The sequence below is a fragment of the Oncorhynchus tshawytscha genome, linkage group LG10 (assembly GCF_018296145.1).
Source record: "Oncorhynchus tshawytscha isolate Ot180627B linkage group LG10, Otsh_v2.0, whole genome shotgun sequence".
In the NCBI taxonomy this organism is placed as follows: domain Eukaryota; kingdom Metazoa; phylum Chordata; class Actinopteri; order Salmoniformes; family Salmonidae; genus Oncorhynchus; species Oncorhynchus tshawytscha.
This window is the reverse complement of record NC_056438.1, coordinates 60,452,317-60,524,405: the sequence shown is the minus strand read 5'-3', so window position 1 is coordinate 60,524,405 and position 72,089 is coordinate 60,452,317. Positions and strand designations below refer to the sequence as shown.

The 72,089-nt window shown below is 42.0% G+C and overlaps 2 protein-coding genes across 13 annotated transcripts; one reads left to right on the top strand and one right to left on the bottom strand.

The window, feature by feature from the left end:
- Positions 1 to 32,409: 32,409 nt before the first annotated feature.
- On the bottom strand, positions 32,410 to 40,558 carry LOC112260562 (proteasome subunit alpha type-7). Its single transcript, XM_024435780.2, has 7 exons — positions 40,365 to 40,558; positions 34,455 to 34,581; positions 34,251 to 34,375; positions 33,666 to 33,788; positions 33,287 to 33,406; positions 32,929 to 32,991; positions 32,410 to 32,837 (listed from the first exon to the last, which is right to left on the bottom strand). Exons 1-7 carry the CDS (start codon positions 40,464 to 40,466, stop codon positions 32,742 to 32,744), a joined length of 756 nt encoding a protein of 251 aa, XP_024291548.1. The 5' UTR covers positions 40,467 to 40,558; the 3' UTR covers positions 32,410 to 32,741.
- Positions 40,559 to 45,004: 4,446 nt separating this feature from the next.
- LOC112260561 (protein SSXT) lies at positions 45,005 to 58,105 on the top strand. 12 transcript variants are annotated; one of them, XM_024435770.2, is made up of 14 exons: positions 45,006 to 45,198; positions 46,087 to 46,163; positions 46,314 to 46,398; positions 47,214 to 47,252; positions 47,758 to 47,917; positions 49,973 to 50,203; positions 50,367 to 50,528; positions 50,908 to 50,985; positions 52,636 to 52,683; positions 52,844 to 52,891; positions 53,167 to 53,289; positions 56,050 to 56,186; positions 56,587 to 56,649; positions 57,415 to 58,105. In XM_024435770.2, the coding sequence occupies exons 1-13, from the start codon at positions 45,130 to 45,132 to the stop codon at positions 56,602 to 56,604; spliced, it is 1,275 nt and encodes a 424-aa protein (XP_024291538.1). In that variant the 5' UTR covers positions 45,006 to 45,129; the 3' UTR covers positions 56,605 to 56,649; positions 57,415 to 58,105. The 12 variants fall into 12 exon arrangements, with proteins under 12 accessions (XP_024291547.1, XP_024291538.1, XP_024291537.1 ...); XM_024435769.2 differs by lacking the exon at positions 56,587 to 56,649 and having other exon boundaries at positions 47,217 to 47,252; XM_024435768.2 differs by lacking the exon at positions 56,587 to 56,649.
- Positions 58,106 to 72,089: the final 13,984 nt, after the last annotated feature.

The following is a 72,089-nucleotide window of genomic DNA, read 5'->3' as shown; positions in this document are numbered from 1 at the left end:
CAGGAAAAGCTGTGTGCTTAGTGTGCAAAGAGAGCATCGTTGTCCCGACACTTCCAGACGAAGCATGCAGAGAAATATAGGAATATGTCTTCTGAGCAGAGGGCAAGTGCATCAAAAGAGTTGCTTTCTCATTCGCAAAAGCACCAAGGACTTTTCACAAAACTGCATTCAGCAAACGATGGAATTGCAAGAGCTAGCTATGTACTGTCCCAAAAAACTTCTAAACATAGCAAGCCATTCGCTGTGGGCGAATTCATTAAATAATGTTTAATTGACTCTGCAGCAATACTTTGCCCCGACAAGAAGAGCTGTTTAAAAATGTTTCCCTGTCAAGACGAACAGTGACACGGCATGTTGAGGACATCGCAGAGAATACGGAACAACAGTTGAAAGACAAGGAAAAGGATTTCACCTATTTCTCCTTGGCCCTGGATGAGAGCAGTGATGCACGTGACACGGCGCAGATGTTGATATTCTTACGAGGCATAACCCCAAACGTTGAAATTACAGAGGAGCTTGCTTCAGTGCAGTCAAGGAAGAGCACAACCACGGGGAAATATTTATTGGAGGAGGTTAATAAGTGTGTGGCAAAGCTGGGACTGAGTTTTGAAAAGTTATCCAGTGTGACCACTGATGTGTGTCCAAACTAGACTGGAAAAGACGTTGGCCTTTTGAAAAGGATATAAGATCAAGTAGCTGAGCTGAACCCAGATCAGACAATTATTTTCCTGCATTGTATTATTCATCAGGAGGTGTTCTGAAAATGATCCATGTAGTGGGTACAGTCAGTAAAGTGGTAAACTTCATAAGAGCTTTAAACCACTGAGTTTGGGAAATGTTCTTAAAAGGGTCTGGGACCTGAAGTCAGAGATTGCTGAGTTTGTGCAAATGAAAGGGAAATATGTGGATTTCCCTCAACTGCAAGATAAAGGATGGTTGGCTGATCTTGCCTTCACCGTGGACATCATGGCCCCCATGAATGAACTGAATTCCAAACTACAAGGGAAGGGCCTTTTTGCTCATCAGATGTACAGCCTTGTCAAAGCCTTCAAGGGAAAATGACTCCTCCTGACCCGCCATGTAGAAGCCAACAATCTCAACCACCTTCCGACACTACTAGTCTGTTCCCTATCAGATGATCAGCGGGAGAAGTATACATCACTGCTGCGTGCTTTGAACAGTGAGTTTTCTCGTCATTTTGAGGATTTCAAAGTGTTGGAAAATGACATAGTGTTGGTTTCCTCTCCTTTCACCTTCAATGTGGATAATGCTCCCACTGACCTGCAACTTGAGCTTATTGATCTTCAGTCTGATGCAATGATTGGAGACCTATTCAAAACAATGTCACTGACAAGGTTCTATGCATCTCTCGATGAACAAAACTTTCCAAAGATTAGGAGTCAGAAGATGCTTGTACTGTTTGGGTCAACCTATGTATGTGAACAGACATTTTTAGTGATGAAATATAACAAGTCAAGGCACAGATCATCTCTTACAGACTCTCACCTCTCAGCAATCCTGCGCATAGCGACGTCAGAAACTATACCTGGCTTCACTGCTCTAGTCAATGCCCATCAGAGACTTCACTCCTCACACTGATTGAGTAGTTTAAATGCAGAAATATATTATAATGTGGCCCTCCATGGAAAATAATTGCCCAGGCCTGGTGTAATGTTTCCTGTAAAAAAAACATATTGTTTATTTCACTTTTATTTATTATCTATTTCACTTGCTTTGGCAATGTAAACATGTGTTTCCCATGCCAATAAGCCCCTTGAATTTAATTGACAGAGAGGCGGTGGAGGGAGGCTGTAAACCGGGCCCAGGGGTGAAAAGGAGGTCAGTGCCACAGGAAGCGGTGGAACAGAGAACTCCACAGGAAGCAGTGGGACAGACAAGTGCCCAGGGCCGTGTCCTTAATGAGACCAGATCCCCTGAGGCTGTCCCCTCCCTGCAGCCCAACATCCATGTAGGGCAGGCTAACTCTTCACTGTCCATAGAGGGTAGAAACTGCTGGAAGAGATTGGAGCGGCCATTTTCACATGTGGCCCATTCCCAAGCCAAGCCCTGATACCATGCATACACTATATACAGTGCCTTGCGAAAGTATTCGGCCCCCTTGAACTTTGCGACCTTTTGCCACATTTCAGGCTTCAAACATAAAGATATAAAACTGTATTTTTTTGTGAAGAATCAACAACAAGTGGGACACAATCATGAAGTGGAACGACATTTATTGGATATTTCAAACTTTTTTAACAAATCAAAAACAAAAAAATTGGGCGTGCAAAATTATTCAGCCCCTTTACTTTCAGTGCAGCAAACTCTCTCCAGAAGTTCAGTGAGGATCTCTGAATGATCTAATGTTGACCTAAATGACTAATGATGATAAATACAATCCACCTGTGTGTAATCAAGTCTCCGTATAAATGCACCTGCACTGTGATAGTCTCAGAGGTCCGTTAAAAGCGCAGAGAGCATCATGAAGAACAAGGAACACACCAGGCAGGTCCGAGATACTGTTGTGAAGAAGTTTAAAGCCGGATTTGGATACAAAAAGATTTCCCAAGCTTTAAACATCCCAAGGAGCACTGTGCAAGCGATAATATTGAAATGGAAGGAGTATCAGACCACTGCAAATCTACCAAGACCTGGCCGTCCCTCTAAACTTTCAGCTCATACAAGGAGAAGACTGATCAGAGATGCAGCCAAGAGGCCCATGATCACTCTGGATGAACTGCAGAGATCTACAGCTGAGGTGGGAGACTCTGTCCATAGGACAACAATCAGTCGTATATTGCACAAATCTGGCCTTTATGGAAGAGTGGCAAGAAGAAAGCCATTTCTTAAAGATATCCGTAAAATGTGTCATTTAAAGTTTGCCACAAGCCACCTGGGAGACACACCAAACATGTGGAAGAAGGTGCTCTGGTCAGATGAAACCAAAATTGAACTTTTTGGCAACAATGCAAAACGTTATGTTTGGCGTAAAAGCAACACAGCTCATCACCCTGAACACACCATCCCCACTGTCAAACATGGTGGTGGCAGCATCATGGTTTGGGCCTGCTTTTCTTCAGCAGGGACAGGGAAGATGGTTAAAATTGATGGGAAGATGGATGGAGCCAAATACAGGACCATTCTGGAAGAAAACCTGATGGAGTCTGCAAAAGACCTGAGACTGGGATGGAGATTTGTCTTCCAACAAGACAATGATCCAAAACATAAAGCAAAATCTACAATGGAATGGTTCAAAAATAAATATATCCAGGTGTTACAATGGCCAAGTCAAAGTCCAGACCTGAATCCAATCGAGAATCTGTGGAAAGAACTGAAAAGTGCTGTTCACAAATGCTCTCCATCCAACCTCACTGAGCTCGAGCTGTTTTGCAAGGAGGAATGGGAGAAAATGTCAGTCTCTCGATGTGCAAAACTGATAGAGACATACCCCAAGCGACTTACAGCTGTAATCGCAGCAAAAGGTGGCGCTACAAAGTATTAACTAAGGGGGCTGAATAATTTTGCACGCCCAATTTTTCAGTTTTTGATTTGTTACAAAAGTTTGAAATATCCAATAAATGTCGTTCCACTTCATGATTGTGTCCCACTTGTTGTTGATTCTTCACTAAAAAATACAGTTTTATATCTTTATGTTTGAAGCCTGAAATGTGGCAAAAGTTCGCAAAGTTCAAGGGGGCCGAATACTTTCGCAAGGCACTGTATACAAAAGTATGTGGACACCCCTTCAAATTAGTGTATTCAGCTATTTCATTCACACCCATTGCTGACAGGTGTATAAAATGGAGCACACAACCATGCAATCACAGACAACATTGGCAATGAAATGTCCTTACTGAAGAGCTCAGTAACTTTCAACGTAGCACCGTCATTGGATGCCACCTTTTCAACAAGTCAGTTTCTCAAATTTCTGCCCTGCTAGACCTGCCCCGCTCAACTATAAGTGCTGTATTGTGAAGTGGAAATGTCTAGGAGCAGCAACGGCTCAGCAGCGAAGTGGTAGGCCACACAAGCTCACAGAATGGACCGTTGAGTGTTGAAGCGCGTAGAACATAACACTCGTCTGCCCTCGGTTGTAATACTCACTACCGAGTTCCAAACTGCCTCTGGAAGCAACGTCAGCACAGTAACTGTTTGTTGGGAGCTTCATGACATGGGTTTCCATGGCTGAACAGCCACACAAGCCTAAGATTACAATGCGCAATTCCAAGCACTGGCTGGAGTGGTGTAAAGCTTGCCACCATTGGACTCTGGAGCAGTGGAAACACATTCTCTGGAGTGATGAATCACACTTCACCATCTGGCAGTCTGACCTGCCCCAATGCATAGTGCATAGTGCCTACTGTAAAGTTTGGTGGAGGAGGAATAATGCTTGGGCTGTTTTATGGTTCAGGCTAGGCCTCTTATTTCAAATGAAGGGAAATCTTAACACTACTGCATACAATTACATTCTAGACGATTCTCTGCTCCCAACTTTGTGGCAACAGATTGGGGAAGGCCCTTTCCTGTTTCAGCATGACAATGCCCCTGTGCACAAAGCGAGATCCATACAGAAATGGTTTGTCGAGATCGGTGTGGAAGAACTTGATTGGCCTGCACAGAGCACTGACCTCAAACCCATCGAATACCTTTTGGATGAATTGGAACGCCTAATCGCCCAACATCAGTGTCCGACCACAGTAATGCTCTTGAGGCTGAATGGAAGCAAGTCCCCGCAGCAATGTTCCAACATCTAGTGGAAAGCCTTCCCAGAAGAGTGGAGGCTGTTATAGAAGCAAAGGGGGGACCAACTCCATGTTAATGCCCATGATTTTGGAATGAGATGTTCGACTAGCAGTTGTACACATACTTTTGGTCATGTAGTGTACCTTTCAAAATAGGTTATATTTCAAAAATACAAATTCAATAGCCTTTAGGGAATCCTATCTCAAAAAGACAGACTGCACACACTGGGCATTATTAAAATACAATATTGAATTCTATAATTTATTGTCTACATTTTTCAGATGAATTAGTGAGTGGATCTTGATGCACAAGTCTAAAAATCTCAAACATGTAACCCACTAATGCATCCTCAATCTGTTTATTAATAAAGTTTGTAAGCAGTTGAAAAATAGAATCTAATCAATTTGGAAAAAAACAGGTGCGAGGCGAGTGCGAGAAACACGTTTGAAAATAAACTTTGAGTAACTCATTAGATTAAGAAAATTATAAGAATAATAACCCGGAGCGCTGCCCGGGGAGAGAAATCTCATTAACAGGTTTTTCGATTCCTCTCTTTCAATACATTTGTTAGAAGTGCCAGAGAGCGTTCAATTATCACCCACCCTCTCACCTCTGAGACATGGGGGTGAAGAGAGGCCCCAGAGGACCCCGGCTGCAGGTTGCAACCAGGCAGGCCCCACTCACAGCTCACAGGGCAGCTCCAGACTGCAGTGGGGGACACACTGACTGTTCACTCCCCTCTGAGGTATGGACATACTGACCATGTGTCTAATACTGTCAACACTCTAAAGAGCTAGAGCTGCAGGTACTGCTCAGTCAATAACATTAGCATACTCAACATACCGGTATACATACAGGATGCTATTTGGGTATGTAAGTCACGGTTTGGATAAATTTATCCAATCAAATATATAAATTAAATCAACTCAACATCATTATCTGAGTTGTATAAGAGAAACCAAGTGCACATTTTCTTCTCTTTCACTCTGTCTTTTTTCCTTTTCCTTCTGTCTTTCATGTGTTTCCAATCCTCCAAACGGGCTTGGGCCTTCGAGCTACATCCTTAGGGCTGGAGCTTTGGAAGGCTGTGTTTGTTCTGGATCCGTCCTCCATTCTCTGATCGAATTACATGACAGAACGCCTCAGTGGGGGGCCTGGGGGGGAATAGTGGGGGCCCACCTGGAGTGTCTCGTCTTCATCCAGACCCCATCCCCCCTGGTGGCCACCCGCGACACTGCACTGCAATGGGCTGGGCCCTGCAGGGCTGCCGCTAAGGCAACTCCTTGGAAAGGAACCACCCAACAACAATCTGGAGGCTCTGTCTTACTGATCCCAGCTCCTCTCACCACTCCTCTAATGTATATAGAACTACAGAGCTGAGAGGTGGAACTGGAACTGATCTGGCCCCATTGTGATGTAGAATGACCACCACAAAGATGGAGGACGACCACAAAGATGGAGGACGACAACAAAGATGGAGGACGACCACAAAGATGGCGGATGACCACAAAGATGGCAGAAGACCACAAAGACGGGCGGACGACCACAAAGATGGAGGACGACCACAAAGATGGCGGACGACCACAAAGATGGCGGACGACCACAAAGATGGCGGACGACCACAAAGATGGAGGATGACCACAAAGATGGAGGACGACCACAAAGATGGCGGACGACCACAAAGATGGCGGATGACCACAAAGATGGAGGACGACCACAAAGATGGCGGACGACCACAAAGATGGAGGATGACCACAAAGATGGCGGACGACCACAAAGATGGCGGACGACCACAAAGATGGAGGACGACCACAAAGATGGCGGACGACCACAAAGATGGAGGACGACCACAATGATGGGAAAGGTGGGAAACTTAGTCAGCTGTCCAACTGAATGTATTAGACTGAAATGTGTCTTCCCCCTCTGATTCGACATCCACGTCTTCAGCGCCAGGGGAATAGTGGGTTAATTGCCTTACTCAGGGGTACAAAGATACATTTTTACCCTGTCAGCTCGAGGATTCGATCCCCTTCTGTTTACTGGCCCAACGCTCTAACCACTAGGTTACCGATGAAGATAGACAACAATGGTTGTGGTGTCATCAATCGCCAAGTGAGGATGCTCAAGCAGCTCTAAATATGCTAGGCCATATGTGAACATTTCCCCCTTCTTTGGTAGGCCTATACAATGTGGCCAAAATACCTGATTTCCCCCCTTTATCACCCTGACTTCAAAAATATGTCCGTATGGAGGCCTGTCAGGGCATAGAGTGTTGTGCCCAGAAGATCGTTAGTTCAACAACAGAAAGAATACTGCCATCCATCATGTCCTTGGGAAAGACCCCAATCCAAAAACATGGCTACACATGGAATAATCACCAGAGATCAGAGTGGAATAAGAAATAAATGAACAAACAGGTAGAAAATGGATCAAATAAAGTAACACGGTTGGTCACTGATGTGTGGCCATTGAGTGTATTTAAGCATGCAGCAAAACACATCTTAATTTCTGACCTGAAAGAGACAATTCCTTTTTAAAATAGGTAATGACAGATAAACACAGCCTTGTTTACCAGATCGTAGCTGGAGGAGTAGTCATTTCTTCTCCGGGCCCTCCAGCACAATGAAAACAGCGCTCCATTTCCATCTCTCTGTTGCATCCGTGGCCGTCCAAACTGCAGCATCTGCTCTTTTTGTTTCATTTTATATCCATCGGGTTGGCCTTTTGTGTGTGAGAGGGGAAAAGGAGTGAACATTGTTTTTTAATAGGAAGGGCATGTATTTTATGAAAAGTTACGAGAGGACAATGTAGATGTTGGATTATGTAGACATGTAACTCTGAAGATAACTTTTTTGGTTGTTGCTGTCATTCTTCTGAAATGAATGTGTTCAAACAGTTGAATAGGATTCAAGCCCAGACACTCTATATTTAAAACATGGATTAGAGACTGCGACAATAAGCTCACAAGCCATGAGTAAACAGTACTGTTTCTTTGAGATGTTTTGTTACAGTAGGAAGAATGCACACACAGGCACAGGCACACACACACACACAAACTACACAAAGTCAAAGTTTTAGTGCTTAGTTTTGATTGTCTCTCTCTTCATTAGCCGTGGGGCCCAGCTCCGGTTAGCTCCAGTATTAGGCTCAATTAGGACACGATCCAATTAGAGGTCTCCGCTCCCCTTGGGCAAGGAGAGGCAGGAAGAGAGAGACTGGGAGAAATGTATAAGTCGACAACATGCGGACACAGCCAATGTAAACAAACGTACTTTGTTGATCTCTGCTGTTGCTATGCAGTGGTTCCTCTGGGAGTCGAAGCCCTGTTAGTCTAAGCTATGAGATGAAAAAAATAAAGCCCCGCGGCTAAATATGAACTCTGTGAACACAAGGGCTCCAACACCATGAAGGGAACGTCTGGGCCCAGAAAATGAAAAGCCCACAGGCCTTTTCCATTTACAGCTAAAATCCAGCACTAGCTCCTAGCCAGGGTTAGTATTAGACTCACAAAATGAACACTTACACTACAGGGAACAAATGAGAAGCTCCTTTATTGTAACGTGTCTGTTAATAGAAATATACCCTACTAGTGACAGGAAATCACTGCTGGAAATATATAATCTGATGGAGGAATGAAGAGAAAGAAAATACAACTATAGATACTCCTAGCTGTTCACCTCTCTCTCATCGGCATTACCATCCTGCAAGTATGGTTGGAGGTGGTTGATGGCGGCCATGTTGTGTGAACTGTTTGGGCTTGCCCTTGCCTCAAGCCTTCAGTGTTCCTCCCTCAGGCAGTGCATGGGGAAAATGGTGTGCGATGGTAGGGTAAACCTTGACCTGCCTGCCAGGAGGCTGCTACATACAGAATGAAATGAGCCCAAACAAAGCAGGAGGGGAGGGAGGGAGAGAGGGGGGGGCAGAGAGAAAGAGAGAGAGGGGAGGGGCAGAGAGAAAGAGAGAGAGAGAGGGGAGGGGCGGAGAGAGAGAGAGGGGAGGGGCGGGAGAGAGAGAGAGAGAGGCAGAGAGGGGAGGGGCAGAGAGAGAGAGAGAGACAAGGGGCAGAGAGACAGAGAGAGGGAGAGAGAGAGAGAGACAGATAGAAAGAGAGAGACAGATAGAGAGAGAGAGGGGGGCTGGTTGGTTTCACCTGTATTACCTCTCTAGCTCTTTAGTTTTAGACTATATCCTACCCACTGGTAGGTTCCTCTCTGTGCTACAGGTTACATATCTTCTGGGATCATTCAGGTGGTGGTACCTATGGGTGACAATTTGACACACGCTCTTTTGAAGATGAAATGTTGTAGCCATTTCCCTTATATTCTGCCAAGCCCTATTTGTAATAAATATGGAAATCCCATTATGTTACAGGTTACAATTGGTTGACTTATACTGGCTCAGGGCCTGTATTCATACATTACTAAAAGTAACTGCCAAAATAAAGGAAATACCAACATAATGTGTTTCAATAGGGCGTTGGGTCGCCACGAGCCACCAGAATAGCTTCAATGGGCCTTCGCATAGCTTCTACAGGTGTCTGGAACTCTATTGGAGAGATGCAACACCATTCTTCCATGAGAAATGTAATCTTTTGGTATTTTGTTGATGGTGGTGGAAAACGCTGTCTCAGGTGCCACTCAAGAATCTCCCATAAGTGTTCAATTGGGTTGAGATCTGGTGACTGAGAGGGCCATGGCATAGGGTTTAAATCGTTTTCATGCTCATCAAACCATTCAGTGACCACTCGTGCCTAGTGGATGGCGGCATTGTCATCCTGGAAGAGACCACTCCCATCAGGATAAGAATGATTCACCATAGGTGGAAGGTGATCACTCAGAATGGCTGTGTATTTATTGGCGTTTACCTTGCCCTCTAAACCTTCCCCTCTAAACCTTCCCCTCTAAACCTTGCCAGGAAAAGGCACCCTGCGCCATAATAGAGTTGGCAGAACCCTAATTTACTCCGTGCTTAATTTCTTTTGGCAGTTACCTGTATATGCTCTACTCAAACTTAGCATAGGATTTTGAACCTTAATGAGCATAAAAGTGGTTTGATCCTAAGTGTTTATAAGAAATATTTGCAAGACCATCAGTCACTGTGAGTTGTTTTGCATCATTCACTAACACAAACCTCACACTGCGATTCTAGTTTCTGCATAAACCTAGAACGGATGGAGTCGACGCTAATACAAAACTAATTATGCAAAGATAAACTCACTAAAAACATGATCCCATATTCAAACATTGAAAAATGGTTTGTTTTGAGCTCATTTTATGCCTCATTAAATAAAGGTTACATTTTATAATAATGTATTGCTTGTTTATTGGAACCGGAACAGCAAACATATGGATCAAAAACAAGAATTCATTAAGGCTTTTTGATTAGTGATAAAGTGGTCAGTTAGTACTTCCTGTTCCCTCAACACGATGTGAATGGAACTTAATTGGATGGAGCAAGACCCCATCTCCATCTCCTCATGTGAAGCTACATTCTAGGATTTGAAAGCTGAGACTAGGGAAATGTAACCCGACCCCGAGGATGTGCCGCAACTATTTCGATGTAATTTCCTGTCCTAAAGAGGAAATGCATATTTAGGTTCCGAAACCCACGAAGAACGGCGAAGATTAATAATACATATTTACAAATTAGTTGTGGGAATTTCCACATTGAGTTGATAAACATCAACAAATAGGGTACTGAAAGCATGCTAACCTTATCTATCTAGCTAGCTAGCTAGTTAATGTTGTCTGTTGTTGCTGTTTTTTTAAATTACACAATATTCAAAAGATTAGCCAGTTGTCTCTATGGCTGTTTGATTTAACCACAGGCCAATTTACTTCACCATCTATTGTTCTCTCCAAAGTTCTGGCATCTTCCATAAATTGCGGCCGCGAATCCGCCATAGAAATAGTTAGAAAGAATTAATTGAAGCTCCGGTAATATGGATAACTATTGAAAGATAGCTAATATGCATGTTTCTATATTGCAATGGACAGAGTGCAACCCTTGGTCGGTAGGCTGCTGGCAGGCTTCAAGTAAAATTTGTTTGGATGAACACAGAGAGGGCGCCCCAGCATTGACCCGCCACAAAAACGCCTCACCAAAACTCTCCCTCAGCGTGCCCCAGCATCCTCACATACAGCAACTCATTTGCATAGAGACTTTTGAATGTGTAAAACATGACATTAACCTCTGAACACCCCCTGTGTTTAATAACCTGGATAAACAAACACAAAATAACATCTGAGAAGTGTACAGTAAGCAAACACATTCAGAATGCATTGACTGTATTCAACACAAAGCCCTCTTGCCAAACAGGTAACCTAATAGTTATTTGTGGTCTATCCCCCTGACCCATGTGATCTTCTGCTGCTATTGACTCAGCTGCTTGACTCGTCTCAAAGGAGACACTTTCTCTTGCAGGTGCACAGGGCAACTCAGTGTTCACGACAGTTTGCGTGGTACGAATCTCTGTGTCTTCGACTGAGCTTTCAGTCCTGACAATGTCCAGTTCCCGTTCCGGCTGACACATTAACATCTCCTGGAGCCCACAGTCTCCCAATGTCCCCCACCCTTCTACTGAAGGGTAACCTAGGCAACATTGGTTGCTTTATCCTTGGAGAACCCTGTTCCCTTGAGGGGTAGTGTGTCAGTCTAGGCACAAATTAGTCTTTGCTCAACTCAGTCTCTTGTCTCGTGCGAGTGACCTCATGCTCTGAAACAACCCCAAAGTAAGATTTGAGGCTGTTGTAGTGTACCTGGCATGATACAGTCCACTACTTCATACAGCACTTCTGTTAGTTTCTTTGCAATTTTGAAAGGACCCTTGAATTTCTTTCTCAGTTTCAGTGACAACCCCTTTTTGCTCTAGTAGTCTCTAAGCCACACGTAAATTTTCCTCATACCTCTGGGGTGTCACCTTTTAGATAAAATTATTGCTTTTGTTTACCTGTGGATTTTAGGTGATTTCTCTTTACAGCTCCCCTTACAGTGCTTAAATACCCTTGCACCTTTTGCACATACTGAGAAACAAACTGTTTCCCTTCATTTTGTTGTGTTCCCATAACCACATCAACCTGTAATTTCAGTACCGAACAACACCCTGTATGGTGTGAACCCTGTGGAACCATGTATGACATCATCACATAAGGGAGTATCTCATCCAAATTTAATTGACTGTCATCAACAAAAAGTGACAGCATATTGATTAGACTTCTGTTCATTCTTTCCACTAAACCATCTGATTGTGTGTTGTAAGGAGTGGCCCTTGTTTTGTTCGTTTGTAAAAGATTGCACATCTCTATAAAAATAGTGGATAAAATGTTTTGCCCCTGGTTGCTATGGACAGAGCTAGGAAAACCTAGCTTTAACACAAATTCCTATACTAGTTATTTGGCCACTGTTACTGCTTCCTGATTGGGTATGGCATATGCCTCTGCAAAGCCACTTTCACGCTGTTGTAATCGTTCTTGGTATCCTGAGGTAAAGTACAACAAAATCTCTGCGCATTTCCCCTCAGCAACAGTATGAGAAAGTTCAAACAATCTGCCGCGCGCCATCCATTCACTTGCACTGCTAAATCAAATTGTTCAATCCAAACAGTCCATTCGTCTTCTTTTCCCTTGAAAGATTATGGCATGAACACCTGTCGGTCAACCCGCCTGCCCGTGGCACCCGACTGATCCACCACCGGCTGTTGGTCGATCGGGGGTTGTTGATTGCAGTTCCCGGGTTGTTCAACTTTTCCCTCCATTTTCCCATGCAGCTAACCAGCTAAAGTTAGTCAAGCTTGCGAGTTGCTGTTAGCTAGTTACATGCTGATCCCACCACTGTCACCAATTTGTAACGAGCCTGTAAGGCCAATGAAACTCGCACATAGTTTGTTGACTAGCATAAACAGTCTGGGAGACTGATTTCCCCCAAAATAATCTGTCTGAACACAGACAGGACGCCCCAGCACTGACCCGCCGCACAAACACCTCACCAAAACTCTCCATCAGCATGCCCCAGCATCCTCACATACAGCAACTCATTTGCATAACAGTGTGTGATAGGCTGAGAGACATTCAAATGTATAAAACATTACAATATTTTAAACACAGACTAACAAATAAATAAGTAAAAATTGACAAATTATCCAATGGATTATGATCATTTTCAGGTAAAAAAGTGAAAAAACGTATGTTTGCATCCCCTATTTTAATTTGCTCCATGGCTCAGGCGGCCAAGTGGACACAAGGCTGCTCATCTCAGTCACAAAGAGGTATAACTTTGCAGTTGTTTCTGATTAACAAACAAGCCCATGCTGGTGGGTTGTAACATTCAAATAAAACCTAGTCCTGAAACAAAACGTAGGCTGAAAATAATGTGTACATTTTATTATAGCGAAAGACACCGCATTCACACACATTTGCACAGAGTGGGCAGTTAGGATGTCACTTCAAGCCCAACTATATCATACTTCGACTAAAACGATGACTTGTTGACTCAAATCGTTTCGCAACATAATGAGTAAGTTCTTGCCATCGTCTTTCAGCTCGAAATAGTGGAATTCTACTGGTGTGGACATTTAAAAGCAGATTCCTATTGGTCAGTCAGTGTCAGGGCCCAGGCAGACAGATAATCTCCCAAAGAGATGACTCTCTCTATGCACTCCCACACCACCTGTGAAATGCCCAGTGAAATCCATTACACACTTTAGAGACGACTCATAAATGGAATAATTAGCACAGCGTGTTCTCTGCTCGGTTGGAAGTCAGTCCAGATAATGAACAAAGGGAAGGAAATTAGCTTTTGTCTCATAAAGTCACAACTTCAAAGATCCCCGGCATTGCATTAATACAGCCATAGCCCCCAGCAGCACGAGAGAGAAAAAAGTAAGCACTCTACTCTCGCTGAGACCTCATTCCACACAAGGTCTTTCTCAGGACAAATACTAGTGCTGAAATTACACATACTACCAGAAACACACGCCTGATAGGTGGGTGAGTAAAAACAATCTGCAGAAAGCACAGGTAGCAGTAATAAATACACACGTCAATCCAACAATAAATTACTATATTATGTGGCCTGGCCTGACATATTTCTGTCCGTAAACTTTTTCCCCCACCCTGTCTGAAAGACACTCTGGGATTAGCAGAGCCCCTCTCCAGGTATAACAATTCCATACATTATCCATGCAGCTGGATGTGTAGTTAATCAAGTCAGGTCGACAGACTGGCCTAGATCTTGGGTCGCTGGGGTTCCCCAGCTGTGGCCTACCCTACCCTGGCCTGGTTGACCCACCAGGGCTGAAGGTGGTCCATCTCTCCCCTAACCGCTGTTCCACTCCGCTGCCCTCACGAGCATGGAGCAGAGACTGGGTGGCTCAGCCTAGCATTCCTCTTCACTTATACATGACAACACATACGGTACAAACCTAAACAAACTGAAATATAACACAAGTTTGTGGTCCATTTGATTTGATTGCTGGAAAACTATACATGAACTCAGCAAAAAAAGAAACGTCCCTTCACTGTCAACTGCGTTTATTTCCACCAAACGTATCATGTGTAAATATTTGTATGAACAAAACAAGATTCAACAACTGAGACATAAACTGAACAAGTTCCACAGACATGTGACAAACAGAAATGGAATAATGTGTCACTGAACAAAGGGGTAGTCAAAATCAAAAGTAACAGTCAGTATCTGGTGTGGCCACCAGCTGCATTAAGTACTGCAGTGCATCTCCTCCTCATGGAGAGCACCAGACTTGCCAATTCTTGCTGTGAGATGTTACCCCACTCTTCCACCAAGGCACCTGCAAGTTCCAGGACATTTCTGGTGGGAATGGCCCTAGCCCTCACCCTCCGATCCAACAGGTCCCAGACATGCTCAATGGGATTGAGATCAGGGCTCTTCGCTGGCCATGGCAGAACACTGACATTCCTGTCTTGCAGGAAATCACTCACAGAATGAGCAGTATGGCTGGTGGCATTGTCATGCTGGAGGGTCATGTCAGGATGAGCATGCAGGAAGGGTACCACATGAGGGAGGAGGATGTCTTCCCTGTAACGCACAGCGTTGAGATTGTCTGCAATGACAACAAGCTTAGTCCGATGATGCTGTGACACAGCACCCCAGACCATGACGGACCCTCCACCTCCAAATCGATCCTGCTCCAGAGTACAGGCCTCTGTGTAACGCTCATTCCTTCGACGATAAACGCGAATCCGACCATCACACCTGGTGAGACAAACAACTGAAACATGGTTCATTGAACAAGCATGGGAAAGAGTGTTTAAACCCTTTACAATAAAGATCTGTGAAGTTATTTGGATTTTTAAGAATTATCTTTGACATACAGTGTTCTGAAAAGGGGAGTTTATATATTGTACACACTATAGAGATATAGGGCTCTTTGGCTGTGGACACAATTCAGGTTGGCAGAATAGGGAGATTTGTGATGACCTATTTTGAATGTGTTAGATTAAGATAGTTCAGAGCATACAGTACATTTGGAAAGTACTCAGACCCATTCACTTTTTTGTTACATTACAGCCTTATTCAAAAAATAATTAAATAAAAAAATGTTCCTCATCAAATCTACATGCAATACACCATAATGGCAAAGCGAAAACAGGTTTGTAGAAATTTTTGCAAATGTCTTGCAAAACCAAGCCATGAGGTTTTGTAAGAGACAGGATTGTGTCGAGACACAGATAAGGGGAAGGGTACCAAAAAAGTCACTCTGACAGAGCTCCAGAGTTCCAGAAGTACAAGCATCTCTGCAGCACTCCACCAATCAGGCCTTCATGGTAGAGTAGCCAGACAGAAGCTACTCCTCAGTTAAATGCACATGACAGTCCACTTGGTGTTTGCCAAAAGGCACTCAAAGGACTCTCAGACCATGAGAAACAAGATTATCTAGTCTGATGAAACTAAGAATGAACTCTTTGGCCTGAATGCTAAGCATCACGTTTGGAGGAAACCTGGCACCATCCCTACTGTGAAGCATGGTGGTGTCAGCATCATGCTGTGGGGATGTTTTTCAGTGGCAGGGACTGGGAGACTAGTCAGGATCAAGGCAAAGATGAACAGAGCAAAGTACAGAGAGATCCTTGATGAAAACCTGCTCCAGAGCACTCAGACTGGGGCGAATGTTCACCTTCCAACAGGACAACGTCCCTAAGCACACAGCCAAGACAACGCAGGAGTGGTTTTGGGACAAGTCTCTGAATGTCCTTGAGTGGTCCAGCCAGAGCCCAGACTTGAACCCGATCAAACATCTCTGGAGCGACCTGAAAATAGCTGTGCAGCGATGGTCCCCATCCAACATGACAGAGCATGAAAGGAACTGCAGAGAAGAATGGGATAAACTCTCCAAATACAGGTGTGCCAAGCTTGTAGAGTCATACCCAAGAAGACTCAAGGCTGTAATCACTGCCTATGGTTCTTCAACAAAGTTCTGACTAAAGGGTCTGAATACTTATGTAAATGTGATATTAAAGGTTTTTATTTTTAATAAATTAGCAAACATTTCTGAAAACCAGTTTTTTCTTTGTCATTATGGGGTATTCTGTGTAGATTGATGAGGGGAAAAAAACAATTTCATCTATTTTGGATCAAGACTAACGTAACAAAATGCCGAAATATTCGATGGGTCTGAAAACTTTCCGAACGCACTGTATTTCAAAGAGAAAGTTGCAATTCCTCCTCCTCCTTATATGTGTATCATTGACCATTATCATTACTAGTATTAGTATTAATATTACCAGTAGCAGTGTCTGTTGTAGCACCATTAAGTCATGTAAGACACACAGGGCAGCAGAGGTAGCCTATTGACTGAGTTATCGTTTCCTTCCCTTTCCTCTCCTCTTATCTCCTTCTTTATCTGCCAGGATCAGTTCTTATCCCTGCCAGTTTCTCCTCCTGCCTGCCTGTCTCTCCTTGGCTGCCTGTGTCCTCTGGAGAGAGGTGGCTCTCAGCTGGGGAGAGGCGCCAGGGGCTAAGCACTCTCTTCCATTGTGTGGAGAGACACACGGAAGACATGAGAGACTAGATCTTTGCAGGTGCAGAGAGAAAGAGAGAGAGAGAGAGAGAGAGAGAGAGAGAGAGAGAGAGAGAGGGCTAAGAGCTATTCTTTCTCTCAAAAGTCAAGCTTGTTTTTTTGAGGGGGCTTTTTTGTCGGTCGGACATTTGCTTCACATGATTACAGATCTGATGTCATTTGATAGGTGAAAGCATTATAGTGAAAATCTTATTTTAACCCTATCCATATCTGTCAGATCACTAAAATCAAGTGGACCTACAGTGCATTTGGAAAGTATTCAGACCCCTTGACTTTTTCCACATTTTGTTACGTTACAGCCTTATTCTAAAATTGATTTTTTTTATTTAAATGTCATCAATCTACACGCAATACCCCATATTGACAAAGTGAAAACATGTTTTTATAAATGTTTGCAAATGTATAAAAAAAAAAAAACTGAAATGCCTTATTTAAATAAGCATTCAGAAAAAATATCCCAATGCCCCAGGGCAGTGACTGGGGACACTGCCCTGTGTAGGGTGCCGTCTTTCGGATGGGACGTTAAACGGGTGTCCTGACTCTCTGAGGTCATTAAAGATCCCATGGCACTTATCGTAAGAGTAGGGGTGTTAACCCCGGTGTCTTGGCTAAATTCCCAATCTGGCCCTCAAACCATCACGGTCACCTAATAATCCCCAATTTACAATTGGCTCATTCCTCCCCCTCCTCTCTCCTGTAACTCTTCCCCAGGTCGTTGCTGCAAATGAGAACGTGTTCTCAGTCAATTTACCTAGTAAAATAACGGATAAATAAAAATAAATAAATAATCATCTAGAACCTTTGCTATGAGACTCGAAATTGAGCTCAGGTGCATCCTGTTCCCATTGATCATCCAAGAGATATTTCTACAACTTGGAGTCCACCTGTGGTAAATTCAATTGATTGGACATGATTTGGAAAGGCACACACCTGTCTATATAATATCCCTTAGTTGACAGTGCATGTAAGAGCAAAACCAAGCCATGAGGTCAAAAGAATTGTCCGTAGAGCTCAGAGATAGGATTGTGTCAAGGCACAGATCTAGGGAAGGGTACCTAAAACATTTTTGCAGCATTGAAGGTCCCTAAGAAGACAGTGGCCACCATCATTCTTAAATTCTGGAAGGTTCTCCCATCTCCACACAGGAACTCTATAGCTCTGTCAGAGTGACCATCAGTTTCTTGGTCACCTCCCTGACCAAGGCCCTTCTCCCCGATTGCCCAGTTTGGTCGGGCGGCAAGCTGTAGGAAGAGTCTTGATGGTTCCAAACTTCTTCCAATTAAGAATGATGGAGGCCACTGTCTTCTTGGGGGACCTTCAATGCTGCAGATATTTTTTGGTACATTTCCCCAGATCCGTGCCTTGACACAATTCTGTCTCTATGGACAATTCCTTCAACCTCATGGCTTCGTTTTTGCTCTGACATGCACTGTCAAATAAGGGACCTTATATAGACAGATGTGTACCTTTCCAAATCATGTCCAATCAATTGAATTGACCACAGGTGGACTCCAATCAAGTTGTAGAAACATCAAGGATAATCAATGGAAACAGGATGCACCTGAGCTCAATTTCGACTCTCATAGCAAAGGGTCTGAATACTTTTTTCTTTTTTTTACAAACCTGTTTTTGCTTTGTCATAATGGGGTATTGTGTTTTTAAAATTATTTTTTCTATTAATGCTGTAACGTAGCAAAATGTGGAAAAGTGAAGGGGTTTGAATACTTTCGAAAGGCAAGTATGTGAGTGGACATAAATAAGCCAGGCTTTTGGGGGCCTAAAGCGAGATTTGTTCAGGGGTCCCACCCACCTTGCGGGAAAAACATTTTACAGTTTACTTTTGTATACAAACTTTAGTATATACTGTCATGAGTGTCCTGTGAGTATCGAATGGGTCAGATCGGCTATGCAATGGATAACTTCAACCAGACCCTCTCTCACCTGCAGAGAGGGTGAGAAGAGAACTGGTGGGGGTTGACAGCTCACATCCTTTTGTAAAGCAAGGACAAGCACATTCAGCTATCTCCCTCTCCAAATTCAGGAATGTACCTTTGTTTCAACAGACATTTTCCCACCAAAACTCTAACTCGTTCTTTTTTATTTCACCTTCATTTAACCAGGTAGGCTAGTTGAGAACAAGTTCTCATTTACAACTGCGATCTGGCCAAGATAAAGCAAAGCAGTGCATCACATACAACAACACCGAGTTAAACATGGAATAAACAAACATACAGTCAATAATACAATAGAAAAAGTCTATATACAGTGTGTGCAAATGAGGTAGGATAAGGGAGGTAAGGCAATAAATAGGCCATAGTGGCAAAGTAATTGCAATATAGCAATTAAACACTGGAGTGAGATATGTGCAGAAGATGAATGTGCAAGTAGAGATACTGGGGTGCAAAGGAGCAAAAATAAATACATAAAATAAATAACAGTATGGGGATGAGGTAGTTGGATGGGCTATTTACAGATGGGCTATTTACAGATGGGCTATGTACAGGTGCAGTGATCTGTGAGCTGTCTGACAGCTGGTGCTTAAAGTTAGTGAGGGAGATATGAGTCCCCAGCTTCAGTGAATTTTGTAGTTATTTCCAGTCATTGGCAGCAGAGAACTGGAAAGGAAAGGCGGCCAAAGGAGGAATTGGCTTTGGGGGTGACTAGTGAAATATACCCGCTGGAGCGCGTGCTACAGGTGGGTGCTGCTATGGTGACCAGTGAGCTGAGATAAGGCGGGGCTTTATATAGCAAAGACTTATTGATGATCTGGAGCCAGTGGGTTTGGCGACGAATTTGAAGCGAGGGCTAGCCAACGAGAGCATACAGGTCGCAGTGGTGGGTAGTATATGGGTCTTTGGTGACAAAACGGATGGCATTGTGATAGACTGCATCCAATTTGCTGAGTAGAGTGTTGGAGGCTATTTTCTAAATGACATCGCCGAAGTCAAGGATCAGTAGGATGGTCAGTTTTACGAGGGTATGTTTGGCAGCATGAGTGAAGGATGCTTGGAGATGCTTAATGTGAGTCTGGAAGGAGAGTTTACAGTCTAACCAGACACCTAGGTATTTGTAATTGTCCACACATTCTAAGTCAGAACCGTCCAGAGTAGTGATGCTGGACCGGCGGGCAGGTGTGGGCAGCGATCAGTTGAATAGCATGCATTTAGTTTTACTTGCATTTAAGAGCAGTTGGGGACACGGAAGAAGAGTTGTATGGTATTGAAGCTCGTCTGGAGGTTAGTTAACACAGTGTCCAAGGAAGGGCCAAAAGTGTACAGAATGGTGTCGTCTATGTAGAGGTGGATCAGCGAATCACCAACAGCAAGAACGACATCATTGATGTATACAGAGAAGAGTGTCGGCCGGAGAATTGAACCCTGTGGCACCCTCACAGAGACTGCCAGAGGTCTACTGTAGTGTTTTTGCGGACATTACTGTAGTATTTACTGTAGTGTTTGTGTCTGTAGTATACTGTAGTATTTACTATAGTATTCTACAACATTTTATAGTAAGTACTACATATGATCGAGGGATACTACAGTGTGTAGTACAGTATTCTACAGTATATGACAGAATTCTATAGTAAGTACTGTAGTATTCTATAGTAAACTGTAGTGTTTTTTAAATGTGGATGGCTAGACTACATTACATAGTAATAAAAAATTGTTTTGCTGACATGGGCTAATTGAGTGACTGCCAATGACTGACATAACAAGTGGAAAACTGCTGATGCACTACCAAATTACGAAATTGCACCTTGTGAAAGCTACCTTTCCAACACTCAACAGTAAGTTGAGACCCCAACTGAGTTCCTAACCCTACAGACAGCACATAGTCTGTGAATAGGCAGAGGCCTAAGTAAGTAGACATTGTAAATAAGTAGACAGTGTAGTTCAAAAGGTCTTATGGACTCTGAATGAACACGATCATTCAATCAGCTATTTTTGTTCGTGATAATTACTGCTAGTGAAAGGCACTCTCACTAGACTCCTGCGATAACATTGCTGAGGACAAGAGTGAGATATGCTCATTCTGCTTGTGAGCTAACATTTGCACCATAAGGCTTCAGTAGTAGAATACATCTTCCCACATAGACAGGTAGTGACTGAGAGGCTGGCTAATGATCTCACCACAGACTCACAGGCCTCTCCTGTGAAAGTGATCCTTTCAGTGATTGTTTGTTTAAAAGCTGACAGGCTACAAGAGTCTCAGTGACAGCGCCTATTCATCTCACTGAGTGTCAGAGAGAAAAAGAGAAAGAGAGAGAGAGAGAGAGAGAGAGAGAGGTAGGAAGGGAGGGAGGAATGAGTATGGAGTTAGCAAGCAATTGCATAAAAAAAGGCACCATAGGTTAGATTGTTCATCGAAATGCATTCCAGTGGTACTGCCACAATCTATTCAATAGTTCAAAGTTTATACCTTTGGCTTTGAAACGTCTATATATGGTTTATATATGGTTCCAGTTGTAATTGGAGAATTCACCCAATCAGACAGTGAATGAATGAATGCTGATGTTTTCATCACATCCCAGCCATATAACCCTGATATTAATTATACATCTCATTTCCCTCTATTCTGATAATTTAGATAGGGTAAAGCCTGGAAGGATCTCAATCTTTAATTTACCTCCCTCCTTCCATCTCCTCTCTGCCTCCCATCAGCCCGCTCTCTTTGTGAGAAAAAATAACGGGGAAAAAAACGACATGTCTGTGACTTTCTTGCCCTCCAGCACATGAAGCCCTCTTTTATTTTGATCATCGCAGCACAATGGATTCATGCCATTCTGGCAACTTTTTTCAGTATCAGACCAAATTTACATACTGCTTAACAAGTTAGTGTGCGACTGTTGATGCCTCTGATCAAAGTGCTTTTGGAAATCTTTCTCTCGTCACATGTTTTTTTATTCTTGCAATCTTTTCTTTTTTGCGATAGCATGCTGAAGACAGGCATCTTTAACTTCGGGGCAAATAAAGGTAACCTCAGTGCTGGACAAGTCCAAATGTCATCCAGCTTAGAGGGTCCATGTCCAGAGGACAAAGATAATGTAACCTAAGCAGTATACAGTGTGTGTGTGTGTGTGTGTGTGTGTGTGTGTGTGTGTGTGTGTGTGTGTGTGTGTGTGTGTGTGTGTGTGTGTGTGTGTGTGTGTGTGTGTGTGTGTGTGTTTGCCTCAGTGTTTGTTTGAGGCTTTCTGTAGGTTGTAGTAGGGCCGGGGGCAGGGAGGAGATGACAAAAGTCAAAGCAGTCATGTGTCATTTTTGGTGCTGAAGGGCTGAGACCTGCCTTCAGGCCTGTCCTCCCTGTCAGAGGCACTCAGATATCTGCACGTACACACGTACACACACACACACACACAAACATAATATTAAGCATTTTCATATGGTACCTTAATGACAGAGCTCCAAAAACAACGTGACAGTCAAAACGACAGAATGATGCTACGTATTTCAACTGTCCTATACCCTTTATTAATTAAGTATGACAAACCCTCATGACTGGGAGGGAAAGAATACCTCCCACAAGTAATAGAAGAACACCGAATCTGTGGTGGTGATAATATGAGAGTGAGACAAAGGGAGAGCATTCAGAGAAGGCAGCAGGTCCTGAATCAAGCCATCTAACAGTCAGGTCAGAGTACCCTTTAAACCAATAGCCATGAACATTTCCATTGGGAATGCCCATATAAAAAATACTACAGTTTACTATAGAATACTACAGTACCTACTATAGAATTCTGTAGTATACTGTAGAATACTGTATAACACACTGTAGTTTCCCTTGATCATGTGTAGTACTTAGTATAGAATTTTGTAGTATACTGTGGAATACTATAGTAAATACTACAGTATTAAGAAAAAAACAATAGTAAATACTACAGAAATGTCTGCAAAAACACTAGTTTGCAAAAAAATGTACTATAGTAAATACTACAGCATTTAATTTGCATATACCATGCCCATTTCCTTCCACCATATCCCAATTTGTGCCACCCGTAAATGAGAAACCTACATGCCAAGCATAGACCAAATATTGTGTTCCCTATGTGTATAGAAAAGAGCAGAAGCTCTGAGCTCTCCGTTCAGAACCTAGTCCTACCTACCTACAGGTTATAGAACATTTGTTCTTTTATGTAATGTCCCCAAAAACCCTACAGTAAATAGTACAGTATATTACAGTCCACAAAAACACAACAGTAATTACTATAGTACATACTATTATATTTTTACTGCAGTATGTAAACTATAGTAAACTGTCAATACTACATTAAAGTCTGCAAAAACACTACAGTGAATACTATAGTATTCCTACCATAGTATACACTATAGTATTTTTTCATGTGGGTTAGGACAGGTGGTAGAGGATACTACATTCATTCGTCATTGAAATACACTAACCATTTACAATCATGAGTATGCTTGGCTACTAGAGTGCATGGTACAATTGAAACATTAAATCATGAAAAACAGAGAAAAAGATTGATTCAAAAATACAATAAAAAAGGGGGTGGGTGGAAAGAGCGGAACTGTGGGAATGCGAGATTGCACCCCCCTTAAGGCCATCAAATTATCATATGGGCCGTTGGTTCCTTCTTATGCGTCGGCTGACATTTTGCTGTAACCCCATCCAGTGTAATGCTATGTGATGTGTGTGACTGGCTTCTGCCATGGCCCTGAGAGGCCAAGACCCTCCGGGCTACTGCTTCCTGCCCTGTGGCATCATGAGAATTGTTTACTTAGCCCTGTCTGCTCCTTCTTGCCTCTATCTCCTTCCTCTCCCTTTATTTCTTACCACCTCCCTCTAGTTTTCCTTGTCGCTCTCTCTGTCCCTCCCTCTCTCTTCCTGTGTATGTGATAGTATCCTCTTTCAATTAGAAGAGGATGTACTCTGATTTTATCCAGTGAGACAAAAAACTTGTCAGGTGACACGAGGTAAGAGTAAAACAGCCCTTTAGTCTGTAAACACTGAACTGTTAGTGTTCCAACACACATTCAACACTCACAAATGCCAAGGCTATCAATGAAGTTTGTTATATCCATTACCACCAATGTGTATGTTAGCAACTGTTGTGACAACGATGGAGGGTGTGTTCACAAAGCAAAGATAGATACTCTGTAGGCCTATGAATTAGTGATGTGAGATAAATATGTGAATATGATTCTTTAGTCAATGCATCCCCAGAGATATAATAGGGGATCACACATGTGATTACACATATGTCTAAGGCCTACATATATACGGCCAATTTGTCCATCCTTTACTTCGTGGTATGACCATAACCCTGCAGGGAATGAGTAAAGGCCAGTGGATCAGACAGGCTATGCATGGATAATGGTGTATATATCTGTCGAAAAGTGACAAACAGAAAAGGGACAGTGTTGAGAGTGTAGCCTTTCATGACCCAACACACTTTGACAGCTTGGCCATGCCTGCAGGACATAACCCTTGTTTTTTTTTCATCTGACAGTTTTAAGAAAATACAACTCTCTCTCTCAGTCCCTTTCTCTCGATGAATTCAGTTGTTCTTTGAGCCTTTGAGGCTGTATGTTAAAGCGCAGAGAGACAAAAACATGTCAGAAGCCAGTAGATTCAGCTAGGTGACTAGACTCATACTGTCAGTCTTTAGAACAAAAGTGAGATGAAAGTGTAACTGATATTATGAATGTACTGCTTCTATGCAACACTGCACCCTTCTGGTGACAAGTGGTACTAGCTCCAATGAACAGAAGCACTCGTACAAGAGGACTGATATAACCTTAGCTCCCAAGGGTTGTGTGTCTCTGGGTGTGTGTTTTGCCCTTGAAGCAGTTATCTTATCTAGACCCGGGGACATTCCACACTGATAAATTTAAACATCCCAAGAGGGGATGAAATACAGCCAAAGGGTAACACATTAGAATGACAAAATGCAGATCCCCAGCCCGCCCTGCTTGCAATGTGCACTGTATGTGAATTGAAATCAACACGACAGGAAGCTACATGGATTTTGTTATTATACAAAGTACAGCAGACTCATACTAGAGGTTGTTTCTATCATGTTTTCTGTATTCAGGTAACATTAGTCTCTTGACTAATGCATAAATACTCTGGGTTGAGAGTGTGTTCAGTTTAAAATGTTTACTATGCGTAATAAATGTGTGTATGCAATTGGTTTGTGATGCTTGTGTGTACACATACATCTTATATTGTTTACTGTGTGTATGCAATTGGTTTGTGAGGTACATTATTAGTGTGTGTGAACACACTCTGTAATGCACTCCGTCTACAGCCTTGGGCACTGTGCATTCCTGCTTGGAGAGCACATGCCCACGGGCCTCGTTCCTCCGTATATGACCTCTAGTGGAGCCATTACTTTCTGCATTAATGACGAACATCCAGCGATGGGAGAGATGGGCTTTGTCCCAAGGCAAAGTAGCTCACTCTGATTATGGGCAACGACAAAGAGCGAAAAACAAAGGGTGTGTTCCTCTGCCCAGGCATTGCTGAAGCATGCCACATCTTACAACGCCTAGATAGGTATTTTAAGTATCAGCTGACCACATCATATGGTGAATCTGGTGCCCGAGGGCAAAGTCAATGACATGTCACACAACCATTGGTTGATGCATGGAATGTCTGAGCTGGGGAACATGACCAAAGTCTTCCCATAAGCAGTTCAAATGGAACTATCAGCAGTAGTACATCCCTTATTAAACAGCATGATCATTTCACAGGTGCACCTTGTGCTGGGGACAATAAAAGTCCACAACACAATGCTACAGATGTCTCAAGTTGAGGGAGATTGCAATTGGCATGCTGAATAGAGGAATGTCCACCAGAGAATTGAATGTTAATTTCTCTACCACAAGCCACCTCTTGTAATTTTAGCGAATTTGGCAGTAGGTCCAACCGGCCACACAAACACAGACCACCTGTAACCACATCAGCCCAGGACCTCCACATCCGGTTTCTTCACCTGTAGGATCGTCTGAGCTGTAGGTTTGTACAACCAAAGAATTTCTGCACAAACTGTCAGAAAGCACCTCAGGGAAGCTCATCTACGTGCTCGTCGTCCTCACCAGTGTCTTGATCTGAATGCAGTTAGGCATTGTAACCGACTTCAGTGGGAAAATGCTCACCTTCGATGGCCACTGGCACGCTGGAGAAGTGTGCTCTTTACAGATGAATCCCGGTTTCAATTGTAACGGGCACATGGCAAACAGTGTGTATGGCGTTATGTGGGCAACCAGTTTGCTGATGTCAATGTTTTCAACAGTGTCCCATGGTGGTGGTGGGGTTAAGGGCAAGCAAAAGCTACAGACAATGAACACAATTGCATTTTATCGATGGCAATTTGAATGCACAGAGATACCTTGACGAGATCCTGTCGTTACATTCATCCACCGCCATTACCTCATGTTTCAGTGTGATAATGCACGTCCCATGTCGCAAGGATCTGTACATAATTCCTGGAAACTGAAACATTTCCCAGTTATTTCATGGCCTGCATACTCACCAAACATGTCACCCATTGAGCAAGTTTGGGATGCTCTGTATCGATGAGTTGGACAGCGTGTTCAAGTTCCCACCAATATCCAGCAACTTCACAAACCCATTAAAGAGGAGTGAGACAACATTCCACAGGTCACAATCAACAGCTATGGGAAGGAGATGTCACACTGCATGAGGCAAATTGTGGTCACACCAGATACTGACTGGTTTCATGATCCAAGCCCCTACCTATTTTTTTGTGTTACCAACAGATACAATGCCTTGCGAAAGTATTCGGCCCCCTTGAACTTTGCGACCTTTTGCCACATTTCAGGCTTCAAACATAAAGATATAAAACTGTATTTTTTTGTGAAGAATCAACAACAAGTGGGACACAATCATGAAGTGGAACGACATTTATTGGATATTTCAATTTTTTTTAACAAATCAAAAACTGAAACATTGGGCGTGCAAAATTATTCAGCCCCCTTAAGTTAATACTTTGTAGCGCCACCTTTTGCTGCGATTACAGCTGTAAGTCGCTTGGGGTATGTCTCTATCAGTTTTGCACATCGAGAGACTGAAATTTCTTCCCATTCCTCCTTGCAAAACAGCTCTAGCTCAGTGAGGTTGGATGGAGAGCATTTGTGAACAGCAGTTTTCAGTTCTTTCCACAGATTCTCGATTGGATTCAGGTCTGGACTTTGACTTGGCCATTCTAACACCTGGATATGTTTATTTTTGAACCATTCCATTGTAGATTTTGCTTTATGTTTTGGATCATTGTCTTGTTGGAAGACAAATCTCTGTCCCAGTCTCAGGTCTTTTGCAGACTCCATCAGGTTTTCTTCCAGAATGGTCCTGTATTTGGCTCCATCCATCTTCCCATCAATTTTAACCATCTTCCCTGTCCCTGCTGAAGAAAAGCAGGCCCAAACCATGATGCTGCCACCACCATGTTTGACAGTGGGGATGGTGTGTTCAGGGTGATGAGCTGTGTTGCTTTTACGCCAAACATAACATTTTGCATTGTTGCCAAAAAGTTCAGTTTTGGTTTCATCTGACCAGAGCACCTTCTTCCACATGTTTGGTGTGTCTCCCAGGTGGCTTGTGGCAAACTTTAAACAACACTTTTTATGGATATCTTTAAGAAATGGCTTTCTTCTTGCCACTCTTCCATAAAGGCCAGATTTGTGCAATATACGACTGATTGTTGTCCTATGGACAGAGACTCCCACCTCAGCTGTAGATCTCTGCAGTTCATCCAGAGTGATCATGGGCCTCTTGGCTGCATCTCTGATCAGTCTTCTCCTTGTATGAGCTGAAAGTTTAGAGGGACGGCCAGGTCTTGGTAGATTTGCAGTGGTCTGATACTCCTTCCATTTCGATATTATCGCTTGCACAGTGCTCCTTGGGATGTTTAAAGCTTGGGAAATCTTTTTGTATCCAAATTCGGCTTTAAACTTCTTCACAACAGTATCTTGGACCTGCCTGGTGTGTTCCTTGTTCTTCATGATGCTCTCTGTGCTTTTAACGGACCTCTGAGACTATCACAGTGCAGCTGCATTTATACGGAGACTTGATTACACACAGGTGGATTGTATTTATCATCATTAGTCATTTAGGTCAACATTGGATCATTCAGAGATCCTCACTGAACTTCTGGAGAGAGTTTGCTGCTCTGAAAGTAAAGGGGCTGAATAATTTTGCACGCCCAATTTTTCAGTTTTTGATTTGTTAAAAAAGATTGAAATATCCAATAAATGTCGTTCCACTTCATGATTGTGTCCCACTTGTTGTTGATTCTTCACAAAAAAATACAGTTTTATATCTTTATGTTTGAAGCCTGAAATGTGGCAAAAGGTCGCAAAGTTCAAGGGGGCCGAATACTTTCGCAAGGCACTGTACATATCTGTATTCCCAGTTATGTGAAATCCATAGATGACGCATTAGGGCCTAATGTATGTATTTCAATTTACTGATTTCCTTAAATGATCTGTAACTCAGTAACATATTGGTGTACAGTTGAAGTCAGAAGTTTACAAACACCTTAGCAAAACACATTTGAAATCAGTTTCTCACAATTCCTGACGTTTAATCCAAGTAAATATTCCCTGTTTTAGGTCAGTTAGGATCACCACTTTATTTTAAGAATGTGAAATGTCAGAAATGTAATAGTAGAGAAAATTATTTATTTCAGCTTTTATTTCTTTTACCACATTCCCAGTGGGTCAGGCGTTTACATACACTCAATTAGTATTTGGTAGCATTACCTTTAAATTGTTTAACTTCGGTCAAACGTTTCGGGTAGCCTTCCACAAGCTTCCCACAATAAGTTGGGTGAATTTTGGCCAATTCCTCCTGACAGAGCTGGTGTGACTGAGTCAGGTTTGTAGGCCTCCTTGCTCGCAAATGCTTTTTCAGTTCTGCCCAGAAATTTTCTATAGGATTGTGGTCAGGGCTTTGTGATGGCCACTCCAATACCTTGACTTTGTTGTCCTTAAGCCATTTTGCCACAACTTTGGAAGTATGCTTGGGGTCATTGTCCATTTGAAAGACCCATTTGCGACCAAGCTTTAACTTCCTGACTGATGTCTTGAGATGTTGCTTCAATATATCCACATAATTTTCCTGCCTCATGATGCCATCTATTTTGTGAAGTGCAAAAGTCCCTCCTGCAGGAAAGCACCCCCACAACATGATGTTGCCACCCCTGTGCTTCACGGTTGTGATGGTGTTCTTCAGCTTGCAAGCATCCCCATTTTTCCTCCAAACATAACAATGGTCATTATGGCCAAACAGTTATATTTTTGATTCATCAGACCAGAGGACATTTCTCCAAAAAGTATGATCTTTGTCCCAACGTGCAGTTGCAAACCGTAGTCTGGCTTTTTTATGGCGGTTTTGGAGCAGTGGCTTCATCCTTGCTGAGCAGACTTTCAGGTTATGTCGATATAGGACTTGTTTTACTGTGGATATAGATACTGTCTCCTCCAGCATCTTCATAAGGTCCTTCGCTGTTGTTCTGGGATTGATTTGCACTTTTCGCACCAAAGTACGTTCATCTCTAGGAGACAGAACGCGTATCCTTCCTGAGCGGTATGACGGCTGCATGGTCCCATGGTGTTTACACTTGTGTACTATTGTTTGTACAGATGAACGTGGTACCATCAGGCGTTTGGAAATTGCTCCCAAGGATGAATCAGACTTGTGGAGGTCTACAATCTTTTTTCTGAGGTCTTGGCTGATTTCTTTTGATTTTCCCATGATGTCAAGCAAAGACGCACTTAATTTGAAGGTAGGACTTGAAATACATCCACAGGTACATCTCTAATTGACTCAAATTATGTCAATTAGCCTATCAGAAGCTTCTAAAGCCATGACATTTGGAATTGGAATTTTCCAAGCTGTTTAAAGGCACAGTCAACTTAGTTTATGTAAACTTCTGACCCACTGGAATTGTGATACAGTGAATTATAAGTGAAATAATCTGTCTGTAAACAATTGTTGGAAAAATTACTTGTGTCATGTATATGTATAACTTTAGACCCTACCCTCGCCCAGACCCGGGTGCGGACTAGGGACCCTCTACACACATCAACAACAGTCACCCACGAAGCATCGTTACCCATCGCTCCACAAAAGCCACGGCCCTTGCAGAGCAAGGGGAACTACTACTTCAAGGTCTCAGAGCATGTGACGTCACCGATTCAAACGCTATTTAGCGCGCACCGCTAACTAAGCTAGCCGTTTCACATCCGTTACACATGCACAAAGTAGATGTCGTAACAGACTTGCCAAAACTAGTTTGTTAACCAGACATTTGTGGAGTGGTTGAAAAACGAGTTTAAATGACTCCAACCTAAGTGTATGTTGGGTTTATATTTTTGTTCAGTGCAGATAACCTCTGTCTAAGAAGATTAACCTGAGTGAATTTGGAGAAAGTTAAATTAGTATCTTATTTTGATGCTCCCATATAATTTGGCTTCACTTTAAAATCACTACCACAAGCATTACATTTTTTAAAATATTTTGTTATACGTTTGGTCGACTTGTGTCTCCGTCAGCATAATCATTTTACAAGAGCTTCTGACAGAGCTTCAACATACAACTCATTGAAATACAAAATGAACGTTTAAGAAATGAGTTTGATAAATGTGACATTTAAACCCTATACATATATATTATGGCTATAAGAGGATACTCCTGAAATTAACTTAATTCCCATCCATTTATAACCCCCACAAACAAGACAATTTGCAGACAAATTGTGGTTACTCTTACCAGGGCAGTCAAGGCACCCACTCAGAAAATCCTGGCTGGGGGACTAAATGAAGGACTTTACCATTCACCATAACATCTTTGGTGAGAGTCACAAGGAACCCCGGGGCTTTTCAGCAGAACTCGGCAGCACTTTTCAAAGGGTTCCAGATTGAAGTCAGTGAAGTTTAACACTGGGGTCTGAGGCCAGAATTCCATTAAGCAGGCCTACCACACCACCGGCCATAATTGTGTCTTTAAAAATTCAGAGCAGCGGTTTCTTGATCAGCAAATTTAGGGTGAAATAAAAGGGAAGGAAGAGGCATATCTTGGTCCACCAAAATAACCTTTGCTTGGTCCAATGCAAAAATGTTATGTAACTGTCCAGTGTTTCCAGATTTCTATGAAATATTACCTAGAATTACATGAGTGAAATGTTGGTTGAAAATAAAAAATGTGAGAAGACTGGCCAGCTGCTGATTGGCCAGCTCAGTTAGTCTGATTGAGGTGTGTGTGTGGGGGGGGTTCTCCAATTTATGATTTGGACAATATGAGTATAACAAGTCAACATTATTTGGGTATGAGTTTACAGAATATTAACTTGAAAAAGTGAGATTTTCACTGGACAGTTACTTTAAATGACTGAGGGAGAAGTGTAGCACTTGGTTCCCTGAACCACCTCTATGCAGACGACACCATTCTGTATACATCTGGCCCTTCTTTGGACACTGTTAACAAACAAGCTTCAATGCCATACAACACTCCTTCTGTGGCTTCCAACTGCTCTTAAAACGCTAGTAAAACTAAATGCATGCTTTTTAACCTATCGTTGCCCGCACCCGCCCGCCCAACTAGCATCGCTACTCTGGGCAGTTCTGACTTAGAATATGTGGACAACTACAAATACCTATGTGTCTGGCTAGACTGTAAACTATCCTTCCAGACTCATATTAAGCATCTCCAATCCAAAATTAAAACTGCCTAGAAAGCCAGCATTCCAGAGTCGCCGCTTCACTGTTGACGTTGAGACTGGTGTTTTGCGGGTACTATTTAATGAAGCTGGAAGTTGAGGACTGGAGGCGTCTTTCTCAAACTAGACAATAATGTACTTGTCCTCTAGCTCAGTTGTGCACCGGGGCCTCCCACCCCTCTTTCTATTCTGGTTAGAGCCTTTTTGCACTGTTCTGTGAAGGGAGTAGTCCACAGCGTTGTACGAGATCTTCAGTTTCTTGGCAATTTCTTGCATGGAATAGCCTTCATTTATCAGAACAAAAATAGACTGACGAGTTTCAGAAGTTCTTGGTTTCTGGCCATTTTGAGCCTGTAAGAGAACCCACAAATGCTGATGCTCCAGATCCTCAACTAGTCTAAAGGCCTGTTTTATTGCTTCTATAACATAATTTAAAAATGGTTTTCTAATGATAAATTAGCCTTCTAAAATGATAAACTTGGATTAGCTAACACAACGTACCATTGGAACACAGGAGTGATGGTTGCTGATAATGGGTCTCTGTACACCTATGTAGATATTCCATTTAAAAAAAAAACGTATTTTTATAATCTGCTGTTTCCAGCTACAATAGTAATTTACAATGTCTACACTGTATTTCAGATCAATGATGTTCTTTTAAAAATGGGACAAAAAAAATTGCTTTTCTTTCAAAAACAAGGATATTTAAGTGACCCCAAACTTGTATGTTTGTGATATATATATTAGTTATATTTTTTTCTGTGATAAGGTGCTTGGTTTCTGCCTGCAGAAAATGATTATTTTAGCACCAGCATGTCACAAAAACAAAAATGAATCTAAAGAAAATAACACTGACACCATAATGCAATAGAAGTCAGAAAGTAATAGGGCATCTTGTGAATAAAAACAGAGATGGTACATGAACAAGTCGACTTTATTAAGCATTTTGAACCAATAACATTCACTTCAAAGAAGTTCAACAGCATACCTTAAGTGGGCAGAGGGGAGACCTCATTGTAGGTCTGAATCCTAACTTGAGATCCATACATTTGACTTAGATTTCCACATAAACAATGCATTGATGGCAATGTGAGATGTGACTAATTCAACCTACATCAAGTTAAGATTCTGCCCTTAGCGTGTGACATGAAAGCTGTTTTTGGGCTTGTAAACACATTTTGATGTTAGCAGACCAAATATGCTGCCTTTAAGCAAGTGCTAAATGAAAGCCAGAGTTTTATTATGACTTCAAGTAGACTTCTTCTGTTTTTTCTTCTCTGCCTCATCTTCCTTCTCTTTCTCTATCTCAGTCACCAGAGTCTCAATTTCTTTGGACTCCAATAACTACATGGAGTAAAAAAAATACAGCAATTAGCCCATAGACGAATATATTTGCAAAGCAGTAAATACTAGAACATGAGACCAAGACCCTTACCTTCAGTGGCTGGTTTCTTCTAATTACAGCAAGTTCAATGTTCTTCCCACCAGACTGAACCACCTGTAGACATAGTTCAAAGGTGTACGCATAAAAATATGCATGATGGATCAGGTGCAAACCTATGCTGAATTGCAAATTGTCCCCTTTCCCCTAAATGTTTGTAATATCCAGAATTCTTGTAGGTATAAATTATATGCTAATTGTATAGCTCTATCTTGCCCTCTAATTGGCTAGGTGGCATTTTTGCCATAGTGAATAGACCAATTCAATTGCCTCAGATCAAGAAGTGCCTAAGAAGTAGGGGTTAGGGGTCAGTTTGGTATTTACCACTATAAAAGAGAGCATTTGACCTCACCTCAAGCAAGGCTTTGATGGCCAGCTTTATCGACTCATTGTCAGTGGCGATGGCTTCATCTGTGTAGTTCTTCTCCAGGAACTCCCTTACAGTTTTAGCACTACGGCCAATCGCATTTGCCTGAACAAAGGCATAGGAAACAAATCCGTAGCTCAGCATTTTTAAACAAAAGTTAAACATTTTAAATACACATCAACAGGAAAATATTTTCTCCTACTAATGTGGATTTAAAAAACAGACCTGAACATTTAGGATACGAAATTATCACATTTTTGCAATGATACACTTCAGGCACACTAGTTATAACACTATAGCTGTGAAGAAAGTTTAACATATGTGGCTGTGGAGAAAGGTAAGGAATCTTTGTGGATTGGCTGACCTTCCATGCGTGGTAAGTTCCAGAGGGGTCAGTCTGATAGAGCCTGGGGGTCCCATCACAGTCAAAACCCACGATCAAGGCAGAGATGCCAAACGGTCTGCGTCCATTGCTCTGAGTGTAGCGCTAGAGAATTAAAATATCAAAAACCGGTTATGAACACAAAACTGACCTTCAAAAGACCATTCAGTCAAGCATCATATGAACTAATTTTTGCCTCGATTCGGCAGTCTCATCCAAATCATCATGGCATTTGTAGTTCTTCATGATAGCCACGTTAACGGGGGGTAAATACAGGCAAATATATGGCTAAAATTCACTGTCGTAAATACACTTACATGGTTATCAAAATGTCACGCCAGGATAAGCCTACATGAAACACAGCCCTAATTTAAAGTGTTCCTAAAATTCTCTATGGCGAACGTTTTATGGTGAAAAAGGTATTGGAACCATTTCCATGTTTGACCTCTAGATGTGTGTATTATGACTCATTCTGTGGTACTCTATGCCAAGCCGTTAGGGGCTGTTTGTTCTTAGTTCAAGGAACGGAGACTACCGGTTTAAGTATGGCGATGTAGGCTATCCTACCTGTTTCAGGGTGGCAATGTGTCGTGTGATGTACTCCACGGTCACTGGGTCCTCCACAGTGAGCCGGTGACTCTGGCACTCCACACGAGCTCTGTTGATCACGATGCGGGCATCTGCTGTCAGGCCTGACAGACAGCTGGTTAAATAAGACCAAAGCTTCCAGCAGGTTTCAATTTCAAGCATATTAATTACGTTTATAGGTACCTGCAAATGCCATGCAGACATGGTCGTCTAGGGTGCATATTTTGCGGACTGTTCTTTCCTCCTGCAGCTTGGCCACTGACTTCTTCTCAACGCCAAGGACAACAATGTCTTTGCCCCTGATGCCAACCTAATGTTAGAGGAATGAATGGGGAAATGAAACAGTCGGCTAGCTATTTAAACAAACACATGCGCTGTGACAGTTAGCAAATCTAACTAGCTAAGTAACAGTTAACTTGCTAGCTTAGTAATCACACAAATTATGCAAGTAAACATATTCCAGATAACAGCATTAAATAATAAAACATGATAATTTACTAGCAACTACTAGCTAGTTAACTGAGTAAGCTAGCTATAAAATGTGGGAAGTCACTAGTTACAACAGCCAGAGTCATAAACCCCACCCATTTTGACCATCTCTTCTTTAAGGGTAGGAAGCATGAGTTTTTACTCAAAGTAACAGTGTGTCAAAGACTTAGTTGTAGTCACGATCTCACTACCTATAACTACAAACAGTGGTTTTAGCATTTTTACATATTTATTAACTTATTTCCAGATAACTACCCACAATGCACTATTTCTCAACATCATCTGGAGACCCGATACTGGTTCCAGCTGGCTAACGTTAGCTACTAGCCATGCTAGCATGTAATTTAATTCCAAACCAAGTGTTGGTGCTGGTGAGCTACTATGTACATCCATGAAGAAAAACGAATTCCTGTGAAAAACTGCAAGGCCTGTTCTCCTGTGCATTTGGTAGTGGTAGTCAAGTGAGCGGTGTAGTTGTTTTCCATCATTTGTAGCCAGTGCAGTAAAACCCACAGGTAAGAGATAACGACTAATTTGTTGCCAAAAAACGAGACGCAAGCTTTGAAGTGGGCACGGTTTGTCCGGTTGAAGAGAGTGAATTGGAATAGGAAGTATTTTGAGCACCACACATCTACTGTATTCAGTGCTCATTTCACCCCAGGGGACTGATAAGCTGAGCACTCATTGGCTGGTTTTCCTTCACTCTGTGGTCCAACTCCTCCAAAACCATCTCAATTGGGTTAAGGTAAGATGATTGTGGAGGCCAGGTCATCTGATGTAGCACTACATCGCTCTCCTTAGTCAAATAGCCCTTACACATCTGGAGGTGTGTTGGATCATTGTCCTATTGAAAACCGAATGATAGTCCCACTAAGCTCAAACCAGATGTGATGGCATATTGCTGTAGAATGCTGTGGTAGCCATGCTGGTTAAATGTGCCTTGAATTCTAAATCAAATCACTGACAGTGTCACCAGCAAAGCATCCCCACACCATCACACCACTTCCTCCATGCTTCACCGTGGGAACCACACATGCAGAGATCACCTACTCTGCGTTTCACAAAGACATGGCGGTTGGAACCAAAATTTTGAACCCCAAAATCACCAAACAGGCAAAACATCAATACAGGACTAAGATCGAGTTGTACTACACCGGCTGATGCCTTTAACCTCTCTGGGATATGTGGCCAAAAGCCAGGGAAAATGCAGAGCGCCAAATTCAAATAAATTACTATAAAAATCAAACTTTCATTAAATCACATGCAAGACAGCAAATTAAAGCTACACTTGTTGTGAATCCAGCCAACATGTCAGATTTCAAAAAGGCTTTTCGGCGAAAGCAAACAATGCTATTATCTGAGGATAGCACCTCCGAAAACAAAGAGAGAAACCATATTTCAATCCTGCAGGTGCGACAAAACGCAGAAATAAAAATATAATTCATGCCTTACCTTTATGAGCTTCTTTTGTTGGCACTCCAATATGTCCCATAAACATCACAAATGGTCCTTTTGTTCGATTAATTCCGTCGATATATATCCAAAATGTCCATTTATTTGGCGCGTTTGATCCAGAAAAACACTGTTTCCAACTTGTGCAACGTGACTACAAAATATCTCAAAAGTTACCTGTAAACTTTGCCAAAACATTTCAAACTACTTTTGTAATACAACTTTAGGTATTTTTTAAAGTAAATAATCAATAAAATTGAAGACGGTGTTCAATACAGGAAGAAAAAAAAATGTAGCTAGCTTTCTGGTCACGCGGCCTCTATCTAACAGTACACTTTAAGTGACCCTCGTTCAAGATGGCCGTACTTCATTACACAAAGGAATAACCTCAACCAATTTCTAAAGACATGACCTATAATGGAAGCAATAGGAACTGCAAGAAAGGCCCCTTAGAAATCTGGATTCCCAATGAAACCCCATTGAAAAGAGAGTGACCAAAAAAAAAAAATCTGAATGTTTTGTCCTCAGGGTTGCCCGCTAAATAAGTTCTGTTAGACTCTGACATGATTCAAACAGTTTTACAAACTTCATAGTGTTTTCTATCCAAATCTACTAATAATATGCATATCTCATCTTCTGGGGATGAGTAGCAGGCAGTTGAATTTGGGCATGCATTTCATCAGGACGTGAAAATACTGCCCCCTGTCACCAAGAAGTTAAACATGTCAACATTCACAAGGCTGCAGGGCCAGACGGATTACCAGGACGTGTACTGTGAGCATGCGCTGACCAACTGGCAAGTGTCTTCACTGACAATTTCAGCCTCTCCCTGTCCAATTCTAATACCAACATGTTTGAAGCAGACCACCATAGTTCCTGTGCCCAAGAAAGCGAAGGTAACCTGTCTAAATGACTACAGACCAGTAGCACTCACATCGGTAGCCATGAAGAGCTTTGAAAGGCTGGTCATGGCTTACATCAACACCATTATCCCAGAAACCAAAGAACCACTCCAATTTTCATAACGCCCTAACAGATCCACAGATGATGCCATCTCTATTGCACTCCACACTGCTCTTTCCAACCTTGATAAAAGGAACACTTATGTGAGAATGCTATTCATTGACTACAGCTCAGCGGTCAACACCATAGTGACATCAAAGCTCATCAATAAGCTAAGGAACCTGGGACTAAACACCTCCCTCTGCAACTGGATCTTGGACTTCCTGACGGGCCGCCCCCAGGTGGTTAGGGTAAGTAACAACACATCCGCAGCGCTGATCCACAACACAGGGACCCCTCAGGGGTGTGTGCTCAGTCCCCGTGTACTCCCTGTTCACTCATGACTGCACGACCAGGGAAGACTCCAACACCATCATTGAGTTTGCCGATGACACAACAGTGATGGGCCTGATCACCAACAATGATGACAGTCTATAGGGAGGAGGTCAGAGACCTGGCTGTGTGGTGCCAGGACAACAAACTCTCCCTAAACATGTTCAAGACAAAGGAGATGATTGTGGACAACAAAAAAAAAAGAGAGAACTGAGCACACCCCCATTCTCATCGACAGGGCTGTAGTATAGCAGGTGGAGAGCTTCAAGTTCCTTGGTGTCCACATCACCAACAAACTAACATGGTCCAAGCACAACAAGACAGCCATGAAAAGGGCATGGCAAAACCTATTCCCCTTCAGGAGACTTAAAAGATTTGGCATGGGTCTGCAGAACCTCAAAAAGGTTTTACAGCTGCACCATCGAGAGCATGGTTGCATCACTGCCTGTTATGGCCACTGCTCGGCCTCCAACTAAAAGGCACTAGAGGGTAGTGCGTACGGCCCAGTACATCACTGGGGCCACGCTTCCTGCCATCCATGACCTCTATACAAGGCGGTGTCAGAGGAAGGCCCTAAAAATTGTCAGACTCCAGCCACCCTAGTCATAGACTGTTCTCTCTGCTATCGTGCTGTGCCAAGTCGCTTCTGAACAGCTTCTACCCCCAAGCCATAAGACTCCTGAACGTCTAATCAAAATGGCTACCCTGACTATTTGCATTGCCACCCCTCCCCTCTTTTACACCGCTGCTATGCTCTTATCTATGCATACTCAGCTTAATAAACTTTACCAACATGTACAGACTACCTCAAATAATTGGTGCCCTCGCACATTGACTCTGTACCGGTACCCCCCTGTATGTATTCTCGCTATTGTTATTTTACTGCTGCTCTTTAAATTACTTGTTACCTTTATTTCTTATATTTTATATTTTTTAACTGCATTGTTGGTTAGGGGCCCGTAAGTAAACATTTCACTGTAAGGTGTTGCATGTGGCTAACAAAATTTGATTTCATCATACATGTCAAGCAGTGATCTTTCAGCTCTGTCTGTCCATGGCCTCTTCTTCGGTGCGGTCACTGTGTTCATTTCCATCTTGTTTAGCTGCTTATGTAACATTTCAAGTAAACCCTGTGTCTTGTCTGCATCGAAGTAGTGGTCCTTGTACATAGCATTGAGCATGGTGGCGACACAGTAAAGAGAGAATGCCACAGAATCGCTTAATCACAGCCTGTGTCGGGCAGTTTTGTTGAGCAGGCGTTTCAATGCCATGACAGAGGGTATCACATCTGCTGCCGGCGCAGTTGATGAGCTTATTTCTTGAGTCAGTTGTTCGAATAGAGCTAGCATGTTCATGTTTCCAAGTTTCAGACGTGCTCAAATGGCATTGAAATGGAAGCAGCGGTATGACAGCCACATTCATGAGCATGCAAGACGACTTTCCTCAGTACGAAATCCTTGACGACCAACTGTGTTGTCAGACTCAGCATGCTCATGGGGCTGATATTGCTAGTCCAAATGTCAGTCGCGAAGCTAATAGCAGTGACGCTATTAATGTGTAACTCCGGTAGGGCAACATCTGAGAAATAGTGCATACTTAGTGTGTACCGGTGCACAACCATTCGGTGAAAGCCAACATCACCCACGACAGAGAACGGTTGATTGTCAAGGGCAATGAATTCCATTATCTTGGCGTTAATGGATTTCGCCTTTGAGTTGTCTTGCTGAAATGTTCTTCCTCTTACAAATGACTGCTCGATTCACACAGCAGACATTGTAGACTAGGAATGCTGTGTTGCAAGTCTCACACTACATTTTACGTGGCGTCATTACGTCATGTACCTACGTTATTATATAGGTATGCACGTCAGCTTTGACATCAGTTTTGCACATCAGCATTAAACTAGACATCGGCCGATGTCGCCATTTTTAGCTAATATCGTCCGATACCGATATATCGTGCATCCCTAATTTACAAGCCCCCTTTTATTTATCCTACGCTGACTTGGTGTACAGGAAGAACACTAAGAACAGCCCATGTTCTGAATTCTGTTGCTGTACATTTCAAAAGTGCTAAACAAATAGTTAGACTACCTTCATCCTAGCTCGCTCATTAATGTCTCAATCGAAATTACAGATTGCCTCTTATCCGCTTGTTGTCCCCTTATGCCATAGTTTGTACATCTCAATTTACATTAGAAAGCACATTTGTTTAAGAAAGTCAGCCATATCAGCTATGATTTTTTTAAAGGCAGTAAATGAGGCTGAATTAACTGTTCCACTGCCAGATAAGCCTCTGCTGATAGCCAGGTGTAGTAGTGGTAAGGTGTTGGGACTGCTGTTGGGACAGCTTTATGTAGGCCTTAACAGTTTGTGGGCACCGTTTGTCACCGTTAAAGTGCAATTAATGTATTGTTTAGTGTTGTGTAGTGGCTTTGCTGGCATGCATCCCCTTCCTTTTTGGTCCCCACAAAGATTTCCATGCTAAAATCGCCACTGATTGTTAGATATTACTGGCCCTCCTTTGAATTTTAAAGTCCCGATGTGGCCCTCGAGCAAAGTTTGCCCACCCCTGGTTAAAATCTGATTTGAAACCTAACTAACCTCACCCACACTGCTAACCTTAAATGATGGTTAAAAAGCACTTTTGCTTTTAACACTTTTGTTTTTATGTTTTTATGTAATATAGCCAATTTGGACTTTGTGGCTGTGGTTACAAGTGGAAACCATCAATTTTCTCCTTCATCCAAGTCCCTAAAAGTGATCTAGTTAGCTAAATGACATAGCTAACAGCTGCTTATCAGCTTCATAAACTTACAGCGGTGGAGCCTTTCTTCACAGCCTCTTGCGCATATTCCACCTGAAAAAGGTGACCGTCAGGAGAAAACACAGTGATCGCCCTGTCATATCTTGTTGCCATTATGTTGTTGCTAGAAAGAAATGCAGTGACATGTGTGTAGCTACTCAGCTAGTGAATGTTTCCTAGTCAGTTTTTGTGTGTACACTCACAGAGCGCATGCGCTTGAACTCTGAACTTGGACGAGTTCAATTTTGAGCATTTCCCTAAGAAAATACCCACCATTTCAAAGTTATCCAAGTGCAACTTTTTATTTCACTCTCCATAACTCGAAAATATTTCATAAGTGTGGTTCGGAACCATTGTAAGGGGTTGATACAGACGTTTCCAGCGCTGTTTGGTTCCTTTCCGGGGCATTGCATTTTCCAATCCCCTAAAATTAAGTTTGGATTATTCCTCTACTAGAAAGGGTTTGAACATATTGTTTTGTTTTTATATGTCTTAATTGCACCCCACTAAACAATGATACAATGTATTGACATATTGGTATTATTTCTATATTTCAGTTATTACTTCAATTTATTTTTTAATATCTCACGAAGATAAATATGTTAATGACATTTTCGTTCACCCCTCTAATGGACTAGCTAATACGTTACAGAATAGCGTCCTATTCTATTAGTTTTCTCCTAGCAGCTGGATTTTATGCTGGCAGCGTGATCGTGTAATATTATTTTTCAAAATAATATTTTCCTTGCAAAGACATACTGAACTGGGAATATCGATTTGTTTTTGCACTCTAGTGCAGTACAACTGTTTTTCGCAGCATTGCAAAGCTTAGAAAATTTGTATTGATAATTTTGTTGTTGTACTATTAGTTATTTATCCTTTATTTAATTAGGCAAGACAGTTAAGAAAAAAATCTTACTTATAATGACAGCCTACCCCAGCCAAACCCTAACCCAGATAACACTGGGCCTATTGTGCACCACCCAATCATAGCTGGTTGTGTTTCAGGCTGGAATCGAACCAGGGTCTGTAGTGACACCTCTAGCAATGGGATGCAGTACCTTAGACCGCTGCACCACTCAGGAGCCCATTAATATCACCATTTCTTTTGAAGGTTTACAAATACTGGTATGTTATAAGCTATTGTGTACGCTATATATAAGCCTAACTTTTTTTAATCAAAACAAAATCTTATGTATTTACAAGTTACATGTAATGAATATTAACCAGGCCACAGTATAATTGCACCTTTTTTTTTACAAGTTGTAGGCTGATATATACTTCTTATCTGTCAAGGTTAACAGTATACAGTAAAGGCATAGGCCTGTTAACTAGTTTTAAAAATGTATATCATAGACAAGATTATTTACAAGCAAGATTTTCATGATTATCGATCAAGGTCAGCAAAGCTACTTTTTATAGAGTTTAAAATGCATTACAAGAGACAACAAGGCTGACAGTACAAAGTATAATGAAGCTTTCAGAACAACAATGGAGAGTTATAGGCTTTTCTATCAAGGTTAGCAGTATACTGTAAAGGCCTATTAACCAAGTTTTCAAAACCAACACCAGAGAAAAGAATGAAAGATATTCATCACGTCTCTGTATTATGTATTATCTATCAAGATCAGCAAGTTTAAAATAGTTTCAAATGTATTATGTAGTCATTTTCTCTCTGATAACTCATATAAAACATACTTTCGCATTCCATTGTGACAACTTATTCACGTTGCACTCTAATACGACTGCTTTGGAGAATAATCACACAGACATTACAACTACTACCGTCTGACTGTTTTCTAAAATGGGAGCACCTATGAGAAAATTATAGTTTAGTGTCACATCCACCACCAATCCATGCATTGCCAGAAACTGTAATGCCAGGTATTTATAACCTCTTTGCTGTCACTAAACAGACTGTAATTGCTGACTCTCAAAAGACGCAGGGGACATTAACACAAATTGTTCCTTTTGATGTGACTTCAAAAGATCATAGTATATGTCAATTATTCGGTCACTTGTTGTCATTGCTTAATATGCTATAATCCTCTTTAGTAAGTGGAGATGAAAGAGTTTTTGTTGTCTTTGGAATTTGAAGTTTGGACTGACAAATAAAATATCCTGCATATATAACATACAGCTTTTTGAATTATTTAGTATTATAGCAATTTCAGATAATTCTCAATTTAGGAAATTGTACACACTACATGTAAATCACTGGTATTTTGACTGCACTCAAGTATAAAAATCAAGTGTGGGCTTTACCTTAGAGAAGGTCCAATAATTCCTGAAGCAAGCTGTGTTCTATCATACAAAATGAAAGACAGTGAAAAGGTACTACATTTTCTTCAGAAAGACAAAAGTAATCTGTGCTCTGACAAATCCACAAAGAATGACTAATCTGTGTCAAAACTTCAAATTCCAAAGACAATCAAAACTCTTCCATCTCCACTTACTAAAGAGGATTATAACATATTAAGCAATGACAACAAGTGACTGAATAATTGACATATACTATGATCTTTGACCCAGATTAGTCATTCTTTGTGGATGTGTCAGAGCAAAGATGACTTTTGTCTTTCTGAAGAAAATGTAGTATCTTTTCACTGTGTTTCATTTCGTATGATAGAACACAGCACTGATATTTACAACTGATATTCAACACAACAACAGTACATTAATGTATTGTTTTGGAATTAGTATAACATGCAGGACTAAATGCATATGTCAATAACACAGTCCCCCTCCAAAACTGCTGGCTGGTGTGTTTATGGACATATTCAATCAATCCCTATCCCAGTCTGCTGTTCCCACATGCTTCAAGAGGGCCACCATTGTTCCTGTTCCCAAGAAAGCTAAGGTAACTGAGCTAAACGACTATCGCCCCGTAGCACTCACTTCCATCATCATGAAGTGCTTTGAGAGACTAGTCAATGATCATATCTCCTCCACCCTACCTGATACCCTAGACACACTCCAATTTGCTTACCGCCACAATAGGTCCACAGGCGACGCAATCTCAATCACACTGCACACTGCCCTAACCCATCTGGACAAGAGGAATACCTATGTAAGAATTCTGTTCATCGATTACAGCTCAGCATTTAACACCATAGTACCCTCCAAACTCATCATTAAGCTCAAGACCCTGGGTCTCAAACCCGCCCTGTGCAACTGGGTCCTGGACTTTCTGACAGGATGCCCCCAGGTGGTGAGGGTAGGAAACAGCACCTCCACCCCGCTGATCCTCAACACTGGGGCCCCACAAGGGTGCATTCTCAGCCCTCTCCTGTACTCCCTGTTCACCCATGACTGGGTGACCATGCACGCCTCCAACTCAATCATCAAGTGTGCAGACGACACTACAGTGGTAGGCTTGATTACCAACAACGACGAGACGGCCTACAGGGAGGAGGTGAGGGCCTTCGGATTTTGGTGTCAGGAAAACAACCTCACACTCAACGTCAACAAAACAAAGGAGATGATCGTGGACTTCAGGAAACAGCAGAGGGAGCACCCCCCTATCCACATCGATGGGACAGTAGTGTAGAATGTGGAAAGTTTTAAGTTCCTCGGTGTACACATCACGGACAAACTGAAATGGTCCACCCACACAGACAGCGTTGTGAAGAAGGTGTTGTGAAGACAGTCACAAACCTTTACAGATGCACAATCGAGAGCATCCTGTTGGGCTGTATCACCGCCTGGTACAGCAACTGCTCCGCCCACAACCGTAAGGCTCTCCAGAGCGCAGTGAGGTCTGCACAACGCATCACCGGGGGCAAACTATCTGCCCTCCAGGACACCTACACCACCAGATGTCACAGGAAGGCCAAAAAGATCATCAAGGACAACAATCACCCGAGCCACTGCCTATTCACCCCGCTATCATCCAGAAGGCGAGGTCAGTACAGGTGCATCAAAGCTGGGACCGAGAGACTGAAAAACAGCTTATATCTCAAGGCCATCAGACTGTTAAACAGCCATCACTAACATTGAGTGGCTGCTGCCAACATACTGACTCAAATCTCTAGCCACTTTAAACATTTAAAATTGGATGTAATAAATGTATCACTAGTCACTTTAAACAATGCCACTTTATATAATGTTTACATACCCTACATTACTCATCTCATATGTATATACTGTACTCTATACCATCTACCGCATCTTGCCTATGCCGTTCGGCCATCACTCATCCATATATTTATATGTACATATTCTTATTAATTCCTTTACACTTGTGTGTATAAGGTAGTTGTTGTGAAATTGTTAGATTACTTGTTAGATATTACTGCACGGTCGGAACTAGAAGCACAAGCATTTCGCTACACTAGCATTAACATCTGCTAACGATGTGTATGTGACCAATAACATTTGATTTGATTTGATTTGAAACTAAGCATATTTGAGACCCTAATGAATATTTCCACCCCACTTTATCTGAGACAGGTAGAACAGTTCTCTCTACATCCCAATATTCTTAACATACCAGGGTCAGCATTGTATTTTTGCATTATTGGTCTCTAACAATTGCACAATAAAAGTGGCCATTGATAAAAATGCAATTTCATTTGAATTGGTTATTCACCTTGCAATGTTTGGAAATGCGGGATTTTATTTTGAAGGTTCCTCATTACCGTACGAAAGTGACGTCATTGTTTGTGCTGCTGGCGGAATACGAGTTCATATTCTAAACTGCCTGGTTTGAGTTCTACATATTTTTTTAGCTGTTTAGTTCTATGTTTTAGTTTATTTCGCTTAATAGCAAATCACCATGTCGGTGGCGTTTGCACCTCATAGACAACGTGGAAAGGGTGATATAACACCCACTGGAATTCAGAAGGTAATTCATCTTTATCACGCACCACAACAGAATGGATGCGGAGAGCACCCAGCTGCTGCTAGCTAGATAGCTAACTAGCCTAGCCAGTGCCCAGGTCGAACTATAGGCAGCTAACGTTAGCTAAGTAAAGGGAAATAGATTGGTAACAATGTTGCTAGGGTAAAGCGCGGTCAATATGAACTTCGCGGGAGTGGGAAAATCTAAAAATAACTATTTTTTTTTGTCGATTCGAAGGACTAACATTACATTTGTTTCTGATATGCATGGAGGCCTACTAGTATTTTGTTAGCTGGATTGTTAGCTTCTTTTGTTAGCTGGCACACAGAACAGTAACGTTAGATGACAAATGCTTTGTTACTAGGTAGAGAAAACGGCAATGGCAGTTTGACCAGCTAGTTAGTTACAGTGTTGTCATTAACATCATACACTACTCTACTCTCAAATAAAATAATATGATTTTATGAGTAGTCTGGATTGGAACGACAGTTTGTCCTCTGGAGTTATACTGTCTATGGTTCAAAACGTTAATACAAGTAACATTGTTTCCATGTATGCATCACAATTCCCCAACCCTTTTTACATTGTATTTACTGTATTCTCAATGATTTTTCACTTTAAAATGTATGCCAAACAAAAACCAATGATTTGTTAAATTAGACAAACCATACAACTATGCACATAGACGAATTTTAACAATTACACGTGACTAGTTTGCTAACAGACAGCACAAACCATTCTGTTAACCCACTTTGTATCTGCACAGTTCTTCAAGTAAATGGGGTTTTGTGAAGTTCAGTGGAAATTAAAAGTAGTCCTTGTGCATGTTGTATGGTTTGTTTAACATATGAACACTAAGTCTTCTTCCTGTTTTGCTCTGTCATGTTTCAGTTACTGGATGAAAACAATCAGTTGATTCAATGTATAATGGACTTCCAGAGCAAAGGAAAGACAGCAGAATGTTCACAGTAAGTTATACTTTATGTACAACATCTCCATACCTGATGAGCTTTCAGGCTTCATACTATCATGTATTTGAGTTTTTGCAGTGTATTGATGGCTTCTCTCCCTGCCTTTTTAAATGTTAACATGGGTTTTTATCTGTTTTCTGTTAACAGGTACCAGCAGATGCTCCACAGAAATTTAGTTTACCTGGCCACAATAGCAGACTCCAATCAGAACATGCAGTCTCTGCTCCCTGCTGTGAGTATGGGTCCAGGGCGGAGAAGGGCAGTGATGTTACAAGAAGGGGACAATTCATTGGTGCTGAATTGGATTCATTCTGACACATTTCATCACGTTGTACAGACACTGTACAGTTAGAAATACAGTGTTGTTCTTGGCTCCCGATAGTTCAAGGATTGTGTTAAGTGATTTTAAATCTCAAACTAAGCATAGGGCTTTTTAAAATTTTATCTTACCGTTATTTTACTAGGCAAGTCAGTTAAGAACAAATTTTTATTTTCAATGACGGCCTAGGAACAGTGGGTTAACTGCCTTGTTCAGGGGCAGAATGACAGATTTTTTTTACCTTGTCAGCGCAGCGATTCAATCTTGCAACCTTTTGGTTACTAGTCCCAACGCTCTAACCACTAGGCTACCTGCTGCCCAAAACATGACTCTTTGATGAAGTGGTCTAACAATACTCCCTCCATAACTATCATGTATTCTGTTATCATAATTTATAGATTCTGACTTGAAATAAGGGCATAGAAATGCAACAACAGAGCTAAGTTACAATTGAAGAAGAGCCAAGCCTCTTTATATGCATTACACTGCTAGTCAGGAACTTCACCAAATTCCACCAGTACAGGAAATGAAGCCAGTATAGGGGTTTCCCATCCTATTCCCAGTATATCTAACCCTGTCAAGCTCTGACGATAGATTGTGCGGTGCATGTGAGATTGAATGTAATAATATATGCCTCATATGCCACCAATGGAAGCTTGCCCTGTCTCCCCTACTGTTGGTCAAAGGGGTGTATAATGTTCACCTAGATGCTCTGTACTTGATTTCAGAAGTGTGACTCCCCTACTCCCCCAGAGGTAAAGCTTGAAGTGAGTATGGGTGGAGAAGTGGGGGTTAATTTATGATAGGGTGTCTTGGTTCATACTGTGCATTGGAGGCTATATGATTAATATTCAAACACAGGGTCTTTTGTTGTGAAACTTCATATGTGATACCTCTGAGATAGACTGCAGGTACAATAGTATTGTACAGTGCCGTGTAAAGGTATACTTTGTGTTGATAGGTTCTGCTTTATTATAGAGGCTTACTTGTTGCTGCAATCTGGTGCTGTGATATAGATGATAGAATAACATGTCAAATCCAGAGATTATATAACATATTATGTCCACAGAATGGCTGGGGTCTTTAAATCCTGTACCTTCAATATAATTTGCTTTTATTTTGAACATGATCATTTCTGTTCTTACATTTAAGAACCCATGGTCATCCGTCCATCAGTCTTCCTCCCTCTCCCACCGCTTTTTCTCTCATACATGGCTGAGATATGTATCTTAACACGGCTGGTGTTTCTCTCTCTGTGTTGTCTGTCTGCAGCCTCCTACTCAGAACATGCCCATGGGCCCTGGTGGGATGAACCAGAGCGGAGTGCCGGGCCCCCAGCCCCCCCACGGACACAACATGCCCTCTGAGGGCATGGTCAGTGGCGGACCCCCAGCCCCACACATGCAGAGCCAGATGAACGGACAGATGCCTGGTAAGTGACCTCCCGTCCTCTCTCTATCCCTGTCTCACTCACTAGGGTTGCCTAGCAACACCACAGAGCTGGAAGAGGAGGGGAGGGTGCTCTGTTAAACGATGTCACCCGTCTGAGCTCTGGTTGTCTTGGACTCCACTTCACTGTGGTTGTGTTTGTATGCGTGTTTGTTTGTGTGTGGGGAGAGTAGGGCTGGGCAATATGGCCAAAATATAAAATTATATTTTCAAATATTTTGATACGGTGTTATGTTTTTGAATAATTAAAGTTCTAAATGTTCTTTGAGTAGTTCATGACCTTGATTGTTTTATACTGTTCAATCCAACTTTAAACAAAAAAAATTCTGCAAGGTTGCATGGTATGGGGAAAAAATGTAGACGTAGTTATTTGGTGAACGGTTCGAATCATTATTGACAGGTTAGGAACCGATGTGTTGGTCAGTGTTTCCAGGGCACCCTAATAAGGTGTTACATTAGATGTTTTATTACCTGGGCTGCGGTCCAAACTTAAAAGACACCCTCGCCTTATGCCCTTGGGGAAAGCCCCGTCACCATTTTGGGGGGCGGCCCAACTGATTAGCCAAGCAAGGGAAGTTTGCAACGTAAGCCCCTCAGCCCTCGTTTTTAGTCGAGTGTACAATTATGTTCACTCCGGGGCCTGAAACTCCCCATAATTCAATTTGCGGTGATTGTACATCCACTAAGAAAAGTCAGCAAAAACTTAAAAACAACATCAATGGAGTCAACATAAAAATGTAAGCAAAAACAAATGCAAATAAGTTAGAAATTGTGCTAGTTATGCACATGACGGCACAAACACGTCTCGTAAAAATGTTTTTGTTTGGTTATCTTTTGGAAATTGTAGAAATAAAACATTTTCCTCCTTCAGAAGTTTCAGCTAGGCAGGCTAATATTAGTTAGCTAATTCATTTGCTAGTTATCGTACAGTTGGCGTATATTAATAATTATATATTTAATTTAAGTAGACATGCACTCATAAATGACAAGCGCATATAAAGCACCCACAAGCTACCAGTGGCTGAAAACACCATTTATTTTTTATTTATTTCACCTTTATTTAACCAGGTAGGTCAGTTGAGTTCTCATTTACAACTGCAACCTGGCCAAGATAAAGCAAAGCAGTGCGACACAAACAACACAGAGTTACACATGTGATAAACAAATGTACAGTCAATAACACAATCATCGTGGGATGTATGAGTGACGAATTTCCAGACAAGGGTGGTCCATTTAAAAAGCATTCCTTCCTACCTCAGCCTGCAAGTGTATACTCGTCAGACGTCATGATACGTCATCAGAAGTGTCCACTTAATTTGAGGGCTGAGGGGATAGGGTCTTTTAAGTGTTTGAACTGCAGCCTTGATGTAGCTAGCTAGCTAACATATTCATGCTTTGCCTATTCCTCTGATATAGAATATACCATTGCACAATGAACATGCTTATCTAGGTCTACACCAGCACTGGTACCAGGCTGTATTAGCTAGCTGACTCTTAGCTTGCTAAATGTACTAACTAGTGATTAGCATTTGCGACTAATGGAAATTCTTTTAGCCCCAACTTGCTAAGAAAAGACAAACTAGTAGTAGTTTGCAGATGGTAAGATACACAAACTAATAGTGTAATTATAGAACATTTGTGCAAAGCAGCATCGTTGTCACCAACATCTTGTTGTATCTATCTAACCATGCAGACTGCAGAGTGAACAGCAAGAAAGTGCTTGTGACTCCATGGTTGAGCAATTGCGCTCTCGTTGAGTAACATGGGTTTGGTGTGTGAAGCGGTATACCGCCCAGCCCCAGGGGCTAGACTGTTAACATTTAGTCTACTTTGTTCTGCCGCAGGGTAGATTGACCAGTTATTACCAGTTGTCAAGGCTCTACAGCGCACATGCTTGTGAATATTAAAATAGGGAGAAAGTATTTTCTCGGGAAAGCATTAATAATGTTTTAATTAAATAATGAACTATTTGATCTCTGTACTATATGGTCTAATATCTTCCAAAATGTTGAATGATCTGTTGTTCTTTTTTCCCCAGGGCCTAATCACATGCCCATGCAGGGCCCTGGGCCGGGTCCCAACCAGCCCCCCAACATGCCCGGCAGCGGCTCCATGAACATGCCCCCCAGCAGCCATGGCTCTATGGGCGGCTACAACCACGCTGTGCCCTCCTCTCAAAGCATGCCTGCCCAAGGTCAGATGAACATGACCCAAGGACCCATGGGTAACTACGGCCCCCGGCCCAACATGAACATGCAGGCTAACCAAGGTACAGGAAAGAGGAAAACAAACGTGTCCTTGATAGACCTTCTCTTTGACCCATACACATCTTTTGATGATGACATTCATCCATGGATGCTTTATTGTTGAGTTTTTTTCAAATTGGGTTCTGTAATGGCATACTGTGTGTGTTTGTGTTGTTCCTGCCCCAGGCCCCATGATGCACCAGCAGCCTCCCTCCCAGCAGTACAACATACCCCCTGGAGGTGGCGGGCAGCACTACCAGGGCCAGCAGAACCCCATGGGCATGATGGGCCAGGGGAACCACGTGATGGGGCAGAGGCCCATGCCCCCTTACAGACCCCCACAGCAAGGTACGCTCTGCTCTACAGAGTGGGCACTGGGACAAGGCGCTTGGTTTGACTTGACACAGGGCTGAAACCTCTTCTCCTGTCCGTAACCCCCTTTCCACTTCGTCTCTTAAGTGGAACTATCTTTCACTTACACTGTCGTTGCTTGTAGACATGGGTAGCCCCATTACCATAGAAGGAGTACCCAGGTGTCCTGAAGGTTGTTGTCAGCCCCAGACAACTGAGCTATAGTTTGAGGACCAGGAGCTCTCTAGCGAATAAGTGGCCCAAATTCCAACCTCACTCCCCTTTCCACACCGAAATCCCCCCCTTCCCCCCTCCCCACACTCCCGCCCCAACAACACCTTGAATCAACCTGTGTGTGTTGTGTGTGTGTATGTAGGACCCCCTCAGCAGTACCCAGGGCAGGAAGACTACTATGGGGACCAGTACAGTCACGCAGGACAGGGAGCCTCAGAAGGTAGGAGAACCAACCCTCCAACCAACCGCTCGTAGAACCAACCAAACCTCTCCGTCCGTCTAACGTTCACTTAGAGAAACTGTATTGAGTCATGTAGAAGGACAAGAGGATAGCGAGTACCAAAACAACATTGTATGACAGTGACACCATCCCTCAGCTGAAGCCAGTGAATTGCTCAGCACCACTTTACACCTGAAACGAATCATCAATGGTTTATCTTGGTTCCACCGCAGTTATCTAGAACATTTGTGGAAATAGAGAATGGAAGATGTCAGTTAGTCATGGTGCTCTGTAAGCCTGGCAAGAAGGAAGCTAATGTTTGGTTTGCCTGCCCACCATCCCACCGGTGATATGCGTCTTCGATAAACAAATAGCTAGTTATTCTGTCGAACCGTTTTCTTGTGGAGGTGTGGCTCCAAATACGTACCGCGATTCAATCCAGGAAGTTGATCTTAGGTGGTGCTTTTAGCAGAAGCAGAGGTCCTACTTTAGCAGAAGCCCCACACACGAGTTGACAGATGTTGCTTTGAAGACTCCTGGTGGAAAAGGTGACTAGTTGGACTGGGATTTTTCTCCAGTAATTTCCCACCCCTCCATAGTGATTTTGCATCATAGCATCCCCATCAATTATTCTTAAATTAATAACTTTCTCTTGCATGTATCAATCACTTTCTACACCTTTCTGAGTTGTCTACATTCTACTCCCTTTCAAACTTTGACACAGTACTCTCCAGTCTCATAGCTAGGTTGTACTCTAATGGAAATTACAGGATTTAAATATTGTCTTGTAAAACTGTATATTCCCAAAAGAAAGTGAAACAAATATTCCAATGTTTACTTATCACTTTTGCAAAACCTATATTTATGACCATTGATTCCCACACACATACAGAGACATTGCTTGAAGCAATATAAAATATATACTGATATTTAACAATCTGTATATTTTTAATCCCCTGACTTTCCCCCTCACTGACTTATCACCTCAAACATGGACATGAAATAACATGTCTTCCTATCTCCTTGTGAAATAATGCTTTAGGTGGTTTACTACAGCCACCGTTCCCTGATCAAGGCTTTGATCCCTCAGAACAATACTACCAAGGAGGTATCTATGTAGCTTCACAGAAATGTACTCACAGGGGAAAAGGGAAGAAGCTAAGCTAAAAACACATGACTTATGGAACTTTTGTGTTGCTTTATGGAGACATTTCTGAGACTTCTTTCCAGTTGTGACAAAGGCTATTGTGTTTTATAACTGCAGTAGCCTAAATGCTAGCTTTTACATTTAATAACATAACTCAAGTACACTTTCTATACCGGTTTTATTTCCTCTGTTTAGCCTTCCCTGGCCAGCTGAAGCTTTCTGAGTTTGTTCTAGTTTTCTGGCTTCATGTCCCTCACCGCTATGCACGTGACTACTTTTAATCGTTGATGATTTCTCACTCACATATTTCATTTCTCATAAATGTTGTCGTTCCAGCTTTGTTTTATTAATGGCTCATAGCAGGTGTCAGGTAAGGATGCTAAAAAAGAGTCACTATAACAACCATGTTGCATATAAAAACAAACAAAAATAAACTTAATGTTTCAATGGGCATGCTCACAGTGTTGGTTCTTTTCTCCTGTGGTTCTTGTCTTGTCTGCCAGAGCGAGACCCAGCAGCCAACCAACAGTCCCCCTATGAAAAAGATAATGGTTTGTTAACTTTGTTTGTTAACAGCCTAAATCAGTGTTTTCAAAAAACGTTCTGATCAGGATTAGGGTCAATATCCTGTTCAATTCAATCAACGCAGGAAGTAAAATTAAATTCCAATCATGGTGTTGGTTCTTTTCTCCTGTGGGTTATGTCTGCCAGAGCGAGACCCAGCAGCCAACCAACAGTCCCCATATGAAAAAGATCATGGTTTGTTAACTTTGTTTAACAGCCAAAATCAGTGTTTTCAAACAAATTCTGATCAGGGTTGGGGTCAATAGCTTGTTCAATTCAGGAAGTAAACTGAAATTCTAATCATGCTGGAAAAATGTGGAATTGAATTTCAGTTTACCTTCCGACTTGAAATGGACCCCAAGCCTGATTCTGGCCACTCTAAACACTGATGTCTGCTGTGTTGTCGTCAAACCTGGTTCAGGTACTGAAATATCATAGATACCGTAATGTCGCTCTGTTGCCCCCTGTAGGTAATGCCCAGTATGGCCAGCAGCAGGAGGCCTACCAGCAAGGTCCTCCCCAGCAGCAGGGCTACCCCCCACAGCAGCAGTACCCTGGACAGCAGGGCTACCCTGGACCGCAACAGGGCTACGGTGGGTGGAACCTAAGCAATATCACTGAATCTGTCTTTGCGTGTCTCTGTCTTTCGCTCTCTCTCACTCATCTTGTTCTCTCACTCTATTTATTTTCTCTCTTTCTTGTTCTTTCTTTCTCTTTATTTTTCCATAGCCTAATACTTTGTACACTTTTTTTTTGCTTTACTGAAATGGGAAATAAAAAGATGTTGGTGTGTGCCATTACTTTGATGGCAGTCAGTCCACACTCATCCTGTAGGATTCACCGTTTACTTTCCTTTTCATTATCTTGAAACATCAGTCCTAGATTCCAAATGGCACTCACCCAGAGCCTCACATATGTTTACTGAACCACACCACTGTTTTGCTAATTGAAATGGTGTACTTTCAATGTTGCAGCGGCGCAATCAAGGCTACACATACTGGCACGTTGATCAGAAGCAGTAGCTGGCAGACATTGGTGCTGTTAGGTGTCCCTCTCGTACTATGGTGGGTCACTGTACAGGCCTAGTTACTGTGTGATAGAAAGTCTCTGAAAGCTCGAGATGGCGAGAGAGTAAAAGGAATAGGACATGCTTATGGGTAATAACCCTCGGCATTGTGGGTGTGGGAACCACAGCCCCCCTCTTTCGTTTTTAAAATCCTGTCAGCTCTCCTTTCTCTCAGAACCAGAGGCCTTTCTCTCATGCCAGTAATGAGCTGGTGGAGAGAGGCAGAGGCTATGAGTTGGGCTCCATCTGACTCACATGCGCTCTCGCAGGCGGGCCACACAAGGTTAAGCTTTGCGGTAGCTGCGTCTGCATTATGAGCACCTAATGACGTTTGACTTGGCCCAGTCAGTCATCGTATCACTGATCAGCTGTTAACCTGTCTAGCGGAACCCCTCGCCAACAGCCAATGAAATTGCAGGGCGCCAAATACAAATCAACAGAAATCTGATAAATCAAATTTCTGAAACATACAAGTATTAGGCACCATTTTAAAGATAAAATTCTCGTTAATCCAGCCTCAGTGTCTGATTTCAGAAATGCTTTACAGCGAAAGCTCCACAAACGATTATGTTAGGTCACCACCAACTCACAGATAAACCCAGCCATTTTTCCAGCCAAAGAGAGGAGTCACAAAAAGCACAAATAGAGGTAAAATGAATCACTAACCTTTGATCTTCATCAGATGGCACTCATAGGACTTCATGTTACACAATACATGTATGTTTTGTTCGGTGAAGTTCATATTTATATCCAAAAATCTTATTTTACATTGGCGTGTTATGTTCAGTAGTTCCAAAACATGCAGTGATATTGCAGAGAGCCACATGAATTCACAGAAATACTCATTATATATGTTGATGAAAATACAATTGTTAGACATGGAAATATAGATACACTTCTCCTTAATGCAACTGCTGTGTCAGATTTTTAAAAAACTTTACGGAAAAGGCATAATCTGAGAACGGAGCTCAGAGCCCAAATCTGCCATGTTGGGTAGTCAGCATTATTCATAAATAGCATTATAAATATTCACTTACCTTTGATGATCTTCATCAGAATGCACTCCCAGGAATCGCAGTTCCATAATAAATGTTTGTTTTGTTTGATAATGTCCATTTATGTTCATTTATGTCCAATAGCTTCTTTTGTTAGGGTGTTTGGTAAACAAATCCAAATGTGCAATCTGGTCCATTCGGACGAAACGTTCAAAAGTTATATTACAGGATGTTTTTATCATAAAAGTTCAATAATGTTCCAACCGGAGAATGACATTGTCTGTAGGAAAGCAATGGAACGAGAGCTACCTCTCAAGTGAAAGCGCGTGACTGAGAGCAAGGCTGTAGGCAGACCACTGACTCAAAGAGCTCTCATCCGGTCCCCCATCACACTAGAAGCCTGAAACAACGTTCTAAAGACTGTTGACATCTAGTGGAAGCCTTAGGAAGTGCAACAACCAATATCCCACTGTGTATTCGATAGGGGTGAGTTCAAAAACTACAAACCTCAGATTTCCCACTTCCTGTTTGGATTTTTTTCTCAGGTTTTTGCCTGCCATACGAGGTCTGTGAGTATAACAGAAATCATTCAAACAGTTTTAGAAACTTCAGTGTTTTCTATCCAATACCAATAATAATATGCATTCATTAGCATCTGGGACTGAGTAGGAGGCAGTTCACTCTGGGCACGCTATTCATACAAAAGTGAAAATGCTATCCCAAAGAAGTTAAGATGCCTGATTATGGCACTATGCGGCGGTAAGGTAGCTGCAGTGCAGTGGTAGTATATAGAGGCGGTCTGATGGAGTGATTTTTAATGAGGCTTCGCTTATCTAATGAGGGCCCACTGAATCTCCTTGATGTCTCCTTTCATTAGAAAACTTAACACCCAGCTCCAGCAAGTCCGACTCTCTCATTACACAGCAGAGTAGGCCAGTGTTAATGTGGAGCCAAACTTCAGCAAATGGGCCAGGGCCCAACTAATACTACTACTACCCACCAGTCTCTTTCTGCCATGCCTCTGGCTGGCTGTCTGGTTGTCACTGGATATGTCTATTGGGAGATAAAGGTTAATTGACACTCAATGGTTCAAGAACAAGACGTGGCATAATGGACATCAAACAGGACAAAGTCAGTGAATCAAGCGCGCTGTTATACTCCCAGGTTAACTGTGTGCTTTTTGTTATTGAACAGACCAGTCTTCTTAACTGCTCCTATATGGTGTGAAGAACTGTGGCATGTTTCAGTTAGACATCCATAACCTTTTTCTCTGCTCTGTCCCCCCTCCCCAGGTCCGTCCCAGGGAGCCCCAGGCCAGTACCCCCAGGGTTACCCCCAGGGCCAGGGGCAGCAGTATGGGGCCTACCGGGGCCCCCAGCCCGGCCCCCCTCAGGCCCAGCAGCAACGCCCATACCCAGGCTACGATCAGGTGAGTATGAGCCCATGAGTAGGCAGGCCTAACCTCTATCTGTATGTGACTCTTATTGTGTCCTTTTATATGTTGGCTAGAGATGGATAGAAGTTAAAAATGTAACGTGAAGTTTTCCAGGGTTCAGGGAGTGTCCGTAAGCAAGAGACCTGGGTGGAGTGGGTGTCTTGTGCATGCTGAAATTGTATGGGGAGATTAAGACAAGTTGAATAATATTGGATAATACAGCAAGTCAGACCAGAGCAGTGCAATGCGAGAGCAATGTAGTGTCTCCTCCCTAAACGTAACTGACTTTTGAGATTGTTGAAGGGGAGGGGAGAGCTACGTGTTGCCCTGTATTTTCTGTGGTCCTTTGCGGGGGCCACAGCAACACTTTGATTCTTTATCTTTGAATATTCAGGGACACATGAGGAAATAAAGACCCAGGGATTTGAACCCCTGACTAGTTCTGTAAGAAGCAAAGGTAATGGTAAAATCTGAACGTGTGACCGTTCGCCTAGCCTTGATTTGCATTTGTCATGTTTCTCCTCCTGTCTTCTATTTAAACATCTGATTTCCACCTTTACCTCTTTTTGTAACCAGGGGTCGAATTCTATTCTATTCAAACATATCAATCATATTCTGTGGGGGAACTTAAAAAATAAAATGTTGATGGTTTGGAATTGACTAAATCAATCAAAAGTACAACTCCTCATGCCTTGGGTTATTATTCATCCCTTTTCATGCAATATACTGCATTTAAATGTTATTTTTTAATGCGTAATTTAATTATGCACTGTATAGAATAGTAAATGATCAAAGTAAGTCAAATTTAAGCAAAATAAATCAATGTGTAACTAAACTTTTATTCCTAAAGAGCAGCCACTTTCGACCCCTGTTTAGAAATGCTCCTGCAAAATACAAAACATGTGAAATGTGCAAGTCGGAGAGAAGCATTTTGCCTACTGCTACAGTATAACTGACATGAAGTTACTTCCCTCCTGTTGTCCTTTTCTGTGGCCATGCTGCCACCTGCTGGTTAAATATAGCCAATGCAGCCACACAGGAATAGTCTGCATCTGTATCTGTAACAAAAACGTTCATAACTAGCTGCTACAGATGTGCTTGTTTGCATCCTGTTTAAATATGTAAATATTAGCATTTCCCTAGTAAATGCCTGTTTGTTCAGATGTTCAGATGAAAAGTAATTAAGATGTCCATTTACAGTACTCCCTTCCTCCCTCCACAGGGTCAATATGGAAATTACCAGCAATGAGAGATGGCCATGGCAGTCACTCAGTCAGTCACCAAGAGCCCTGCTCTGACCTCTAACCTCTGACCTCTGTACAACTGTTATCTGGACTTTTATAACGGCTGCAGCTCACAGAGACGCCCACACACACACACTTTGCCCTCTGTATCCCCTATGTCTGGGCCTTATGTAATGAGATGATTGTGTTCACTTCCATTTCTCCCCTTCTAGTCTGAGTTAAGTCTCAAAGCAGCAATGCCTTAAAACCAAACAGAGCTGCCTTATCCAGAGCACTGCAGATTTCGAAAAGGGCAAAAAATTACCCGTAAAATTAATTTTGTCTAGATCACAGAGTACAGAAGTGTACAGAACTGAACTTCACACTCTTGTAGGGCAATGTTTCTCCATCCAATAGCCCCCTGTTCATAAGAAGCAATAATGCCAATGGGAAGTGGAGGGGTGGGACGGGGATGGAGTGAGGAGATTTTACACCAGAAACAAAATTCTGTAAGGCTATGTTATATGTCAAGGTCAACATATGTGATGATGTAAACATGTATTTTATGATTTTTAGATGGAGCTAATTTTGTATAAGAATTTGGAGTACTGTTGAATATTGTTTCTGTTTTCCTCCTGAAGTGTTATGTCTCTTGATGTAAGTTGTGATTAACATTGTTTTCATCTGCTATTTTGTTTGTTCTTTTGTTATTTGTAACCCCTGATTTCCCTTTGCTTCTTCAATGACTTGTACATTGAATATGTGCTTGGGGTGAACAAATCGGCTGCTTTTGTTTTCTGAATGGATTGTACATAGAAAGCCCTCAAACAAACTGAGAACACCTATTTGTATTGGAGCATCAGTGGTGAAACATTATTTTTTTGGGCAACAAAACATGACCTGTGAGTGGGGCTGTATTCTGACTTTGAGATCTACAGTATGTGTCTAACTAGGGTTGCAAAGCTACCGGTAATTTACCAAAGTTACCGGAATATTGCGTGATTTTAGTCATTAACAGAATCTATTGTAACTTTGGTAATCTAGTAATCTATACTTGAATAACTTTTAAAAACTATTCGTATATAGTGTTCATTTATTATGTCTGTGACCATATTGTCCATGAGTTTTATATTAGATAGTAGGGTGGCAGGTAGCGCGTTGGGCTAGTAACTGAAAGGTTGCTGGTTTGAATACCTGAGCAGACAAGGTGAAAAATCTGCCGACTTGCCCATGAGTGAGGCACTTAACCCTAATTTGCTCCAGGAACGCCGTGGCTGACCATGTCCCACACCACATTTCTCTGGACTAATCTGGTGTATGTGACTTTTTTTTTTTTTTTACCATATTTTTCAAGAGAAAATAACCTAATTAATGGCAAAAAGCATCTAATCAACAATTACATTATTTTTTCACTAATCTATTGATTTACTTTTTTCACAACTGCCACCAGTTTGATGCCCAAACATTAATAAAACATTGACATAAAAATAAATAAAAGTTTGTAAAAAGGAAATTTCATGCTGAAACCCTCATATTAAACACCAATGAATGGTATTCATTTAGTTTATTTTTTATTTAGGATTGTTTAACATCTGTCATTTTTTTTTTTACCTGGGATCGCTGTCCCTAAACCTGGATGGTTGTTGCTAATGTGCGCTAATGTGGCTAGAATGACATAAGTAACAGCCAACTTTCCAGTACATAGATATGTCTTTATATGGGCAGAAAGCTTAAATTCTTGTTAATCTAACTGCAGTCCAATTTACAGTAGCTATTACAATGAATAAATACCATGCTATTATTTGGAGAGTGCACAACAACAAAACACTTATCATGGAAACTGGTTTGATACATTCACCTCTGAAGGTAAATAATGTACTTACATTTAGTAATCTTGCTCTGATTTGTCATCCTGAGGGTCCCAGAGTTAAAATGTAGCATAGTTTTGTTTGATAAAATACATGTTATATTCAAATGTAGGAACTGGGTTCTGTCTTTGGCCCTGCCTGGCCATCTAGATGTGTGAAGGTTAGTGGTTTTTTTCTGTAGGGAAGCAAATTATCCATCATGTATGACATTCCTGAATGTGTGTAAACTTGTATTTTTTTTATTACCATAGCATGTTTGTATGTTCTCTATAGTTATGTACTTGAAAATGTATCAATTGACCAATTTGGCACATTTGGGCAAACTCCTGGCAGACTTGATACAAAATATAGTGTACTAATGTAATGCTTCACTGGATCAGTCTGAAACTTTACACACACACTGCTGCCATCTAAATTACACCTAAACTCCTATCTGAATGTATGGCCTTTCTATTGCATTTCAAAGACGATGGAACAATTATTATTTTCTGAAAACGCATGTTTTTGTTTGTATTATCTTTTACCAGATCTAATGTGTTATTCTTCTACATTAATTTCACATTTCCACAAACTTCAAAGTGTTTCCTTTCAACTGGTATCAATAATATGCATATCCTTCCTTCAGGTCCTGAGCTGCAGGCCGTTAGATTTGGGTATGTCATTTTAGGTGGAAATTTTAAATAATGGGCCGATCCTCATCTGATTAAAATATTTCAGATATTTTACATGTTATTACCCACAGAGGGCCAGAGATTAGACACTTGTCATAATCTGAATTACACAAATGGGCCACTAGATGTCTTCTGACAGATTGTAAAAAAAAATCCTTGGAAGATAAAAAACAATCCTGTTAGTTTACAGGTCAACTTTGAATGTTTCAAGTAATACACCCTCCCTTTGCAAACCTATGTGTAACACAAAGCACTGAGCCCATATTCATAAAGTGTCTCAGATTAGGACAGCTGAATTGGGATCAATTTAGCCTTTTAGATAATATGTAAGAATAAATAGATAGGGGAGACCTGATCCTAGATCAGCACTCTGACTCTGAGACGATTTATTAATAGGGCCCCTGAATGCTTCCAGTACCCCCTGCTTCTCCTAAAAGTTTAATTTAGAAGCATGTATCTTATGGCCTTGGTGCTTTAGTGTGCTCTGTTATTGGTAGCTGAATAAGAGATTAATTCAGTTGGGGGATATTCCAAACATATGTCTGATGTGCATCGGACGCAGCTCTCTGGAGAATAGTGTCTGCTCGATACATTACGTTTTTATCTGCAACTTTCTGAACGTTTTGCCCGTGCTGAATATCCTCATAATGGGTCTGTGGGAGTGCATTGACCACAGACTGTCCGATCAGACTGTCGTACATTCAATATGTTCAGCACCACATAAGCTTGTTTCAGACAGAATGAATCGTCTTTACAATGTTGGATGAGATTTCTCCCCCAAATAAACTTTTACATTTTTGTTATTTAAGAAAATGTAATGTACGTTAACCACCAACAGAATAATATGAGTTATGGAGTATAACGTAAGTAACCACCAACAGAATAATATGAGTTATGTGGAGTATAACGTAAGTAACCACCAACAGAATAATATGAGTTATGTGGAGTATAACGTAAGTAACCACCAACAGAATAATATGAGTTATGTGGAGTATAACGTAAGTAACCACCAACAGAATAATATGAGTTATGTGGAGTATAACGTAAGTAACCACCAACAGAATAATATGAGTTATGTGGAGTATAACGTAAGTAACCACCAACAGAGTAATATGAGTTATGTGGCGTATAACGTAAGTAACCACCAACAGAATAATATGAGTTATGTGGAGTATAACAAAGTTTTACGTTATACTCTAAACTGAGTGTCTTGCTGTAATGATTTGAGATACATTTCCTATGATGTCATGCAACATTTCACTCTTGTACAGACTGGTTGTGTTATTTTATGAAACCTTGGGCTTGATATACATTTGTACAATATGCATAAATCATGCACATATTATAGAGAAGATAGAAGTATGGTGATTGGTTTCCAGTCAGCCTCAAAGATACTAACCTTGGTATGCTTTAGTACATACCTTGTAATAAATGTTTTGTCTTTCATTTACCCTGTAGCCAACATGATGTTACTGTAAGTGTCATTGTGATGTGAAACTGTACAGTATGTCACTGAAAAACTGCAACAATAAATTGCTTGAATTTTTTTAATACACTTGTGTTGGATTTTTATGCAATTGTCTTCAAATGTCCCTGTTCTTCAAATGCAACGACATAGACAATGTTGTCTAAGTTTACTTTGTGATTTTCTTGTTTTGAATATCTGTTCATGTATTTACTGTACACTTTTAGCTCAGTAAGTTCCCACCACACCCTGCATTCCAGATGTATCAGAAGTCCCGGGTACTTTTGCACCAAAAATGACCTTCCCCCTCCAGAGGGACTACCTGTCACGCACAGTAGGGGGGAGAGCTACAGATGGTTCACCAGATGTGTGTCCGGAGCACGTGACCAGACTGGACATGGTGTTAGAGGGCCACTGCCTGACCCTTCCCTGGTGCTGATGTGTTTGTGTGTTAGAGAGGGTGTTTATAGATGTCAGACACTAAGAGAAAGACAGTAAGAGAGAAATCTTAAACGTGTTTGCGCTCCTTTATAATGATCTGCATGTAGACTGTGTGTACGTGTGTGTGCCGCATGTATATGTGCAGTGCTCAAGGTCTGGTGGCATCTCCCAGTCACCCCAGCACCATCCTGCCCCTCCACAGCTGGCCACCCCACCCTTCCAAGCTGTCACTGGGGCTCCCCCTAGCCCCTCTACTTGGCTGACACACCGTTTTGGGCGCTCCCCCACCAGCCCTCCCTGGCAACTGCCACCCTCAGCTGCGCACTTGCAGACGGGAACGGGGTCGTACAAAGTCACTCCTCCTGTGACTGTCTGGTGCCACAGGGGACAGAGAGATGATGAGGGGATGGGGTGGGAGGAATACTTTCCTTATACCCGTCATATACCGTCGGATCTCTTTTGGGCACTTTAACAATTCAGCAAGACGGACACATCACAGTCAAATTTTCGAGCACAATAGGATAGTGGAGGAAAGTAACCCCGCAAAGGGTTTTTGATGAGTAGGCTAAACACTGTTTAGTCTGAGCCTGCTAATCTTTAGGTAACGGTGAATTGTTGGAAGTTTTTATTTACAGTATGGCAAGAATGACTGTTACATGTAGCAGTAATGGCACTTGTTTTTGGCATGAAGTTAAGATATAATTTTCTGTATCTTACAACCTACAACTCACAATATTTCATGTAATAATCTAATCAGTGTTAATTCAATACCTTTTGATCCATGGAAAATAAGGAAAGAGATATAGAAGTGTCAACGGGTGGCAAAGCAAACATTAAGGTGACAGTATAATTTCAGAGGATCATAATCTTGTTCAATATTTTGATAATTATAATTCAAGGCACCTTTCAGGCGAGGCTTGTAACCACTGAGGGGAAAATGACATTGTCATCATATAGCTAGCAGGCAAGATGTGATCTCTCCCTCCTCTCTTTCTTTCTTTCTCTCTCTCTCTCTCTCTCTCTCTCTCTCTCTCTCTCTCTCTCTCTCTCTCTCAGTCTCTCAGTGTGACAGAAAGTCTATGGGGAGGAATAAGAGGTAGTTATGGGGGAAATGCACCAGCCTCCACAGTTTAATTGGAGATGTGTCACACTAAATAAATGGTGCAAAAACAAGCGCTGACTGGAGGCTTGACAGAGGGGCCCTGGGGAGGCAGCCTGCTTTATTGGGCCGGAGCTCTGCTCCGCTTCAGGGTGAGATGGGGCTAGGTTCTTCTCGGCTAATGTACCCTACCCTCTATAGAGTCCAACCACCAGCAACCCTCACAAACCAACCTGCAGGATGATGAAAGATAAAACATTGTTATGATAGTTGACTGTTGAACTTGGGATATTAGATGTTGGGGAACTTGGTGACCTGGAAGCACATCAATTGATTCTTCTGACCTACAATCAGAAGGAGATTGTATTCCTGATCTGCCATACATTTAAATCCCTACATGCCATCACAAAAATCCATAAACATAACAGTTTCTCCACAAACAATTTCTATCTATCGGTCTAGCTCCTCAAAACCGTCTACGTCAATCTATCTTTAGAAAAAACACAGCCAATCCAATCTGCCTGTCCAATTCATACATGACCAGGAGCACCTCAGGAGAATGTGTATTCCAATATTCTATCAATATTAATATCTGTTGTCCTCTGCAACTTGGCCTTGTTGAGTGTACATCTGTGTGTGTGTGCGAGCGAATATTGTAGACTTGACATGAGTTGTGATTTACCTCTATAGTGTAGATAATTGGACATGACAACATCCTCTCTGGTCTCTCAGGGGAACAGAAGAGGATTTAGACGATTACGGTCTGTGTTATAAATATGGCACACATACAGCCCACAACAAAGGCCATCATCTGTAAATGCATTCTGTATGAACAGATATGTATTACAATATTACAATAGATCTTGTCACATTTTCTGGGAAGCATGTAAGGGTGTTTTTCAGGTGATCAGTTGGCATCGTTTAATGATGTTCACCAATAAATCAACTGTGTGTTCGTGACTTGAGGTAGAGTTAGTAGCCAACGAATGATTTTCTATGCATATGATGTGCAGCTCTTTGCTTCGTTAAAACCAACCACACCATGTTTGTTGCAGTTTAGCTATCAACTCAAATGAACAGTGTGCTGTTTTTGTTTGTGTTCCAGCCTGATATAAGTTGTGTCTCTGGGAGAAATAGCAGGTATGTTGATATCAGTATTCCCACAGCCTGCATAATTGGAGTAATTTGCTTTCCCTTTGGGTAATCTGTAAACATGGCTGTTTTGATGTTTTTGGCATCCTCCATTGGCTGGGCTCTCTCCTCCTCCGGCGGAGCCCTCATCTCAGCCCAGGGTGACACAAATAGATCCTTCCCCAAAAGGTGCACGTACTTTCAGTGTGGTGCGATCAATACGGCCCAGTCCTCACTGGGACACACTGGGGTGCTGGCGGTATTAAAACTGCCCTGTGAACCGCCTCTCGCCACGCAGGCATTTTAGGTAAATAAAACCATTGATCCTCCAGGGCCTCTGGCCGAGCATTAACCTGGCTAATAAATTAGAACATGCTCATCTGAACACATCTGCCTGTAATGTTCCCAAAAAGGCTGGCCTGGGGAGAAGGAATGGAGTTTGAGAATGGTAGAGGGTGCCTGCTGGTTGGGAAGAAGAGTAGTGCCCTACTTGACGCCCCCGTCGAGGCGGGAGGGACAGGCAGAGGCAGGGAGAGGCATCTGGATGCCCAGGACTTCCATTAGAGGGCCAGGTTGGTGGCACGGGTCGATGTGGCCAGGTCTAGTAGGGGGTACGCCATCTCGACACAGTGTTTTTCAGCTCCCTGTGATGAGAAGAAAGAGGGGCTGTTGACCCACTGACATCCTGTGCTCCTGAGGGGGGAGGAGGGAGGTGGAAAGGGGGTGAGGAGGAGAAAGAACACCGTGTCCATGGCTGGGCTGGGCCCTGTAGAATTAAAGCACCTCTATACGTTGGATGTTGTTTATCGTTTATCACCGTAGTGTCTCTTTGAAATGTCATTAAATACGCTGTTCTCGTCATACAGAGATGAATAGAATTGTTAACGAAGCTGCCTTATGAAGACCACCTGGAATGACTTCAAGAAAACCGTTGAAGACCTTTTCTCCACTAAAATGAACAAGTGAAATAAGTCTTCGTAGAGTGAGGTTCTTGGTGTATGACTTCTTTACCGGTGTACACTATGCCCTGGAAGGTTCCCCATGACTCTTGAACTAGAGGAGATCCAACTTTGTAAAACCATGGAAATGCACACACTTGTAAGCACCATTGCAAACACTCATGTGTCTATGGAAGTTCTTGAGTCGGGAAACTTATAGTCACGCAGAGGATAAGTAGTAGGTAAAACCGGAAGCTGTCATCTCCATTTTCAGTTAAGATTCTTCTTTGTCTGCAAAATACATGATCGGCAGGTATCTCCATGAAAAGCATGAATAAACAAGATGAGACAATATGTGATAGAGATCCCAAGCTAAACCACTCCCTGGGATAAGCCTATTATTATACAACCAATCAGTCATTATATTTGACTGTGAGATCAGAGCCTAGTATAACACACACACACACACACACACACACACACACACACACACATACACACACAGAACTGTCTCAAGAATGTTGAGAGTAAGAAATGAGAAGATTTTGTATAATCTATGAGGCAAAATTATTGTCATCATCTCCACACCAGACACCACCAATGGTATAACTGATAATACAGCAGGAGACTCTCTCTCTCTCTCTCTCTCTCTCTCTCTCTCTCTCTCTCTCTCTCTCTCTCTCTCTCTCTCTCTCTCTCTCTCTCTCTCTCTCTCACACCTACTGTAGCCGTGGGAAGCTAGGAAGTTCTCTGCCCCAGTTTACGATGTCCTTGAGAGTTGTGCCTTCGCGCCGTAGCTGGTGGGGTCCCGCGGTGCACAATGTGTGCTTTGTGTCCAGACTCCCGCTGTACTTCGCTGCCCCTGTGTGGCTCTGGAGAGACGCCAAGCTCCAAGGGGATGTCCGTGCGAGCGGGGGAGCGTGCTACTGGAGAAACAGCTCGTCTCCTCCACACATCCTCCTATCTCTCTCTTGATCTACCATCCCCCTTTTCAAAACAACACCACACACTATAAATCACTGTGTTGTGTGGCACTCCTAGAATAGAATGCTTATAAAAAAGTATGAATGAGTAACTAGATAGTAATAAACGGTTTACTGATCTGTAAATGAATAAGTAGCTCCCTTTTTCTAAATTGTTATTTTTTCAAAGTGTCAAACCACAGGATAGGATGAAGGCCTACAGTATCCTATGTTGTGCAAGTCGAAAGGCTGCAACAAAAGAAAGCCTTTGTCAAATGAATCTTGCCCATGTATCTTTTCTGTCTCTCATGGATCGCCTTAAGTCAGTCATTAAATTAACAACAGAAGAGCAAAAATCTAACTTCCGGAGACCACTCTAAGTTGTCGGCCACCACTCCATGTTAAACAAAATTGATATTTTATTCAGGACATGTGATTTGTGTGTTTGTAGTAATTACTATGGATATTGGCCAAGAGCAAAAGATAAAGATCCATTTTCTAATATTTTGTCCTTGGATTTTGTACCACGGGAATTCTCTTCCCTTTTTTTTCATCCTTTCTTTTTCCCTGGCTTTGGCATGGGGAATTGGTGGGATGAGAGAGGCTATTCCCTAAATAGCCCATGGCAAGAGGTAGTCTGATTAGCATGCTGCCTGCTCTCTGGCAGCAGTCCTCTAGGCCACAAGCGCTATCACTTAGGCTACGTGCTGTTTGTATTTGTAGTTGATAGTGTGTGCTGTTATAATTGGAATGAGCTCGGGAACCTCGTTTGCTTTTGATCTGCTGCCAGCCACTTGGCGTGCTACTGGGCCACAGCTCTCACCTCAACACTCCCAGAGGATTGTGGGAAACGGCAGTGCTTATGTTCTAAAAAGCTGCCTGACAGCATCTCATTCAAGGTCGAACAATAGTGTAGGGAATGATAGACCAAAAACAAATAAAATAATGGGGAGATAATCGAATGATGTCTGGCTCGTTATACATTTTCTCATCTGCCATGCAATGTTCAGTTCAGGCTTCTTCTTGCTTAGCTCTTTCTTCCATAGAGGACTGTCTCAGGGGAATTATGGGAGCTTGAAGCACCCCTTTCTGCCAAATGTCAGTGGAGCCAATGAAAAATAAGTTATCTTAAATTCCTAAGCTCAATATTTAATCATACTCCTGGTTGGGTTACTTTTTCTGTTTGATTAGGTGAAGGAATTGGGCTGGCTTCCTCTCAGAAAGAGAAAGGGAGGTTTTAAATAGTAGTGAAAATATTTGACAAAAGCTTCTTCATTACACTCCTTGATATTGGGGTTGAAATAAATGTAAATTGTCTCCCAAACAACAGTAGCAACTTCAGGAATGGTTACTTAACCTATTTATTCCGCTTTACAGATTCTAGTATCCCAGGCCACTCTAATACAGACACCAGAGTGTCAGAGGTAAGTACAAAATGATAGAATAAATACAAAAACATACTGTTCACTCCGTGACAGAACCAAAGTTGTTGAATTACGAGTAGTCATAGTAGGTTAGTTGTAGTCGTAAAATTATTAATGACATTTCCATTATCATACTCTCTCATTCCATCATCAACTCTCAAATGTGAATACCGCTACTCTTAATGATTGTGGCCTAATATGACTGTAAATGACTGGTCCATCCTATCCCATCTTATCCACGGAGGACCACAGAACAGATTCACCTGAGACTAACCCTGATGAGCTCGTTCCCCCAGGGCTTTACCGCTGGTTAAGTACAAACACCTGCTAAAATATTGGCAATTAAGACATAATTAGCTGCTAATGTATTTGTAATTCCAAAGTGAGCCATAGATTTGTATTTTTTTGCGGAGACTCCCTTTTTTTAATGTTCTCAGTTGTTATTGTCTTCCTCAGGTATTTGTATCCCGAGAACATTGACTAAGTACCCTAGTTCATCATATGCAAATGTATTATTAATTACAGATGCATTATGCCAGTATTCAAAAGACATCAAAGGGCCTGTGAGTCTTCAGATGCCCTCGGTAACAGGGCTCAGGTTACAAACGCCTGCGTATGCACTTTCCCAGAAAGACACCTTTTCAGGCAGAATAAACGCATGCTCAATTAAAAATTTTAACAGGAACCTCTCTCTTTGCCTCTAAATATTTGAGAAGCATCTCCAGTGGTCTGAGGATGTTTGCGTTTTGGATATCATTCGAGCCATCACACAATGTCAGAGCTAGATGATTTTGTAGTCAAATACTGATAAGAAATTGCACAGGAGAGGTAGCTCGACATTTGTTGAGCTACCACTCCTAGCACATCATCAAATAAGAATGATACTCTAGGCTAAACTCCAAACATCTCTTATATTCCTACTGTATGACACTGCTTTTCCCCTGTCATTTCTATAGTGTTCTATATTTCAGCTTTACATGCAGACATTATAGTGCTATATGACAGTCTGGTCTGTCATCTCTCCCTGGTGACTTGCATGTTAATGACCCATAGAGTAAGTGCCAGACAATGATTTATATAACCCATAATGCATTACATTGATTAGCAATAGTGCTGTACCAGGATAAAAAAATAAAAAACAACACACCCCACCATCATAATATACCTAATCCTATATCCTGCAGCAACATATTTCAGCCATGTATCTAGGATAACACTTCATCATACTGTATATCCAACGAGATGTTGAAGGAGATGTGTAATGTGTGCAATCATTTTAACCCTGGGAAGTCCTGGGTTATCAGTCTCTGGTGGCCTGGTCTGACTCGGTGCTGCTAGCATAATTAGCACAAGCTAATGCTTTGATGATAAACTGGGAAATGGAGACTGGAGAGTTGGTTTCCTACCCAGCCTCCCTGCCTACCAACCTGATTTTACATATTGTTTATTGATCTAATTAAACATGATTTAGCTTTTAATGAAGTCTTAATTGAGGGTATTGGGGGAATAAAAGGCATACAAAGATGGCCACATGAAGATCCAGTGTTAAAGATCTAATGAAATGTTAGTGCTTCAGCTCTGGCCACATCAGTTACGGTGTTACTGTATGTTCTGCATTGATACAGCTACTGAACAGTATTCCACAGCACAGAAACAAACTACACACAATATATCCCATGGCTAAAGCCACCAGGTGGGGCTCATACTTCCAATAGAAAGACCCATACAGTAGGGCTGTGGGGGACAATATTGCTGTGGTTGTGCTGCTGGGGCTGTGTGTCCTATCCTAAATGTTTTAGTTTGTCGTTCTTCTACGGCCGTTTTGTGTATGAAACACAGATCAATCATTCCCCATTAGTAGACCAAAGTGTTTCAGGTTTGTCCTCATTACTAAAACGGTAAGCTCTCCCCCTGAGGTAAACAATAGAGACAGATCTACCTCAGGTACTGCTCTATTTATCTTTCTGTTCTAACTCTGTTCTAACTCTCTGCCACAAAGATTTATTCTGTGTTGCTGTCAATCCATCTCTACTGGGCAAATGCATCTTTTTTAGTGTGTGTGTCTGTGCGTGTGCGTGCGTGCATGCATGCCTGCGTGCCTCTGAATGTAAAATAATCTAACACAAACACTCACACACACACAGGGAGAGACTCCTAGAGGTTGCCGGAGACAGTCAGACTCAGTCAGACTCAGAGACTCCGGAGATTCCAGAGAACTAGGTGTCTCTCCCCAGCCAGGAAACCCGTGATACAAGTCAGTATTCGACGTATATCCATGCATGCCCGAGGACGTCGGGAGATGACGTGGAAATTGTCCACTAGGGGCCATTACCATCAAGCAGGTTTCGGTTTGCTAGGTCATTGTGGACAGGGATGGTGGATGGGCGTAAGCATCTGATTCTAAATGTTGCATGTTCAAATCCAGTGATAGAAAGTTGTCTTTGAGATTTTGTTTAAGCCTATCCCAAACCTTAACCCTTACCTTAACCATTCGCAGTTAATGCCTAACCTTAAGATTTCGTAATAAATGCCTAAACGAAATCCCAACCTTAAAAATGCAGAGTTAATGCCTAAACTTAACCTTAAACACTTTTAAATGTGACGTTTGCAACAACTTCAAAATGTTACGTTTGAGAAAGATGGATGATTCTAATTCTGACGTGAGACTGTGAGAGCTAGTTGCTCTCTCTGTATGTGGGAGACACACACACACACACACACACAGAGAGAGAGAGAGAGAGAGAGAGAGAATCCTAGAAGTCGCAGGAATCAGAGACCCAGTCATCTCAGAGGTATGTTGCGTCGCGAGATAGCTGAGATGTCATGTCATAAAACGGACTAATGATGCTGAGATGGCTGCTAGGTACGAGATTAATCTCCTCACTCCTCTAAAAGTCATAAAGATCAACTTGTCAAACACAGATGGTCTCATAATGTCTTCTGAGAACTTCTGTTCAACTTTACAACAACAGTTTACTTCGAACATGGATTAATTAATTAATTAATTAATTAATTAATACTATTAAAAGACAGACAGTCATCATACCTTTTGTATATACTGGACCAGTTTTTTTTTTAATGATCGATTAGCCTTTTAAAATGAGCGGCCTTTCATGTTATGTCGATATTGGACTCGTTTTACTGTGGATATAGATAGTTTTGTACCTGTTTCCTCCAGCATCTTCAAAAGGTCCTTTGCTGTTGTACTGGGATTGATTTGCACTTTTCGCACCAAAGTACGTTCATCTCTAGGAGACAGAACGCGTCTACTTCCTGAGCGGTATGATGGCTGCGTGGTCCCATTTTGTTTATACTTGCGTACTATTGTTTGTACAGATTAACGTGGTACTTTCAGACGTTTGGAAATTGCTCCTAAGGATGAACTAGACTTGTGGAGGTCTACAAATTATTTCTGAGGTCTTGGCTGTTTTCTTTTGATTTCCCCATGATTTCAAGCAAAGAGGCACTGAGTTTGAAGGTAGGCCTTGAAATACATCCACAGGCACACCTCCAATTGACTCAAATGATGTCAATTAGCCTAGCTGTTCAAAGGCTGTTCAAAGGCCCAGTCAACTTAGTGTATGTAAACTTCTAACCCACTGGAATTGTGATACAGTGAATTGTAATTGAAATAATCTGTCTGTAAACAATTGTTGGAAAAAATGACTTGTGTCATGCTCAAAGTAGATGTCCTAACCGACTTTGTTAACAAGAAATTTGTGGATTGGTTAAAAAATGAGTTTTAATGACTCCACCATACATTAAGTGTATGTAAACGTCCGACTTCGACTGTATATATACAGTACTTGTCGATGGTGTGTGGGTGCTTTGCTGGTAACACTGTTTGTGATTTATTTAGAATTCAAGGCACACTTAACCAGCATTACTACCACCTTCTGCAGCGATACGCCATCCCATCTGATTTGTGCTTAGTTGGACTATCATTTATTTTTCAACAGGACAATTACCTCAAACCCACCTCCAGGCTGTGTAAGGGCTATTTGACCAAGAAGGAGACTGATGGGGTGTGTTAGAGGACCTAGCCTCCAAAATAATCCGACCTCAACCCAGTTGAGATGGTTTGGGATGAGTTGGACCGCAGAGTTAAGGAAAAGCAGCCAACAAGTGCTCAGCATATGTGGGAACTCCTTCAAGACTGTTGCAAAAGCATTGCAGGTAAATACCTGGATCTGGTTGAGAGAACACCAAGAGTTTGCAAAGAGTGGCTACTTTAAATCTCCTACGTTGAACATAATAAACGGCTCTCTATCCACCGGATGTGTACCAAACTCACTAAAAGTGGCAGTAATAAAGCCTCTCTTGAAAAAGCCAAACCTTGACCCAGAAAATATAAAAAAACTATCAGCCTATATCGAATCTTCCATTCCTCTCAAAAATGTTAGAAAAGGCTGTTGCGCAGCAACTCACTGCCTTCCTGAAGACAAACAATGTATATGAAATACTGGTTTTAGACCCCATCATAGCACTGAGACTGCACTTGTGAAGGTGGTAAATTACCTTTTAATGGCATCAGACCAAGGCTCTGCATCTGTCCTCGTGCTCCTAGACCTTAGTGCTGCTTTTGATACCATCGATCACATTCTTTTGGAGAGATTGGAAACCCAAATTGTCTACACGGACAAGTTCTGGCCTGGTTTAGATCTTATCTGTCGGA

Coding starts and splice junctions, on each gene's coding strand:
- LOC112260562 (XM_024435780.2), bottom strand. CDS start 40,466: ATGGCAACAAGATATGACAGGGCGATCACTGTGTTTTCTCCTGACGGT. Junction 33,789..34,250: donor ACATTGCCACCCTGAAACAG/GTAGGATAGCCT, acceptor TTAATTCTCTAG/CGCTACACTCAGAGCAATGG. Junction 32,838..32,928: donor GAAGAAACCAGCCACTGAAG/GTAAGGGTCTTG, acceptor TACTCCATGTAG/TTATTGGAGTCCAAAGAAAT.
- LOC112260561 (XM_024435768.2), top strand. CDS start 45,130: ATGTCGGTGGCGTTTGCACCTCATAGACAACGTGGAAAGGGTGATATA. Junction 50,986..52,635: donor AGGACAGGGAGCCTCAGAAG/GTAGGAGAACCA, acceptor CTTGTCTGCCAG/AGCGAGACCCAGCAGCCAAC. Junction 56,187..57,414: donor CATACCCAGGCTACGATCAG/GTGAGTATGAGC, acceptor CTCCCTCCACAG/GGTCAATATGGAAATTACCA.